The following is a 72,089-nucleotide window of genomic DNA, read 5'->3' as shown; positions in this document are numbered from 1 at the left end:
ATACAAGCACTGGCAAAGTTAGAAGGTCTGGCTTATTGTTTAGAAAAGTGTTTTTAGTTGGACGATGTTGTGTGTGTTGACTCCAGGTGTCCCACAAAGAAAATCCCATAAGGAACATCATTTAGGGTGACAGCATTTTCGGAGGGGAAGAGACTGTGTTAGCAGAGCTAAGCTGTTCCTTAAAAGAAGAGTGTTATGAAATGGAGACCAGTACTTTCATTGCATCTTTAAGAAAGCGTAAGTGCACACAAATTGTCACTTTGTGAAATAATAAAGCTATTAATCTGACATGTTTTTTTATTGTTATTTTTTTAATTAATTTATTTATTGGCATTTCAAGAACAAGAACAGCAGTTCAAGACATCAACATATACATACATAGTGCGAAATCAAAGACAGATGATTGTAAATTACACATATCCATTAGTTCACTTAAAGACTAAACTCCAGCAGTGCGAGTGCATCACCCCAAATAGTTAGGCTTGTGGCAGTGTCCCCCTCAGGTACTCCCCGCTCCCAAGTCATCAGGGTAAACTGTTATAGAACTAATCCCTCTGTGTCCCCGGTGTTCTAGAACTTATCCCTCTGTGTCCCCAGTGTACTATCTGCCAAGCAGGTGTGTCTGTCGAAGGGCTAAGGGCATATATATGTTAGCTACAGTGCAATCCTCCCCGGTCATTGTGGCTGCATCCCCCTCTTCTGGCGTCTCGTGCGTGGGCCCTTGGGTCAGAAAGAGGGACCAAAAGTTCTTAGGCGTGCTGCGTGGGGGCAGTAATTCACTATATAGTTCTGTTTGGGTGCTATAATAGAGCATTTCTTTAGTACACTGCGCTTGTGTCGGTGTTGAGCCTCGCAGCCAGGAAGGGGCCAAGGTCCTTGGGGAGTGGTTTGGGATATCCTAAGATAGCCAGAAGCGGGTCTTGAGTCAATGTCAGTTCAGTGATGCGGTTCACCTCCGCATATACCTTGCCCCAGAAGGTCGCGATCCCCGGACAGTCCCATGCTACATGGAGAAAAACGTCGACCATTGCCCCAGATCTCTCACATTGTGGGTTCTCTCGAAGACCGTATCTATGTAGTCGTTCAGGCATATAGCACACCCTATTCAGAAATTTGAAATGGACTAATCTGTGGCGTCCATTGAGCGATATTCGTTTAGTGCTCGAACAGCAGTACAGCCACTTGTCGTCCGTCATTTCCACCCGAGGTCCCTCTGCCATTCCATTCGCGGTTTAGAGTATTCAGTGTCCCTCTCGGAGAGGGCTTTGCGGTACAGCCTGGACACCATTTTGGCAGGCGATGTAGCTTTAATAGTGGCAGTTAATGCAGTAACCTCCGGGGGGCCATATCCTCTCCCAATAGGTCCTTGATTGCCTGTCGCACCCTATGAAACTGGAAACACAACATAAGCGAGTACGACTCGTCCACCTCTACTACATCCCCCCAGGTGCGTGCAGTGCCATTTGCGAAGAGGTCCCCCATATTGTATATTTTCAGCGTTCTCAGCGCTACTATTACCCCTTTAGCTTTGCATGAGGTGAGCCAATAGCACCAATTAAGAGGAGCTAGCGGAGCATACAGCAAGTTGCCAGCTTGGGCATCCAGAATATGATGCCTCGCAGGCATAACCGAATTTGATGAATTTAGTATGACAGTGCACTGATTTTGGGGTAAAAACAATAGCGCTGGTAAAGGTGTAGGGTCAGCGACAATGGTTTCTATTCAAATGTGTGGAACCTCTGCAGGCCCATGTATCCAATATATGCATGGTAGCTTTGTGCCGCCCTATAATAAAGTTCCAAATCAGGGGCACCCAGACCTCCCATTGTGGACGGCCGGGTAAGTATTTTCCAGGCCACCCGTGGCTGCTTGCCCAACCAGGCCAGTTGAATCATCAACGAGTGCAGTTGTTGGAAAAAAAATTGGGACAAGACCATGGGGATATTAGTGAAAAGGAGAGGGAGACGTGGCAATACAATCATTTTCATGAGGGACACCCTCTCTATCAGCGACAGTGGTAGGCAAATCCACCTATCAATGTCATCTTCCATTTGGAGATGACAACCCCGTAGTTTTACCTCCATACCACCGCTGAATCCGTATGAAGTGGAACTCCTAGATAGTGTACTGCATCTGTGGTCCATTGCAGTGGGTATTCCGGATCCACTCGGGCCGGCATGAGGGGGAACATTGTGGACTTATTCCAGTTGACGTTAATACCTGAGAGGGAGCTGAACAGCACCACCTCACGCAAGACTGGGGAGAGATTGACTTCAGGCTCCCGTACATATAGAAGGGTATTATACGCACATATGGATACAATTACCGCACACCCCTTTGACCGTGATATTCACGCAGGGCGCAAGCCAGTGGCTCTGCCATCAGAGCATAAAGTATACGGGATAGGGGGGCAGCCCTGTCTTGTGCCCCTGCAAATTTGTATAGGGTCAGTGACCAAAGATCCAATTCGGACACGGGCCATTGGGGCAGAATACAACGTTGCGAAGAGTTGGAGAAAGACCGCCCGACTAGCCTCATGAAAGGCCACTCAACCGAGTCGAAGGCTTTTTCCATGTCGAGAAAGACTGCCACCGCGGGAACATCTATGCGCGTGTGCTGCATGGCCGCAAAAACCGTCCGAAGGTTGTAAGTCAAATTGCGACTGGGCACAAAGCCAGCCTGTTCCGGAGCAACCATCGTAGTGACCAAAGGACTGAGACGGTTGGCCAGCAACTTCGTGAAGATCGTTGCGTTGACATTCATGAGTGACAAAGGCCTGTAGGAAGTGCACTCTTCCAGCGGCTTCCCAGATTTGAGTATAGCTACCAGTATCGCCTCACGCATAGTCGGTGGCATCACCCCAGAGATACAAATATCCTCAAATAACGCAAGTAACTGCAGGATCAGCAGATCTGTGAATGCCTTGTAAAAGGCGACTGTAAGGCCATCACTACCCGGCGCTAAGTATGGGCTGAAAATCCATTACGCTCGCCGAATTTGCGAATTATTGGCAATTTTGCGGTCCGTGAATCACGCAAAATTGCCCAAAAATTCGCAATTCGCAAGCTGGCGGATTTTTATGCTTGGTTGCGCTTCAAAAATACAATCTCGCGCACGCTGCGTTGACTTACCGTGATTCTGAGTTCACCGTGTTGTTTTTCCTCCCAGTTTGTGTGCGCTGCGCCATTTTGGATCTGGCTGCGTGATCGCGCAAGACTTTTCGACTGCGAGTACATCATAGCGGCCAACCATCTTGCACTGCGTGAGTTTGAGAACGCGACTACGTCATAAGGGCCCGCGATCACGCATCGCGGGAGTAAACAATTGCGAACACATAGTTGCGACGCGCAGCTGACTTCCGGCGGGAGATTTGAACAGCTCACTTTCCCGAACTTGCAAAAATTGCAATTCTGCACAAGAAATCTACCGCAAGCAGCATAAACCTTCTGAAAATGATGATTTGGATCAGAATAACTCCTCAGATTGACATTTGGCTGCACTTTTTTGTGCAAGGTGTCCATTTTTGGGGGGTGGGAGGAAGGAAGTGCCCCAGAGTCTCCAACTTCCTGTTCCTGTCCAGCAGGCTCCTCCCAGTGCTTTGTCCATGTCCTGGTCACTTTTCATTTGGATCTGGAGCTGGAAGGATTACTCTTTGTGGCTGCTGCTGGATATTTGTATTGGAGGACTTTTTGTATGGATAACTTTTGGATTACTTTTGGATTTGAGATTTTACAAGTACGTTAGTGCTGTTTGTTTGGGGCATTGCAGTTGCTGCAACTACAATTTTTAAATTTTTTCACAACTTAAAAAAATATATATTGTGGATAGGCACAGTATCCAGTATGCCCAGGGTTAGTCATGGGTGCATGATACAACTGTTTCTGTGAGTTTTGTTGAACTTAAATATCATTTATGTCATGGAATTGAATAGCTCACTGTTATATGTGGATTTTATTTTTAATTTTGGGGTGCGTGTAAAGCCACACTAGCCAGTAGACATGGGGTAGTCACTCTGTGATGCATGGACCAAGTCTTTCTGTGGTGGTGTCTTGAATTTAAACATCATTTAGGGCATGGATGGCATTGGATTGTGGTGATTTTTGTGTGCTTTTCGATTTTTTGGGGTGTTGTTGGGACCTGGCCATGTGGGTGGGGGCCATTTTGAGGCCTGGTACAGGCAGGGCCTGGCCATGTGGGTGGGGGTCAAGGGGCCATTTTGAAGCCAGGCAGTGTGCTTTGTGCCATAGGCTTGCATCCAGTCTGCCTTCCTTTCACCCATTATGCCCAGGGGTAGTCAGTGGTGCATGGACCAAGTCTTTCTGTGGTGGTGTCTTGAATTTAAACATCATTTAGGGCATGGATGGCATTGGGTTGTGGTGATTTCTGTGTGTTTTTCGATTTTTTGGGGTGTTGTTGGGGCCTGGCCATGTGGGTGGGGGCCATTTTGAGGCCTGGTCCAGGTAGGGCCTGGCCATGTGGGTGGGGGTCAAGGGGCCATTTTGAAGCCAGGCAGTGTGCTTTGTGCCATAGGCCTGCACCCAGTCTGCCTCCTTACATCCATTAGGCCCAGGGGTACTCAGTGGTGCATGAAACAAGCAACTCTCTCTGTGTGGTCCCTCTTCTATTAATGTAAACATCCATTTTTGATTAGAAATAATTGCAATTTTTATTTTTGATCTTTCTGTTTTTGGGAGTGTTGCAAAAATAATAAATGCCTAGTTGCAAATATTAATTGAAGCACGACATATGCAACATTTATTTAACTGATGTTCCTCTGGCTTCCTTTGCTTTTAGGTGCACAAAGGGAACCACGAACTATCCTCATCGTTCATCATCAGTGCCAGGAAGAAGTCCTGCTGCAGTGTGTGCAGCACAACGTCACGTGACGTCACGTGTGGCCACAGGCAACTCTGCAACATGTGCAACTGCGGCCTGCTGTTCTGACATCTGAAGAAGATGGGCCCAAAGAAAGATGGCCGTAGCTCGTCTACCAAGAAAGTTTCCAGTGCCACTGCCATTAAGAAGGAGCAGAAGAAGCAAGTGGCGCCACTTACCAAGGAGACTGGTGTGCCCACAGACACTTTTTTTGGGAAAAAAACTACGCCTGCAGCAGCGGTGTCCGCCGGGGACCAAGCTGGGAGCAGCACCTCAGCTTCATTGGTCTCAGTGCCACCACGCCAAGTTAGGCCCAAGGCCATGAGTGCCGCAGAGGCAGCCACTTTAATTTCTCAATCACCATCGACCAGTGATGTTGGGATTGACTCATCGGAAGAAAGTAGCATCCAATCAACGCAGGGTGTAACTCATCTGACGAGTGTTCAACCCTAGCCGCAACGACAACCACACGTGCAACACGGAGAGGTGCAAGGAGAGGCGCAAGGAGAGGCGCAAGGAGAGGCGCAAGGAGAGGCGCAAGGAGAGGCGCAAGGAGAGGCGGAAGGAGAGGCGCAAGGAGAGGCGCAAGGAGAGGCGCAAGGAGAAGCGCACGGAGTGGCGCAAGGAGTGGAGCAAGGAGTGGCGCAAAGAGAGGCGCATGGAGAGGCGCAAGTAGAGGCGCATGGAGAGGCACAACTGCCCACAATGCTCGTTCCTCCAGAAGTAGGGGCACATCAGAAAATCAAGATTCAAGCGGAGGTATCATCCGAGCTAGCCACTCCTCCTGATGAACCATTGTCTTCCAGAACCCCAGCAAGAAAAAGGTCAAGGAGGGCTAGTACAAGTTCTTCAAGCCCCCTTCCTTCTGATGAGCTAGATCAAGATTGGAACCCACCATCTTATAGGGAGGCACGCCATGAGCCCACAAAGGTAGCTACGCTTAAAAGGAAGGTTCCCGCAAGGCTTCCACTTATGGGTGATGACGACGAACAAGAAGTAGAAGTGGTGTATTCTGCTGCTGATGAACAGTCTGACGATGACGACCCAGTCATCACAGTCGTCACTCCAGCCCCAGACAGACATTTTACCCTATCCCGAATTGCTGCTGAGCGGGATGTGGGCGTCATGGCACTGGTACCACCACCAACACAGGTAACTACTACACCAACATGACCTACAGTGGCCATATTTTCTCTTCAGTAGGGCCGGCAGGGACCTCCATCCAGCTCGACCTCCATTACCTCAAGTAGTGGTGCTGTAACTGTAAGTGCACAACAGAGTCAAATTCGGCCACGCCCATCCTTCACTTCATCTGGCATTGAAAGTAGCACCTCCACCACCAGAAATCTCAACTCCCCAGTTTGGGACTTCTTTAGTATTAGCAAAAAGGCAAAAAACCTAGTTATTTGTTCGATTTGTAAAACTGTAGTTAGTCGGGGTAAGCTTGGTACCAACTATGGTACCGGAGGCCAGAGAAGTCATCTCCAAAAACACCACACTATCCAGTGGGAGGCGCACCTAAGTAAGATCCGGGCAGCCAAAAGTACAACAAATCAAAATGTATCTATTGATATTGCATCTGATGATAAAGAGGGGCTGATCGTGCAGGGGGAGGTGAAGAAGCGACAGACATTTTTTCTGGTACACACAGTACCCCTGGCAGCAGCACTGCAGTGGTAGCGCCCACACCCTCTACCCCAGCAACATCTATGAGGCACACTAAGAGTCTGGGAGAGACACCAATGCGAAAAAGTACATCAATGAGCCTAACTGAGTTGAAGAGGTCTGGATCCTCCTCATCACATATGAAAACGGGCCAGACCATCATTAAAAGCATGTTTTAATCGGAGGCGCCATTTGAAAGCAACCACCCAACGGCACGTCTTTATAATGCAATGCTGGCTAAAATGTTAGTGCTGGACCTTCTCCCTTTTTCTTTCGTGGAAGGGGTGGCTTTTCTAGAATTTGTGGCAAAAGTCTGCCCTAAATGGAAGGTTCCTAGACGGTCCTTTTTTGCCAGAGTTGCGGTTCCAGCACTACATCAAGATGTGCTGGAGGTGATTGGGGCAGCTTTGCAGAAGAGTGCTGTTCACACTATCCACCTGACAACAGACAAGTGGACCAGCTGCCAAGCCCTTGATTACATGTGCATCACTGCACACTGGGTCTCTTTTGCAGAGGTTAGAGACAAGTTATATGCAGGTGTTGACAGTGACACAGCTTTTCAAGCTACTCCGAAACATGCAACAGTAGCCATGTTTGCCATGGAGAAATCTCATACTGCAGTAAACATTTTGGAGGAGTTTAACAGTAAGGTCTTTGAATAGCTGCATCCAAGAAAGCGCATGATTGGTTATGTTTCCACGGATAATGGCAGTAATATAGTTAGGGTCATGAATGATGGTGGCTATTTCAGAGTGCCGTGTTTGGCGCACAGTATTAACATTGTTGTTCAAGATTTCTTGAAAAAAGAAAACACAGTCAGCAAGTTACTGACCACCTGCCGAAGAATCTGCTCACATTTCAACCATTCTTTTAAGGCTCGGAAGCAGCTGAGAAAACTTCAACATGACCGTAGACTGCCAGTCAGAGGACTCATCCAGGAAGTGGTAACACGTTGGAACTTACCCTTCTACATGCTTGAGCGTCTGTCTGAGCAGTGCTTGGTAATCAATGAGTCTTTGCACTGGGTTCTACTATGAAAGACATGAGGCTAGAGTTGGAGGAATGGGACCTAGTTAAAAGCCTGACAGACATGCTTCGTCCTTTTGAGGTCTTCACGCGTGAAGTCAGCAGGGAGGACTGTACTTTGGGCAAAGCTATCCCATTGTTGCGCAGGCTAGAGCACCGACTGAAGGCGGTGTCTTCAACGTTCAAAGGTGATACTGACAAGCAAGACGCATATCAGTTGGCTGTGAGCTTATTAACCCGCCTAGTTGACAATGAAAGGCTTACAAAAATACATACAGAACAACATTACATTTGTGCCACTATTCTGGATCGACGGTACAAAAAGGCTGTGGCCAGCAAAGCATTCATTCCTTTTAATGAAGCAGATGTTTCAAAGTACAAACATTGGCTAGCTCTGTCAGCCACTCGGTTTGAAAAAGAGCGGCAGGAAATTGAAGGAACCGGCAGAAGTACTACTGAATCAGCAGGCCATCAGGCGTCAAGGTCCACTTCTGTGGCCGAAGGTAGTCACTTTCCCTCACAGCCGTTACCAACACCAGCAACCGTATCATCATCCTCACCTGCACCAGGCCCAGCCATAATATTGTCGGAAGCGGATTGGATAACTCATCAAGGGTTTGCACGTTCCAGTGTTGATGCAAATGCCTCAGATGGTACGCAAAGTTCAGCACCCCTGGATGACCTTGAGTGGATGGTGCAGGCCTATCTGGATGACCCAACAGAGGTCTACATTGATCGCTACCCATTGCTGTATTGGTATGGGAAAAGGGGTCAATGGCCACTGATCACCAACCTGGCTCTAAATTATTTGTCTTGCCCACTCGCAAGCGTGTCTTCTGAACGTGTTTTCAGTGCTGCTGGTGCCATTTTAACTTCAAAAAGTACCCGCCTCTCCCCCGAAAGGGTGGAGAGGTTAACAATGATCAAGATGAATCAGCACTTCATACCACCAGATTACAAAATATGTGAATGCATGCAGGAAGAAGAGGACACCGACTTAGGTGACGGAAGTTCTTCTCTGTTAGCTGACCTACTCCCGTCTCAATTCACAGAGTTTGAGGACAAGCTCTACTTCCCTGACACCTAGGCCTGAAACTGACTTCCTTTTTTTTCGTCCTGACTCCTTATTCACTTTTACTCCTGTGTATCTTTCTTTGTTTTGCAACTTTTACCACAACAAAACTCTAATCACAACAAATCCATCAGCAGAACTGTCTTCGTCTTATTTCCTTATTGAAGGTGCCGCTGTCTGCAGTCCTGAAGTTCACAAGTTCACAACTGTGTCATGCTCCTCTATCCTCCTCCTCCAGACTCCCCCTATCGATTTCCCTCAAGGCAGATGGCTGGATTACGAAGAAATGAAGAAACTGTCGCTTCGTAGAAGAGTCCCCCCAAAAGAAGTGGGACTGGAATTACTGACTATATGCTGATTGCTGACAGTTACTTATGAAATTGACACGAGAGGCTGCCCTGTGGGCATTCACTTTAAGAACAGGATGCGGACAAAAAGTGGAACAGGTAATAATAAGATGGCATGCAGTGGACAGCACTGGCTGTCTGGCTCTGCTGAAAGCAATTGCTGTTTGTTTGTTGTGCATGAAATGAATCATCATATGTCTTCTGTTATTATTTAATTTTTTACACACTAAATGTAACTCAAGTCTACTCTGTTTTTTTTTACCTTGTTTAATTCAAATTCTACTTCTACTTCAGGGGCCGCTATGTTGCATTTTTTAATATGCAAAATGTCCTTGGACTCACTGTGTGTGTAGACTGCGACTGCATGAACAACATTGACTTTGCCAATATACCATGATGATGATGAGTAGTCTTGATGATCAAAGTTACATAATATCTTTTTTCTTTACAGTCACTCACTGGGATGGATGGATCATCATCGTTGGTTTATGGAAGAACTATAGCCATTTCGTGAGTGGCAAACAGGTAAACCAGTCAACAACAACTACAGCAGAACTACATGTCTGTCTAGTCGTGGTATGAAGTGGTCGAGCCAGTTTAGTGTCGGTATGCCAGAGTCCAGACAGCAGTTCATGTAAAATTGCGGCTATGTGGCTTGCTGTATACAATTAGATATGCTTTGTCTGTCTGTGTCAAAGAGGTATGCTACATCAGATTGCTTCACTCAGTGGTGCCTGCCTTGACCGTCTGCATGGCCATGGACTGCTGTGTGCTAATTACTATCCTTGAAAAAGAGACTCAGAGTACGCACTTTAGAAATGATGCTTGTATGTAACGCTGTCGCCTCTGAAACTGAAAGTGTTATTTTTGCACAACACACCGTACCTTATATTTTTTTCTCCGTGGTGTTTTAATATCACTTCCTGTTTTTCCATCAACAATTACAGGCCGACTTTTACCCTGTGCGATGGGAAAAATGATTAACTCAGGCTTACCATTAGCGATCCGCAATTCGGCATCCGCCAGGCAGGCAGTGGACAGTGTGTCTGGTCACCAAGATTGATCGACGGAGCGTCAGATGGAATGGAGGAGTACCGCGAATAAGAGGAATGGCTGGATGCATGCAACTTCCCAAATTAAACAGGACAACTACAACATACAGTTACAGTATCCTCTTCACTTCTCCTTATCTTCTAAATAATGTTATTGTGGTGAACTTCTATGAGGGTGACTCTGTGTGTTTGTTTGCTCTCTGCTTCAAATTCATCCCTCCAGCTATTTGATTAGTTTCTTTGCTATTTTTAAAACTAATGTAATGTACTAATAAGTGTTTATTCTCTCTGCCGGCAGATAGGCAAGTGAAATTGCGTAATTACTGCAGCCCTGTACTGTCACATTGTTTCTTCATAGTTAGTAAGTTGTAGTAAGTACTACTTTTAAGTAACCTAACCATCCATTTAGCAAACAACTTCATGCATGCAGTAGTGCATGCACTTCCTTTATGTCCCTTAAAAGATTTCTGGATATCTTCGTATACAAAGATTTGTTTTTCTTTATTTGTTGTGTGTCCATGCTGTGTTTTTTTTCCTCTCTCCACAAAACTTTCTGAAAAACCCCCATTCCCATCCAATTTTCAAACCCTAACCATCTTCCCCAGGCTGTGTGGTTTTCATGGAGGTGTGACTAAATTACAACAATAATTCCACACACTTGCTGGGGAGGATAAGGTGCAAACAAACTCCTCAAATCAATTTTAAGGCAGCTAAATGAGTCCTAGGATATTGTAATTCTGCTTAAAAAACACCAATGAGTATTTTCAAATCAATTCTGAATTTCATGCCCACCATCGATTGGATCCATCGTCAACAGCATCCTCCTACACGTGAAGAAAGGTTAAGTTGCTGTGTCACTGTTCTTGTCGTAGCCATAATCATCCATGCAAATATTTTTTTCCTATACTTATCTTCAGCATTGCTTAGGCTACAAATATACTGTTCCTTCTAATACTCCTCTCAGGCCACTCAATGTCTCATTTCCTTTTTTTTTCATAAGCTGCTACTGCTAGTGTGGTACCACTCCTACTACCACCGCAACAATGGAATTTCTGTCCTGGATGGATTTCATGGGCAACCGTAATCGCCATTTGCCATGCAGCCAGCTCTGTGCCTAGCTCTATTCTCAAACACGAATCACAGGTAAGATAAGCATGTTAGGGATGTAGAACAATGGGCTAGGACTCGGAAGAGAAGAGAGACTGACAGTAGTACTAGTAAAGTACTAGTAGGGCAATTGAATTCACTAACTCTGTTAGTGGCACTTTTGTGCATTTTTGGACGTTTTAGATAATTCATGCTGGTAAGTTTGAGGAAACCAAACGTACAGTAACCCCCGCCCACCACCCCACAAAATAATATGAACGCGTACACTATATTGAAGTATGTAAAATAAATAATTGTATTTCCCCTAACAAAAATAAACTATTCAAAAGACCCAACCCACCCCCCTCCCTAACCCCAACCAATGTCCCTAGGAATATCCCTCAAAAAGTCCCTCTGAATCCCCAACGCCCAATTTCCACCCCCCAACAGTCTTTAAAAAAGGCGCAAGGGACGGTCACTTCCGGCGGTATCCTGTGGACAGGTGGTCCCGCATCTCTTTACGGAGGTCCTAGAGCTGGCGCTTCAGCTTCTCAACCATTCGCTCCAGGTAGTCCACTCCCCGGCGGAGATGGCGCTGACGTGCCATCCAGGCTCTGGGGGGGCAGCTGCTGTTTTTTTTGCTGCTCCGCGGCGGCAGCGAGAGGCTGTCGGACCACGGCGCGGTACCACTGGAGGCTGCTGGCTGGTGGACCCAGGAGCACTGGAGGAGGATGCAGCTGTTGCCGCCTCCTCCTCCTGCGCTCAAGCCACCAGCTGCCGATATTCAGCACAAATGGCCTCCAGCTTCAGGGCCCTGGCCCAGACAGCCATCTCCTTCTGGCTGAGTTTTTGTGGAGCATCTATATGAAGAAAGAAAGAAAAATACTGTAACCAATACTCTTTAACATTAACACCAAATATTTCAACAGAAAGTTGTCTCACAGTAACACTAGCAACTTGCAAGCACAGTATAACATTTTAGCATGTATCTTTCCGCCATCTTTGTAGGCCTGTAACATTAGTGGGAGTTTCAGGAATTCTACTAGCAGCACTATGGACTCACTACATAGTCAGAGAATCAGAGAGTACACCAGTCTTCTTCTTTTTTCTCTTGTTTTGCGAAAAAACATTACTTGTACGTGAACTTGTGGTAGCCGGCATAATGCCAGCTCAGTCAGCTTGTACCCAAGTAAAACAGACACAAGCCATGATGACGCAGACTCGCATTACTTTAAGCAGTACATGCAGGTGGGGATAGGGAAGATCTTACTTTTCTATAGGGGTGGCACTGGCCATACTCGGTTACATCAAGGGCTACTGCTCAATGTAATTTATATTTCACACTGCCCCCCGAGCCTTGAATACTACTACAAAAAAAATGAAGATTACTCATTTCTTCTCATATATCCAGCCGATCACATGATCTTTGCTTATATGATGGAGGATTTTAGGTGCTTTGTTTTGATAGATTGAGTGAACAACAGCGATAGGCCACCCATGATTGACACAGCTGAAAGAAAATTATTAACATAGGGAGTGAGTGTGGTACCCATAATTGCCGGAGGAAGGGACTTGGCTTGATATAATGTGAACTACACAATAAATACACAATATATGCTGTGCTTGCAAAGTAAACTACTGTACTGTTAGTCAAGGGAGTATTTCTGAACAATCACATCTTCTAGTATTTGGTTTTCCTCTGCTTTGCTACTCAGGCATGGACATGCTGTTCAAAGTAACACACTTCATCCACTGAGCGTCTGCTCTACATACACCTCTGCTATCTATGAGGAAGAAGATACCATCCAGGCTTCCAAAGTAAACGTCTATCATTCTTCTTAATGTCTCAACTGGACCAACTTTACTTTTTCGCAACAATCAACTAACACCCTTTTTATTTTATTTGGTAAACCACCATCTTGACTTGCATTTGAGTTTCACCCAAATGATATATTGCAATGCACACCACACATGCATTTTCTGATTCACCCACAAAGACAGTCATCTTTTCTTTCTCCTCCAACCCTCCTTGCTTCAAGCAGCCATGCATCTGATTCCTTCCTATCGGCCACCTCTGCATGCATTCAAAAACACGTATCATTCTTTACAGTCATAAATGTTACGACTCGCTCGTCCTTCCTTACACCCTTCTTTCCCTTTTAGTTCATCACATCCCTCAAGTTCATCTTATCTGACTTTGCTTCACGATAAAAGTTTCACAGCTGAGTTGAAGTCAAATAGAGGGGGACATTGCTTACTCGAGAACTACCACCGCTAATGCTATTGCTAAGTCAAGGGTGACTGTCTTCTGCGTGATTGGCAAAAATGTAGTTCTAAATTAGTAACTGTTCTTAACAGTACAGTGTACTTGTACTAGTGTACTGTCTACTGTACAGTAGATCATACACCCCTTTGCGAGCCTACTCTAAAATGTCAATAAGTAAGGAGTATAATACCTTACCACCGTCCGCCGCTGCTGAGCCATACCACACAGCAGCTCCTCCTGGTGGCACTTGTGGCGCCGCCGCATCGGCCCCTGGAGTGGACGCCTCCGCGCTGCTGGCCCCGGCACTGGTGGTGGTAGGTGCCGCATCCGATGTTGTGACGCCTAGAAAAAACATGTCATATTTTTAGATGCCATACACCACCCCCTACTTCCTCTCGTAATGGAAGAAAATGTTAATACATAAACAATTTTTAATTATTGGGACTGAAAAAAGTGACGGTTTTGGGGAGGGTGTTAACTTTTTATATGCTTAGCCATAACATGCTACACTTTTTGGCACAACTGATGAATGCTTGCTTTTTAACGTGCACCATTTTTCTAATTACAGACAGAAGATTCCATTACCCTTCTGCCAACAAGAGCTTTTCAATTTTCACCACCTACTCCTCATCACCACCAGTACTTGAAGTTCAAACAAGGTGAGGGCTCCCGTACAGTTAATATAATAATTAGATGTTTTAAGTTGTAGTATATTCCAGGGAAGGGTGTTTAAACTTTAACGTCATCTATCACCACTGCTCGCTGGGAATACTGCGCTATTAAAAATAAAGAAATTGTTTTTTTATTTCTTATTTGAAAATAAAACTTTAAAACTAAAAAACACTGTGTGGTTTTTGTTCACAAGTGAGTGAGCGGAATGGTTTGCAGTTGCACTACTGTACTTTGCAAGCATGCTTCCGTGACTCTGATAGGTCGGGACTCTGTAGTCTTCTTCTGTTCTTCTGGGTCATATAATTATTGGTCAGACACACTAGATAGTCGGTCAGGGGATTGGGGAATCAACTTCTGTTCTGACTGAGGTATGTGGAAAGTCGAACTGCACCTATCATCAACAATGTCCTATCTCTCTTTTCCATACTTCTGTATGTGCAGAATAGACCCTGAAACACTTGCGGTATGGTATGTGCTCCTATCAAATAAAAAGCCAACTACTAGCTTATTCTTGGTGGACATTGACATTTTGTTGTTGGAAATTGTCAAAGCACTAACATTAAGAAGACTGGAAAAGACAGCAAGGGCAACCCAGAGGACTGCACTCAGTGCCTAGAGCTATTGCTGGATCAGAGTTTTGTTTAACACCGTTTGCCGACTAGGCAAGCTTAGCTACCTACACAGACTGACTCATAATAATAGTAAATAGTAGTAGCTCAGAGAGTGATAGTAGAGGCAGGATAAGAATGTAGAAACAGTCTACAAGAAGATCAAAGACTATTTTGTAAAAAATAGAATTAGGAAATAGTTTGGAATGAATAGGTGCTGTAAAAGTTAGGGAAGTATAATTATTAATATTAACAACAGAAGAACTTACTGGGGCCAGCAGAAGAGACCTCGGAGAACCGATCCTGCCCACCTTGTTCCGCCGGCGTCTCTGTCGTCGTCTTGCACCTGGGAGGTGCTGATGATCATGAAATAAAAACAAACATGAATGATTGTTTTTTTGAAATATTTGATTTCTTTGACCACAATCTAAAATGATCTCGGGGAAACAAATTACCAACAATTGCACTACATGTATTGACCTATCTGATCTGGTCCACTAGGAGGATAGTACAGTATTGCTGGATTCGCAGACCGTCTACTTAGAAAGTTATGTAAATCACTAACTAAAAAGGTTCTACTACGACTGCCAGCACTCAGCAGCACGCGACGTGACAGACACAGTCCGACATCATGATTGCAGACCACAAAAAAATTTCCTACTACTAAAAAACAAGTCATAATATACTCAACCTATCAATCCACCACTATCTCTTCTTAGTGGCAGCAGGAGTACAAAGAAAGGACTAGACTTGAGTCTCTAGTCTCTCTAGCATTTCGCAGTTCTGTAAAGTACTACACTCATACATAATCAATCAGGCCAAATGAGCACAAAGTTGCAAACAAGTAAGCATAGTAGCAACGCCACTGAGCAGGCGAGCACCTACAATCACAGAAGCTATTTGAACATTAATTTACCTGCAATGTAATCGAACCGGCAGCATTCTTGCTCTTCGGGAAAAACATATATTAGCAATATAACACTGAGCAGAAGAAAACAAAGTAGTTATTAAATAGCTACTCACCAAGCCCAGGGATCTCAACGCCTAGCAGGTCGAGCAGGTCCTGGTCCCGGTCAAGGATGTCCGACCACCGGTGCATTGCCTGCTTGTAGGTGCGCCGGACCCCCGACTCCCTAAACATGGCCCGGCACACCTTAGCCCAAAGCTGGCGACGCTCCGGGAGGCCATACCCTGTACCGGGCCTGCCGCCTGCTGCGATGGTCTTCGGGAGGTGGCACTGCACATAAAAGATAACTGAGGCCACCTCCACCTCAATAAAGATCTCCCTCGCTGTGCTATGCTCCGACCTAAAGCGCCCGCAAGGGAGCCGGGTACGGGGCCCTCCCCCTTATGGTTCCTCCCGGCTCCATTTGCCATGGTCCTGAACAGCTGAAGAAAAAAAATAGGAATGAATAGGGAAAAAGTAAAGAAAAGAAAAGAGAGTTAAAAAAAGTAGTTTTAAAGTAACCAAAAGTAGAAAAAAACACAAAATATAGATGTAGAAAAATAAAGAGATAGTTAGTGAGTAAAAAAAAAGTAAAACAAACTTCAAAGAAACAAAGGATTGCAAAGATTAAGGGAGGATTGAAAAAGCATGCCCAGAACCATAGCAATGAATGAAAAACAAGATGGCCGCACCCATTGCGACCACGTGGGTAAGTTGGCGTGATATTTCCCCCGCGAGCACGCAAAAAAACACGCGAACACGTACTTGCGCCCGCACGTAGGAAATGCCCAACGCGAGCATGCAACTAGCGCCCGGAAATGGAAATACGCAACGCGAACACTGAAAACAAGATGGCCGCGCCCATGTACGACTGTATGGGTAACTTCGCGGTCGTTGAAAAAAACCTGCGAACACGCAAAGCGCCCCACGAATACGGATTTTGCGGACCACGGATTCGTTTTGCGCGAATTCACATACTGCGTATTTGCAAATGTTGCCCATACTTACCCGGCGCGCTCCCAGCCTTCATCTCCGACAGTTCGAAAACTATCTCCTCGCGTTCTATTGGTCGCATTAATAATTCCTGGCGCAAGTTTGATAACCACAGTAATTCAATATGGGTTAAATAATCGAGGATACGCTCCTCCGGGGCAGGCCCTTGGGAGGCATACAAGGCTGCATAGTATTCCCGGAGCCTCTCCGGTACCTGTGTCGCAGTAAGTGGCGGGTCAGTCAGTAGAGTCCTCATATCCGGTATCGCAGTTCTATCTCTACATTGTTTAACGGTCTGTGCCAAAACCTAGGGCGCTCCCCCTCACTGTAAGTTCTAGCAGTGGCATACTTCCCATGGTGGTTTTTTCTGCATCAGCTTCCTCGTGATATTCACGCAGCGTCTGCGCTAGTTCGTGAGTGATCTCTTCACTCCGGTCAGTAATACGTAGGGCCTCCAACTCTTTCAGTTTTTTCTCCAAAGTCTCTAGCTGGTCCCAGATCGATCTCAGTACTACCGAGTGTTTAGAGATAGTGATGCCCCTAATATACGCCTTGAAGACCTCCCACACAGTCTGGAAGGAGTCAACCGATCCCACGTTGGTTTTGAAAAAGTCTCAATGGACGTGGCTAATTCTTCCCGAAAGACACTGTCAAGTAGGGAATAGGGTGCGAAACACCACATAAACGGGGGAATATGCCTCTTGGGCAAGGCAATAGTCAGTAGAAGTGGCGAGTGATCTGAATAAGTACGGGGCAATATCGTGCAAGCTCGAACATGCTGGTTTAAGTGTTTGGAGGCCAGCCAGTAGTCAATTTGAGTGTGAATATTATGTGGTGCGGAGTAGTGTGTGTAACCGCCCTGGTGTGGGTGCCTGTGTCTACATACGTCACAGAGGTCAAGCCGTAACATTGACATCTCTAGTACTCTGGCAGAGGCTGAGGGGCATCTGTCAGGGCTGTCTGATTTGTCTTTATCAGGGTGTCTAATCAGATTGAAATCTCCGCCCCAGAGGACATAACCCCGTGAGTGTAACTGAGCTTTCGACATCAGACTGGTGTAGAAATCTGGGTGATCATAGTTGGGGCCATAAATAGTCATTATAAAAATCTCCAGTCCTTTCCCGCAGCATTTGGAAAAAGCAAAGCGCCCCTCCATATTCGTCTCCAGGGGCATCAGTGTTACAGATGCCTTCGGATTCACCCACATCAGTACCCCCCTAGCGTGTGAGGTAAATCCTGCCAAGTGAACATTGCCCAATAGGCCCTTAGTGAACAAAATAGGGATGTCCGGTTGGAGATGAGTCTCCTGAAGGAGTGAAATGTCGACGTTGTGTCTGGTAAGGTAATGCAGTACTTTCCAGACTTTGCCGTGATCGTTAAGACCACACACATTCCAAGTGGTTAGGACCAGTGAGTCTAGGGGCCCTTCAGGAGAGATCACCAAAGGGTCAGTCGCAGGTAAATGAGCCATTGTGGGGTGTCATGAATATATGTATCTGTACCGTGCTGTGCCCTATAGCCAACCATAACCAAAAGAACAACATTAAACTTCCCCATCAAATGTTTCACTCCTGCTCTAATCTGAAGAACAGGATGTATGAGTGCGTCGAAGGACCGGAGTCCCGGCATTCCAGTACACAAGTGCATCAATTGTAATCATAGGAGAAACATAGGTTCGCAATTCAAACCCCCCCCCAGTTCCCTCCGAGGCCTGCCCAACCCCAACTTGGCTGCGGTGTTTATCCCCCCTCTCAAACAGTGACCAGCCCCTCCCCCCCACAAACCTATGCAACAAAAAACATTCCAATTGTGTTATTCACGCTGGGGTGGATGTAGCTCGCTAAAAACAAAACGCTTTTGTGTTCAGTAATCATCATCCTCCCTGCCTCACTAAGGCTGGGTAGTGTGAGTCGCACAGGAGTGCATGAGTATTCTTCGATCTGTACCCACACCGCAACCTACCAGTAGGGCAACATATTATGCAGGGCCCCCCTTTCCCCACCCACAACAACCCCGCAACTCTGAGAATCCAGTGGGAACAACAGTAATCCCCGGCACCCCCCTCCACAGGGGGCGCACATCAAAACATTAATGAAAAAAATGTACTAGGTAGATGCTCCATGACACTCAATTCCAATCCACCTACACGACAGATCACCCGCCGAGTGGCTCCATACTCGTCAAGGAGTCCAAAGGGGGTAGACCCCACAGGGACAATAGGGTCCCTCTCGTGGACAGGTGTCAGTAACATCCCTCCCAAACTCCCAACAGTCACAACATATACTCAGCCGTTAGGGTTCACATGTTGCGTTCAGTCCTGCTCGTCTAGTGCTCCTCCAGCCACCTCGTCCAGGAGTGCCCTCTCAGGAGAGGGCCACCGCTCCTTCCGCCATTCTTTAAGGGCTTTCTGTAAAGCTTTCGGGTCAGTGAAATTCAAGGTACACCTCTGTCGATTTACCCACAGCTTCGCAGGGTACAGCATCGCGTAGTCATCCCCAATGTCTCGGAGTTGTCTTTTCATTGGTACAAACTGTCGCCTCGCCTCCTGCACTTTGGCCATGAAGTCTGGGAATAGAGAGATCGTCGACCCCTCGAATTATAATGGCTGTTTCTCTCTGGGAAGTCTGAGGGCTGTGTCCCGGTCCCTGTAGTTTAACAATTTCGCAATTATAGGTCGGGGAGGCGCACCCAGTTTGGGTCTTGGGCCCAGGGAGCGATGCGCCCTCTCGACGACAAACATTCCGGAGAAGGCGGTGTCCCCTAGCAAGGTCTTCAATAGCTTTTCGATGAAGAGCTCCATATTTCCCGTGTGGGTAGTTTCCGGTGGGCCTGTAATGCTGAGATTGCAGCGCGGAGAGCAGGCCTCCAGGTGTTCCATCTTATCCTTTATGACCTGAAGGACCTTTCCTAACTTTTTCTGCTCTATATCAAGAGCTGTGTGGGCCTCCTCCACCTCAGTCAACCTCCACTCTGACATGTCGAGGCGTTCCGCTTGTTTATCCAGCCTCCGGCCATGCGGTTCGTTTGGAAAGTGAGCACATCCATCTTGGTTCCCAAGGAGGCAATCCCGCCCTGTAGGTTCTTCTCCATGGCTATCAGCATACCACGAATGTCTTGCTGTTGATTTTCTCCAGACGGATCCTGGTCGCAACCCCATCCACGGTGGCAGTCTCACTGGACTTGGACCTCTTCGAGTCAAACAAACCCGTGTTTGTGTTCTGTCTACCCGCCCCATTGCGGTTCCGCTGGTTGTCACTCTCCAATGAGGAGTCCACCCAAACTGTGGGACGGCAGCGTGGGCAGGTGCCTTAGTTCGAGACCACTTGGCGCAGGGTAACATATCAATAGAGATTGTTCCTATCCGGGTCTCACTGCAACCCCCGCCACAAATCTCTATCCCCGGTCTTCAAAGTGGCTATTCCCCAGACGCAGCTCACCTTATGGCATCCGCTACTGGGGCCCGACAAAAAGTAATCAGAAGACCTTCCACACCGCCCCTCAATTCTCAGTTGGTTTACCAGTCTTAGGCGGCTTGGGCTGCGATCTGTGTCCTGAGATCACGGTGCGAGCTACACACCCAAATCACTGATAGCAGATTCACCCTTCGCACTCCCCTCTCTTCAGGTTCTCCAAGGTGTAGACAGCTCTAGTGGGGGGAAAGAAACTAAGTGTTCACTCCATGTGTGGGGAGGGGGGCGCTTAGCTCGGGTATTTCCCAGTCTATCAGGGTCAGCACTCAGCCGGCACACATGTTGGGCAGCGATGCTTCAGGTCTCCCAAAGGGTGGCAGAGCCTCCACTAGAATCCTCTCACGCCCCCTGACCCCGCTGCAGGTCCAGAAACAGTAGATCCAGAGTGCCAACTACCGATCAAACGGTTACCTAGGCCAACACACCTCACCGCAGTTCTTCAACGCCACACGGGGCTTCCAGAGTCGCTGTCCGCTGTTTCTGAAGGAGGGGGGATGGGCCGCCCCACATAAGCCAAGCAGGGACAGGCCCACCACAGGTACTCCTCAATTGTGTGGATGCAGCGTGGCAGCCCGGCGTCCTCCAGGTGTTTCTTTCCTTGCGGGTGTAGGCCCCCTGGGCCTCGTTTCAGGTGTATGCCGCACCGCTCCCTCCAGCAGGGTTAGTTCCTGCCGTCGCGGCCACCCTTAGTCCCTCTGCCTACCTGGAGCACACCAGACTGGGCGGGACAAACAGCAGGTTCCGACATGGGGGGCAGGCCTCTCCGCTCACTCCCTTCGTCGCGCCCACTGCTGGAGTCCCACAGCACCACAGACCAGCAGCTGGAGAAAAGCTAGGGGGTCCCCCAGGCCGGGGCAGGCCGCTCGTCTCGGCCGTCCCCAGCACCCGTAGTTGTCGCAGTTCGGGCAGCGGGTAGGGAGCAGGTAAGAAGCCCATTCTTTCGGCGTTTCACTCTGCCACAGCTACAAAACCCTGCAGTGGGCACAGGGCAGGATTTAGTTTTGCAGCTCACAGGATAGTTGGAGGATAGGTGTATGAAGCGAGGGAGCTCTCGGCTCAAGCGGCTATCTTGGTCGCAAGGTAGCTCCGCCCCCTCATTAATCTGACATGTTATCATGACAGGCAAGGAAAACAAATGAATGTGCAAGTATAATTAGAATATGGGGGGCGGAGCTTGCCGAAGCACAAGATGGCCGCGTGAACAAAGAGCTCCGTGAGCCATCATATCAACTCATCAAAGCTCAGGCTATCTCCCGTGCCACGACTAGAGGAGGTGCCCATGGATAGAGGAGAGAACACGATTGAGGCCTGCATCACCGCAGGCCGCACCACACTTCATTTACCCCAGATGTGCCCATCGGCCTGATACCTGAAAGCGGAGCTGCTGGCGATCGTGGCTTTGGAGGCTCCCAGCCCGTACAGTCTTACTGTACCCACGCCGAGGGCATCGCGGCCTGCGGTGGACGCAGTGTGCTCCTGCCATGCACCACTTTCTCTGGGGCCTCCCCGACGTGCCTGGAGCCAGACGCTCGCCTGAGCATTCGGGCGGAGGTTAAACGCTGCCAGTGGGTGCCCCAGATGACTAGGAGGTAATTACCTATTTCACTCACCCCTGCACAGCATACCATATCTACTAGGGCGGCGCTCCCCAGTCTGGAGAGAACTAGTGAAGTGGAAGCTAAACAGCAATAACAGGAAGGAGACAGATAATTCTGACGCAGCCTGAGATAGCGTCTGACACGGTAACCAGCGTTTAGTGTTGTGGGCCTCAGGAGAGCTCCATACCCCAAATCACAGCACGAGCGAGATCCAGTTGAAGGTTGTACTCATACAGGCAACATAATGGAAAGGTAGGAAAAACCCAACCAAAATTGCTCCAGAAGAAGAGCCCAGCAATATTAAGCAGATGTTTACTAACTGTCGATAGCAAAATAGACTCTCTCGTATTCCGAATGGACAGAATGTCGGAGTGCCTAGACAAACAAGCAGAGCGGATTGACATTACCGAGCACAGAGTGTCTGAGGTGGAAGAGGCTCAATCGGAGATCGACACAATCCAAAAGCAAATGGCTAAATCCCTCGTGGCACTACAGGAAAAAGCAGAAGACCTAGAGGCCAGGTCCAGAAGGAGCAACATCCGTATCACAGGCCTACCGGAATCCACCTCAGTGGGCAATATGGCACAGTTTACAGAAAAAAATGGAATCTCCCTGCTAGGCCGCAAAACCTTCTTGGCTATGTTTGTGGTAGAGTGCGCCCTATCGCTCACTCGGCCCTCGGCCGCCTCCAGGGACCCTTCCGTTTCCGATGATAGAAAAACTGCTAAACTACAGGGACACTGCCCTAAAGTGGGCCAGAGAGCTGGGGGAGCTGCAATATGAGGGCTCCGCGTTCTCCCTGTATCCGGACTTTACCAGGAAGGTACAGGAAGCCAGATGTCAATTTGCCCCTCTGAAGTGTTGCCTCCATGATTAAAATATAGAATATTCTATGCTTTATCCTGCCAGGCTGAGAGTTATACTGAATGGCAAGGCTCGAATCTTCTCAGACCCCAAATCCCTGCAAAAAGCTCTGAAAGACATTTCTAACAAGCATTTGCAATGCAATAGGTCTCGCATTAGGAAAGTTTGAGCTATTGGTATTGTAAATGGCAAAGTTTTTATTTATGTTTTTTTTTTTAAATAACTAAATTAATAGCTTTGTCATTTACAATGCCAAAAGTTATAACTTTCGCAAATGTGATACCTATAGCATTTGCCTTTTGTCCTGGTGGAGGTGACCCCCAAAGCTGCGGCGACTGGCGGCGGATTGTGGACCCCCTGGAGAGACGCCCGCCGTGCCGTCCTCACCCCGCCCGGCTGGACCTCTGCATCTGCAGCCGTTGCCAGTCATCCCTGCATGCTGACGCCAAGCTGCCCTGCCTGATTGGGTGCTGGAACCATTGCTGGAGATGGCGGGAGCAATTTGAGGCTTCACCCCGACTCTCCTGCGGTGCTGCTGTGGTGCCGGCTGCCGTTTTTGGGCAGCGGGAGGCCCGGGGCGACAGTGGCATGAGGCCTGGCACATACCCTCGAGGCTGCGTGATTGGGGTTGCGGTGCTCGACAAGCCAGTGACCTGGTGAGTGGCGGCAGCAGGGGGCTGGGACTGTCTTGTGAAAGGCCCTCCCACGTGCGGACTGCCTGCTCTGGAGGTGACCTGGGCACTGCAAATTGGACACTGACCCGCTGCCTCTCCTTACCTGCTGTAATTCGCTGCAGCTGGCCCATCAGACTCCTGGTGCTGCTCCTCTACTTATTCCCTGAGATATATCGCCGGGGGCCCCCTACCCCAGGTGTGTCCGGGCCGAGCTTCAATTGCTGAGCAGCCTCCTGATCCGGCCCAATCTGGACCAGCTTGTTCTTTGGGGTCCGCGACGGAGTTGCGTCCTTGTTTCCACTGCCGGGGACTGCGTGTCTCTAAAGAAGACGAGAGCTCTCCTGTGGACTCTACCGACGGACCTGCGGTGAGTGAGTTGGGGGCTGGAAGTCAGCTTCCAGGCCGGGTGGCAGTGCAGGGGTGGTGTAGGTGCTCCAGCCCCCCTCCCTCCCTCCCTCAGTGAGTTATCCCCTCACCCCCCCTCACCCCCTCCTCTGCCTGCACCTGCCTGTTGTCCATGGAGGGGCCCAACCCGGGATCGTCCCTACGCCACTCGCTCGGGGAGAGGGGAGCCAGCTGAGCTCGGCTGCCGCTGTCGGGTAGCGACCTGAGGGGTCGGGACCTCTGCCACAGACCGCATCTAGGGATGTCTTTGGGGATTGATGGTCTGCATCTGCGGGGTGGTCCTAGCTGGCCTCCCCTGCACTGTGGCGGCCCGGCTGACGGCAAGCCCCCCTCCTCTCCACCCCTTGACCCCTTTCAGTGGTTGGGGGATACCTCGCAGCTGCAAACCGGATCTCGGCCGTCATTGCTGGACGGCGCGGGGTCTCCATTGACACTGTCCAACCACTTGGAACTGCCTGCAACCCGGTGCTTGCTGCTGTGTAAAGCTCGGAGCCGCGCGCGTGAGCTTCTACCGCAGCTCACGTCGCGCGGCTCTTATGTTTCGTTTTCCAAAGAGAGGTTTCGTTTTACAAAGCGCACGGCAGAGTCGCGCTCGCACACATGCGCGCTCACGAGGTCAAATCCGAGATCCAAGACGGAAAGCGCGTGCACCTCTTTGTCCCAGCGCGTGCACCTCCCCCATTTACAAAGTATACTAAAGTATACACAAGGTCCCTTCGCTACGCTCGACCTAAAAAGGAGGAGCGGAATACAGAAGCAGAAAAACTCGACGAGGCGGCTGGTGGAGCGTCTGGCGGTGACCTGGACGATCAGGACTGAGCAGGCTTCTATTTGCTGGGCCTCCTAATCTTTGGATTTTTTTTCCTTCTTCTGCAGGTGAAGGCATTACCTATTTGCAGTTTCAAATCTTTTATGGCCTGTCATGTACAGTGTTTGTTAGCATATTTAAAAATAATGAGTAATAATAATACATTTATGTCCCCTTATCTGTTGGCAGGGACGGACTGATCTATAAGGCAATCAGGCAGGCAGTGTTCTTTTGGCTGTTTGTAGGCCTGTTTTATGGTATGCTGGGATGCTTTTTACTGTTGATTCCCCTGATATTAAAACAAACATTGCCTGCAACAAGCTCAAAAGCATTCAGACTTTCATACCTTGTTAAACATGTATCCAGCCTCTTTACAAGTTCAAAACTGCCTCAATTTGGTCCGCTTTTTTAGGTTTCTAATTAACTAATGTGACTGCTTTTATTTTGGTGCAGAGGCTTATTTTCTGTTCCAGCGTGACACTGCCTGTCAGTTTATAACTTGTCACTGGAGTAATGCATATTTCAGAAAATGGAGAGCATAACCATGTTTTTAAATATAGTATATTTTGATAAGAATTGTACAAATTAAGAATTTATCGAAAACCATTAAATGGGGATATGTGTGTAGTTTAGGTGAAGAAGAACATTACTTTTTTAGAGAATTTAATAAAATAAGAGCGAAGATTATAAAAGAGTTTAGAGATGAAAAGGCTATAAGTGAGCAAATTAAGGAAAATAAAGAATTTAGATTGTCAGATTGGCATCCTGGATTGAGAATAGAGCAGTAGAGATAAGGTGAAATGTGTATAGTGCATCATGACCCTCTTAAAACGAGGAAAGCTGAATATATGGGACAGAGTGTGTGTGAAAGGAGTTATGTTCTGCTTAATGACAATATGATTGGTAGGGAACCAGTTCTGAGAAGGACTTATTATGTGTGTGGTCAGACTGCTTATTTTAATTTTCCCAAAAAGTGGGTTGCATCTTGTTATCTTGCTTTGGGGTTTCCTAATGTCTATCATAGGAGTCAAAAGGATGATGCAGTTGGTTTGAAACAGGTGACGTGAGGTTGTGGGCCGGTATATTTGGATAAATTAGGTATAACTATTCCTTTTATAGGTGTACCAATGAACGATGTGAAAATTTGACATTTATCTACCTTAGTTGAGAGGCTTGTTTTTAAATATAGTTGGAGAACTAACGCAAATACATTCTGAACTAATAGTGTTTAGGGCTCTGATAATGCAGATCCGCTTAGCATTCAATATCCTTCTTGTGAAGTAAGGTGGTGTTTGCCAAGTACCAAAAAGTACAAGTTGCTGTATTTTGATTCCTGGTAACAGTCCTGCCATTTACTCTTATGCCTTGAATGCTAACATCTCTCACAAGCTTCAATCTTTTGAAAACCATGGCTTATAGTAAACTGTACGTTCATGGGTTAGTGAGACAGGGAATGGTTTTAGTAAGGCGGGTGAATGGATTAATAATTTGAGAGGTGGGACTTTGCATCTTATACTAACCCCAATAATAATTATAATGATTCGTACAATATTTTATTCCTTTCATTAAAGCATTCTGGGTGTCTAATTAAAAGATGCAAATATAAAGGGAAAGGGAAATCATCAAAGAAGAAAATGTCTGAAAATTTCAAGATTGAGAATATCAAAGATTATTTCTAAAGCCAGTTAAAGATGGTAGAGGAAAATTCCAGAAAGAAGCAAAACGTGATTTACACATAATGAGTTCTTTTTTGTTTTTTTGTAGTTTGTAGTGTAAACTTGATCCATATTTGAGCACATTACATGAGCCCCAGTTATGTGAAATGAGGACACATATACTTTTTGTGATGCACTAGGAGATTGAGTGATTTGCCTATAATCACATGATGTTGATCCAATTCTAAGACTTGAATCTGGTTCCCCAGTTCCAAACTCGGCAGCTCTGGCTATTACATCACATTCTTTCCCCATTACTGAAGTTTTATTAATTAGTTTAGTGATTACAGAATTATTAGAGCAGAGGGTTGTTTGTGGTTTATATCTCGTGCATTAATAATGACAATATGTCTTTTCACATTCAATTTTACAATATAGGCTAAATTAACATGATTACAGCTGAAACTAATTTTTCATGATGCGTAAACAAACTGGATGATATCTCTGTCACTCACTCCAGCTTTTCCCCCCACCCCCGCATTCATCTGCTCCTCAGTGGCTCTGCAGCGCATGTTCAAGTTCACATGTAATGGTCTATTTCCACTGTTATGATCACATTGCTTTTGATTAACTTTCTGCTAGTTCCTATGACTTGAGCATTATCAAATTATCAAAGTTCCAAGTTTAAATGCTTCATATTTGTTAGATTATCTCTGGACGGTATTAGCATAGAGGGTGCTGAATATGTTTTTGAAAATGGTACATCTGTGTTAAGCTAATGATGTGTAATTTTCGTTTTGCTCTGATTTGCTAAATAAATTATATTTTTCTCAGACCATGATGATTTGACAGTTTTCTTAATTTGTTAGACAAAAATTGTGTATAAGTACCCCTTAATTTTGGAGTTCAGCCATAAAACTTTCATGTTCTACTAGGGATACTGTCCAACTTCTGATGTTTCTGCTCATTTGGGATTCAGAATAATTTCTAATTTTGTAAACTCTGTATAGCTCTGCAGCATCGAGCCTTTATAACATTGATTCAGTATCGCTTGATTATTAAATTGTATTTGTACTAAAACCCTTTAACTTTTCATTGATATAGAACTAGGGAGTGGGTCCCTTACTTATTTAAACTGTTTATTCTGTAATTGATGTTAGGGGTGCCTTAACATGCAAGTTAATCTGTGGAAGAACCGGATGTGGTAACATTTTGGGGAGTCAACGTTTTGGGGGTCAATTTCTGAGGTACGATTTTGCTCCCACAAGCTTTGCATAATTCAAGGGATATCCGATAGATCAGTATGTCTGATTCATTCATAATAGTTTACTATTGTTCATGTAAGTAGTTGGTCCTACCATCTTGAGATGGCATTAGCCTAGAGTGGGAAAAATCAATATTGTAGTGAGATAGTGCTTAGATGCTTAGGCAATATCACACTTAAAACTGTGCTCTCATTTTCTACTAATGCAAATGTTTCTCTCACACTATGTTGAATCTGTACTTTCTCCTCTGTTCTATTAGAAGATTTCCCCATGTTTGGGGTGAGCCCTGAAGGCTTTCCAATGCTACTAGGGATTAGGTCTGTTTCTCTATTGATTATGCTGCTCATTTGGGACTTAAATATTTTCTCTGATCTGCACATTTTTCTGTAATGCCCTATTTAAAGAGCCTTCATGGCATTGGCTTGTGCTTTGAATTTAATATCTTTCTATCATATTTTTTGTGTTTTTATAATAAAAACTTTGAATTTACTTCACTGATCTAGAACTCGATTAATGAGTGGACCCTTACTCAATGGGTTGTTTTTCTGATGTGTTGGGAGGTGCCATTTCTTAGAGACACTTTGTCTCATAAAATTTAGGTTTAACACCATCTCTGATTCGTCTCTTAGTGAGCAAGGGGTGTTCATATTTAGGGGTTGCCGCACCCCAAACACAGAAGTTTAGAGAAACCTATTTTGTTTAACGTGACTGCACCATTTAATCCTCAACACAGAGCAACATTCAGAATCAATGTTTAATACTGCTTATTTTTCTCAAAGCATCCGCTTGTTCTACTGTGTCTATGGCAACTAATAAGAACACAGTTGCTTGGAAACCAAGCAACTTTTAGAATGTTTCAATAATACTTTTCAAACATTAGGGCATTTTGCTAGTTATCTTGCTGTTTGCTCATTATGTTTCATATTATAAACGAAATGTTCCTAAAACGGTTTCACAATGAATGTTTTTTAAATACTCCTAACCTGAAGTTACAGCAGTGGCATTGAAAACCCTCCATGTGATATTATATTGCCACGTGTTATTACACAGTAAAGCATATTTTTACAACTGCTTCAAGGACAAATTCAGAAAAGGAGCTTTAGATGTCAAAGGAGGATTCTGAAAATAATGAGCCAACAGTTCTTTACTACATAGATGATGTGTTCAGAAGCACACAAATTTATTGATGTATTTTATTCAAGGGAATATTTCTAGTTTGCAGTAGATTTATGCGCAAAATGCCAATAGGTCTGGCTTAGAACTGAAAGGGGCTCTTTAGTCACTGAGGAGCTTAGGCACTCAATGCGTCATCATGTTTGAACTCTCATTTTCATGTTTTAACTCATTCATCCATGCAGTGGCTCATGCCTGCATTCATCCGCTCACGCCTTCACAATAAAACGGCAGCACACTAAACAAGCATATGGAAGTTGGAATAAAAAATACAAACAACAAACCTACCCCTACCTAAAAGTGGCAGGCATATGCTTCCATTAACAATATATATATATATATATATATATATATAGCAGCAGGTGGGGCTCGTACAATGATGTTGTACATAGTGCATCATTATTTTAATGTGTATACATGGCTGCCATTTTTAAAAGCAAATGTTTGGCCATCTTGAAATGGTAACACAATGATACACTATAGAAAATGTCATTCCAAGATGGCCACCCCTTTAGAAACAGTGGCTGCATGGAACGAGGAGCACTGCAGATGAGAGGAGTGTAAATGTGGCAGCCCATAGCGTGTTAAAAATAACATAAAGAAAAAACTGTGACTTCTAAAAGGAGAAAAATACCACAAGCCTGGCATTGAAGCACACTCATTTCAAGGCAGATGTGCAACTGTGGTCAGACACAATGCTATCACTCAGAACAAAAGAGCCAATGCCGGAAATGGGCTGACCCATTGTACCATGTTGAATGCTATCCTTGATGGGAGCAGACTGTGAATAACACTCAAGCAGAACAATGACATAAGAGGGCTGATCCAAAGCCCGTCTACATATTTACATATAATCTGAAAAAAACGAAAGGTTAAAGAGAAATTATAGTTAGGTTAAAATGTCTGTTGAAACATATTGTTTTAATCTAACAAAACAACTGAAATTCACAAGTTATAGCTATCTGAAGTAACTATACCTTGTGCCCTACAGTAAAAATAATTTCTTCTCCTGCCATGCCGTATTTACACAAAATATAACATTTTAAATATCATGATTCAAAAATATAGTCAACAAAATATTGTTACTACAAAAACTATTGTGGTGCGGAATATTGTTGTCAAGAATATTGCATTTTGGTAAGAAATGTAATTTAAAGAAATATTGCTGTTTTCAATATCATTTTCATTAATAGTTCCTTTCCTACTTCTACCGGAATTCACAGAAATATGCTGAACTCATCCCTGTGTAAGTTTCTGACACCAGCACAATTTCAGCAACGCCTGCATATTGTCTGCTTTTGTTCTGAACAGCAACGTGGAGACAGGGAAGGGTTTTATCAGATTCCAGCTTGCCCATAACAAAAGATGAGTTAAGGGGCCATTAGGCCTCTCTTTGTTGAAGTACCTTGGCTGGGAGCTATCGGGAACCTCACACCTAGATGTAATTGAGGAGAAACAAAGGCTCACGTCTTATCACTTCACAGGTACTTAAGAGAGAAATGCTTTTGATTCTGTTCAGTCCCTGTATATAAGAGATATGCATACACTGTAAGAATGTCAGATGAGCTGGTCGCCCCAGTAAATACACAAAAAGCACTAAAAATACCACTAGTTTTTTTCTTTTTTTTCTGTCACTTTAGCACTACTCATCCCAATGCAAGGTGTCAGAGTGCTTTACATTACACGTACAGATTACACATTGACAATAAATCATATTTGTGTACAACAATATAAAGGATGTGTTGTATAAGACAGGAAGGGTTACAAGGTGTAGAAGTCACATGTTTTTATACCTCATTGTGCTATATTAGAAGGATTACAATTCATGAACTGCAAGTAGCAAAAGGATCTATGTCCTAAAAGCAGTAACCCACTCACCCATTTACATAAACTAAAAATCTGTCATCTGCATATTAGATAATGCTTTGCAGGAGACATATTAACCCTCCATGCTACTTTGATTCAAAAATAGGACTAGGCAAAGTGCTGATCTCTCCAGCAAATATGTTATTCTGCAGGGTTATTTTACCATTATGACTATTCCCTGAGATTTAGTAGTCACATAAATATTTCTGCCGAAGGTGCCTTAACCCCATGATAAATTTTAAAATACAGACATTGCAACCAATTAAGCGGAACAGATTTACTGCCACGTTTCTGCTTGTTGCCAATTTCTTTCTGTCAGGGATTAAAAAAAATAAATGTTTAAATTGAGGCCCAGGTTTTGCACTGGGGTTACGTCAATATTTTGGCACAACTCTGTAGTATTGATGAAGACAGCACATCAGTTAGGCTTGTAGATTAGGTTTATTCAGCTTAGGAGAAGCACAGCGACAGGAACCAGGCAAAGGCTATCAACTGCCAGAAGGCAACATTCTACTACAGAGCTATAGAACATAGGTACATAAAGGTTCTAACTACAGGTGCCAGGAAGGCACAAAACAGAGAATACTACATTATCCTCTTTTCTGTAAAAACAAAAGAAGAAACGTCCGTACTAGGAGAGGAAGAAGAAGAAGAGAAAAGAAGAGAAAAGAAAAGAAAAGAAGAAGAAGAAGAAAAAATGACAGTGGAGGAAGAAGAGCATAACTGGTAAAAGGGAAAAACAGAACAGCAGCAGCAGATTATCTGAACCTGGCAGGAATCTTACACACTCTATGACTCCTGCGAGGTCCAGGAACAGAAGCATCAACAACATCTCCACTATTACTATCAATAACAACAGTACCAGAATGTTTGTTACTTGGAACAGAGCAGGGATCAGGCTGAGAAACACCAGCATGAGCATCATCATTACTGACTTTAATAATTTTGCAGACGTTCCACCAATCCTTATTGTTAACCCGTACAGCATTACCACAGATCTTGTCAACCACACCAGGTTGAGAAAATTTGCTCCTACCTTTGGTAACATGGACAGGATTTTTAATTCGAACCACATCACCAACACAGAAGTCATGGGCAACAGATCTCTTCCTTTCATCAAAATAGGACTTTTGTTTCTTCTGAGCCTCGGACACATTGTCTCTGACAAAAACATCAACTCCATCCATAACATTCATTTTTTACCCACTTGGACATCCAACCCGGACAAATTTTGGTGGAGGGTTTCCTGCCCCTCAGAAGCTCAAAAGGGGAAACCCCAGTAGAAGAATGGGCTGTGGTACGATAAAACCACAACATGGAACGCACAGCATTCTCAACTACACACTTGTTAGCAATGGCCCACTGGATGCAGTTGTTGAGAACACGGTTCATCCTCTCCACAAGGCCATTGGCCTGGGGGTGGTAAAGGGAACTTTTCTTGTGTGTCACACCACCTTGTTTGAGAAAAGATTCAAACTCACAACTGACAAATTGGACACCATTGTCGGTCATGACAACAGAAGGAAACCCCTCTCTCAAAAAGATATCTTTCAAAAAAGAAATTACACTTGCAGAGGAGGCTTCACTGACAAAACGAATTTCTGGCCATTTTGAGTAGTAATCAATGGCAACTATGGCAAAACGGGAACATGTAGGTAAAAGGTAAAAAGGACCGACCAAATCAATCCCAATCTTTTCCCACGCCCTTTCCGGAAATTGGACAGGCTCCATGGGAGGAGACCTAATCTTATGACTTTTATCTGAGGACTTGCAAATTACACAGTTGTCAATCAAGGAATCAACGCACACGTCCATCTGCGGCCACCAGAACACATCTCTCAACCTGCGTTTGGTGAAGGTCTTCCCTAAATGCCCTTCATGTGCACCATCGACCAGACGCTTCCGCAGACTTTCAGGAGGGATGAGCCTCCCACACCGCATGAGAATGCCATCCTCAACAGTGAGCTCGTCAGCAACTTTGACAAAAGTTTGAAAGACCCCAGTAACATTCTTCTCCTTGGGCCAACCAGACTTCAGATAGTCAACAACTCGTAGAAGAATAGCATCTTTCAACAACTCTCTTTTCCACTCACTCTCACTAATTGCACACATGCCCTCAAGATCCAGACCCGCGACAAAACAGTCCTCTTGGTCTTCATCCTTTTCAACTTCTGATTCATTATCAGCTAATGGAAAACGAGAAAAATAGTCGGCTCTGACATTCCTTGAGCCTGGCAGATAAACAACCTTAAAGTCATACTGAAGAAGTTTGGTGGACAGCCTCGCGATTCTAGGGGTGTGTTCCTTGATTTTTTCCCCGGACAAAATAGAAACCAGTGGGCTGTGATCAGTACAAATAGTGAAATGACTACCCCAGATATAGGGATTGAACTTCCTGACCGCCCACCAACAGGCCAAAAGCTCCTTCTCAATAACAGAGAAGTTAACTTCTGCTCCACGTAGTACTCTGGAGGCATATGCGATGGTGTTGTCAACTTGTCCGTTCCTCTGAGTGAGGACAGCCCCAAGACCAAAACCACTAGCATCAACAGTCACCACACACTCCTTGTTGGGATCGAAAGGTTTGAGAATGCTCTCCCCAACAAGTTGAGATTTAATCCATTTGAAAATCTCTTGGCAATTTTCATCCCAAACGAAAGGCACACTTTTCTTTAACATGTTAGTCAAAGGCTGAACTTTTGACGCATAGTCTTTGATGAATCTAGAGTAAAATTCGCTGAGACCAATAAAAGATTTTAGTCCAGACTTATCAGCAGGTGGAGGAGCATCAACAATGGCTTTCACTAGACCAGGACGTGGTTCGACACCTGCATGAGAAACAACATGGCCTAGAAATTCCATTTTTTCTTTTGAGAAGACACATTTCTCTTTCTTTAAAACAATACCCTTGTCTTGCATGATTTCCAGGACCTGATTTAGGGAGTAGTCATGATTCGCCTTGTTCTCGCCAAAAATCAAAACGTCGTCCTGGAATACAATCACTCCAGGGGTGTCTCTAAACATCTGACTCATCAACCTTTGGAAAACTGCGGCCGCTGACGCAAGGCCAAACGGCATCCTGCAGTACTGAAAACTCCCAAAAGGGGAGACAAAAGCAGTTAGATGTCTAGAAGATTGACTCAACACTACCTGGTGATAAGCGGAGGCTAAGTCCAGCTTAGTATACCATCTTGCTCCCCTGGTAAGGGACAATAAATCAGTAATCTTGGGCAATGGGTGTGAGTCAATCCAGATGTTCTTATTGAGGCTGCGTAAGTCTACACAGACGCGCAAATCCCCATTCCTTTTTCTAGCGACAATAAGGGGAGACAACCACAGGGATGACTCAATTGGCTCTATGACTCCTTTTCTGCAAAGACCCATTAACTCTTTTTCTAGATCGTCCCTCACGCTGAAAGGAACACTCCTCACCTTGTGTTTCACTGGGATGGCACCATCCTTAACTCTGATTTCATGGTTAAAACCCTTGATGATGCCAAGGCCACTCCCAAAAACTCTTGGAAATTTGGAGATCAAACCCTCTACATTGTCGCCTGGAACGATAACAGCTAAACTTCCTACATTATCACAGGATTCATCAATACTGATTTGTTCTTTGGAACCTGGTCTAAGGATCATTTTGAACAAACCCTGGTGGAACCAACCCAAAATGTTAAGGCCCTTCAAGGAAACGTACACTTTACCAAAGATCCTCCTTCCCCTGAACTGAATAATTTCTTCAAAGAACCCAAGAAGAGCTATTCTACGTCCTTCATAAGAAACAGGAGTTCTATCAGGAGGTAGGAGGTTCCTTTCAGGCCAGGTCACATCAAACAACTTTTGCGTGATCATAGTTACTCTGGCTCCAGAGTCCACTAGTAGGGTAACTATCTTGTCACCCACACAAAAATCTTCGAGAGGATCAACACAGTCAGATGGATCACCTATGATGACCCCATCATCTCGTACCACTACAACCATGTCTCTGAGGTCGTCTTGAATGCCATTCATGGAGTCAGAGTCATCTTCAGCATCACCACAGGACTCCGAGACATTCCCAATAGTGTTGACAGTACTTATACCTTGAGACTTGTTGTTAAAAGTAGAATTTCCCTGTTTGGAGATTTGGCAAATTTTCGCAAAGTGCCCAAACTTCCCACAGTTGCGGCAAGTGGAGTTCCTGGCAGGGCAAAACTTGTTACTTTTATTATGGGAGGGATTTCCACATCTGTAACAAATGTCATTCCTTGAGAAAGCGTTTCTCTCAAAACGTTGAAAACCAGGAGTGTTATTTTTGTCAAAACGTTGACTGCCAGTCACTTTACTGTCTTTGTTCTCCCTGGTTCTAACTATCGAAACTCCATCATCACATTTCTTTTCAAGTTCCTTTACTTCTTTTTTCGACAGCTCTATACTCTTGGCTACACGAATAGTCTCCTCAAGTGTGGGATTGCCCAAAGTAAGAAGTTTCTGTTGAATAGATTTATCAGAGCACTTGCAAACATATTGATCCCTTATTAACTGCTCTCGGAAACCTTCGAATTCACATTCAGCACTTAGTTGTCTGAGACAGGAAACATATGTTTCAACATCCTCCCCGGATAGTTGCTCTCTCTTGAAGAACTTATGTCTTATGACAACAAGACTTGGTTTGATGTCAAAACGCAACTCAAGTCTTAATCTTGTTTCAGTGTATTCGTCTACGTCTTCCTCAGCATTGTTCCTTACTAATGGAGGTAAATGTTTGAAGATTTCTCTTCCTTCGAAACCCAAGGAGTGCAGTAGAAGACACTTCTTTCTCTCTGCGCGATATCTGGACGCGCCTATAGCTCCTAAATAAGTCTCAAAGGCATCAAACCATTTTTTTCCAAACAATAGGAGGATTGCCTGGAGTCTCGAGAAAAGGAGGAGGAGGAGAAACAGACTGCATACTGGAAAAGATAGGAATGGATTTCCTTCTTTACAGACTCTGTCGCTGTGTAAAACAAAATTCAGTATGCAAAGAAAAGTGTTTGCCTTTGGAAAAGACCATGAGATAATTTTCCTACCACTAGATGGCACCAGCGTGTTTAGAAACACTTTCGTTAAAGAACTGAAGTCTGTGATTTAAAACGCTATATTTTGTGTTAATTTCTTTATTTGTAATTGAATGGTGCCAAATCATTGACGACGTGGGCCGCTTTTGATGAACTAGCGCTGGAAAAAAAATTTTTACGAGCAAGTTTGAAGACGCGTTGTGTGTCTTTGTAATGAGGAGTGCACGTCAGGCAGGCTTGGAGACGCGTTACTAAGGAGCCGCGTCTTTGAAGAGAGAGGCGCACGTCAGGACGCGTTGCTGGGGAGATGCGTCTTTGAGGAGAAGAGTTCAGGCAATTGTTGACAGTCGCTATGGAGACGCGTCAGGGAAACGCGTGCGACTGGATTGAAATTGATGACGTGACGCGCTTGCGCTTGGGATGAGCCTCGCGCTGAAATGAATGACGTGATACACTCGCGCTCGAGCTTCCTCAATAACAGTCTCGCGCTGATCCTAATGACGTTGCGGGGTCTTAATTTAAGCAAATTAATGGCTTAAAATCGCTGAAGACGCGTAAAACCAAAGCGGGCCACTTATCTTCACTGGAGAATTTCACCAGAGGGTCAACAGCTGGGCTCGAAGTACACTCGATCCACAGTGTATTCTTGGCAGGATTACGAGGAGAAACGAGGTAAAGGCAGGTTCTTTTACCTTCTCCTAAGCAGCATCGTCGCCAACATTTTTGTAGTATTGATGAAGACAGCACATCAGTTAGGCTTGTAGATTAGGTTTATTCAGCTTAGGAGAAGCACAGTGACAGGAACCAGGCAAAGGCTATCAACTGCCAGAAGGCAACATTCTACTACAGAGCTATAGAACATAACTACAGGTGCCAGGAAGGCACAAAACAGAGAATACTACAAACTCCAATGCAAAATCTAATTTGTTTAACATTGTAATGCGCTCAAATGTACTCATGATAGACCTCCTAAGCATATGAAAAGTCTTATGCTCTAATGTCACTTCCTGTAAGGTCATGGGTTGTGATGCTACTTCCTGTGATGCCACGTGCAATGTCACACACCATGATGTCACTTCCTGTGATGTTACTTCCTGTGATATCACTCGTGGTGCAACATGATCTCACAACCATTCTGCCTGAGTCACCCCACTTCTTTTTTTACGACATGAATCCTGGTTGTTAGGTTTGTAGCGGACTAGGGTGGGAAGTAAATGAAAGTGTAATTTTTTTAATTGAACAGAAAGTATTTTTAAATTAATTATTTGATTGATTATTATTATGCTAATTGTTTAATACTTACATTATATTTTTGCAATTTATTTTATTACTTGTAATGTATTTTTTATTATTAATAATAGTATGTCATATTTTATTAGTGTATGTTTGGGTTTGTAGGGAAATAGGGTGGGAAGTTAATTTAATAAAAATTTATTTAAAATGGTCATGAAACATCTAATTGAATGGTGATCGTCAAAATAATTTGTTTTCATGAATTTCTGATGTGTTTATTTTTTGTGGGCATTTTATTGTTGATATATTATGTTTTTTTAAGTTTTATTTTTTTAGGGGTACTGAGTGAGAAGATGTTAAAGTTATGATACTGACTCAAATATATTTTTTATATGTGATTGATGTATTGATAATTGATTATGTTTAATTTTATTGTTGTAATTATTTTAATAATTGTAGTTTATAATTTAATAATTACTTCATTTGTTAGTGATTTTTAATTTAGTCTGTGGAATGGCTTTTGTTCTAGTAATTTATTTGAGTTATTTTGGGTATTGATATACATTTTAAAAATTGATGTATTTCAAACTATTTTAATCTCTTTGTACTTAGGTAAATTCATGTAATAATTATTTTTTTGTTTTTTACAATTTGGAATTATATTTTAAATTCTTAAATGTTTCTTAACCCCTTCCATGCTGCCGTCGGCCATTGGCCGGCGGCAGCACTACCTGCCCAGTGCTGCCGTCAGCCAATGGCCGACGCGGCCCCGCTCGTTTTGCGAAAGTGCCGCACTTCGGCAAAATTGGCGGCGCATGAAACCGGTTAATTAATATAATATTATTATTTTCTATGTACTTATTAATTTTTTAATATATATTAAAATAGCTTTACAACCCCTCCACAGTTTAAAAGCATTTTTGTTAAAACCGTTGCGAAATTGTGATATTCACAGGAAAAGAAAAACAAGCGCAGGCTCCCGCACTTGCTTTTAAATTACCTCCATGTGGGCCAGGTCCAGAGGGCATAACATAAAAATAGGAGGGGGCTCACTGGCCCCCCTACTCTGGTCATAAAAGACCCAGTGACTGCCACCTCCCCGGAGCAGATCTTTTGATTTATGCGGGGTTGCCTGTGAGGAAACCCCGCCTCGGGGACTGCCACCTACCCTGGGCATATCAAAAATAAATGCTGAGGGCCCTGCAGCCCCCGGGACTGTCACCTCACCTGGGCATTGAAAATGATGTATGTGCGCAGGCCCGCTGGGCCTGCCTGCACCCCAGGGATGGCCACTTCAACTGGGCTAAACATCAATTTAATGTGGTGGGGGGCTGGGGAATCCCTGCAACCATCGAGACCATCACATCCCTGGCGCTAAGTATTGCATTGGAGAGGGGCCGCGCAGTCCCCCTCCAGGAGCCATAGATAGCTCTGGGGACTGCCACCGCCCAGGGTCAGCTCCTGCTATGTCCCGGGGTGCCCAGCCCTGGGACATAGCTGCTTGCTGTGGCTTGGCAGAAGATTTAACCACCCCTGCTATGTCACAGCAAACAATCTGCTTTCAGCAAGTAATAGCTGCGAAAATGGTCTTGCTTGCTGGAAGCAGAGCTTTCATCTGTATCCCTGCCCTCTGATAACTGAACAGGGAAACACATTATTTTCACACACAGGGAGCTACATGTTTAGCAGCTCCCTGTGTGTGAAAGCAATTCCGGCTCCTGCAGGATGCAGGGAGCCAGCGGGGACTGTGGGAGCCTTGAGTCTCCCCCACGGTCCCTGGCAGCAGAAAGAGGCAAAATAAAGGTCAGAAAAGAGCAGAAAGAGGCGGAATAAAGGTCAGACAGAGGCAAGATAAGGGCCAGAAATGAGCAGAAAGAGGAAGAATAAATGTCAGAAATGAGCAGCAAGAGACAGACTAGTGGTGTGAAATGAGCAGAGAGAGACATAAAAAGGTGAGAAATGAGCAGAAAGAGGCAAAAAAATGTCAGCAACAAGCAGAAAGAGGGAAGATAAAGGTGAGAAACAAGCCAAAATAAGCATAAAAATGGTCAGCAGTGAGCAGAAATCTGCTAAATAAAGGTGAGAAATGAGCAGCAAGAGGCAGAATAGAGGTCAGAAATTAGCATAATGAGGCAGAATAGAGCTCGCAAACGAGCAGCATGTAGCGGAATAAAGGTCGAAAATGAGCAGAAATTGGCAGAATAAAGGTCAGAAACAAGCAGAAGGTGTCAAAAAGGAGGTCAGAATCGAGCAGCAAGAGTCAGAATAAAGGTCAGAAATGAGCAGAAGAGTAAAGTAAAGAGACAGATCTAGAATAAAGGTCAGAAACAAGCAGATAGAAGCAACATGAAGGTCAGAAATTAGCAGAAAGAACTACACAAGATGGCGGATGGTGAGGAGGTCGAGGAATGAGCTCCGCTGGCTAAGGATTGAAATTTGTCATAATATTCCTGTTAGCCTCACTACGACAAGGTAACTTCAAAGCCACGTCACTGTAACTGGACAAAGAAATTATAGAACATCACCGATACATAAGTAGCATCACATACGGCATAGTCTTCGAAGAGACACTTACCCGTGCTGGTCAAGACGTCGGCGGACTGGTGAGTGTGCGCAGATCAGGAATGAGACAGGTGCCGTGGAAGAAGAATCCGGCCTCAGCTCTGGCCAGACTTCCCGCTCTGCAGAAAGCGGACCGTGAGCACATAGAATACACCCCAGCAGGATCAGTGATCGTCAGAGGTGGCAATCGGCCCCTCGGTTCTTGCTTCAACTACAGCGCCGGAGGAGGTGGGCAGATCCCCAGGAGTTTTACCGCTTCTGGGGCTGTGTCTCGGGTGGGTGGCGACCATCCCTCCCTGCCCCCATCGCCTATGTAACTTCGACAATCGAGGTCGCAGCTGGGTGCACCTGTCAGAGGCAGAGTGCTAATCCCCGAAGGTCACTGCTGCAGGGGCTCTGCTTGTGGCGGGTGGTGACCCTCCCTCATTACTTCCTTCGCTCGCGAACTCCAGGCGTTGTGGAGCCAGCTGTTGGATGCGCCAGTCAATCGGAAGTGGAATGCAATTCTCCGGTTTGGGCTTCTCTGAAGCAGGGGGCGCTTAGTTTGTGAAGCACTTGTGACCAAGACGGAAGAGACAGTCTCTCGACGTGTTGCACCCGTCGTTTGTAACTGACACTGGGTTCAGTGTCCTTGATCAGAGTAATTCCGTGGCATTTCCCTTTGGTACCCATCAGGAAAGTGGACATAGGATCTGGTGATGAGCCCACGGGATATAACAAGTAAGATTAAGTCGTACCTAGGCACAGTCATTAACTTCGACTCTGAATGGTGGTCTGGGAAGCTAGATCTTTGGATTTGACATTGCTATCGGTCATTTGATACCCCCCTCATACAGGCATTTAAGTATATTTATTTTGCACAATTATCATTGCTGTTGACCCGGTGGGCAGTGCAATGTCACCATTTTAGGCTTGCTCGATAAACTTCACCAGTGCCTTTCTTCAAAATGGCTTAACAATTCAAACAGAGATAGGACTAATCACTCATCACTTCATAAGGAAAGAAACAAAGACTACAACTCAAGAATCACCTCTAATCTCTGTGATTGGTTAACAGAAAGTGACAGAGGACTACGCCCCAGAGAAGCCTGGTACATTGAAAGAGTTATAGGACTACTCCACAGATTGGAGCCTTTCATGACAGCCATCTTGGATGGGGCAATGTATTGTAAGCACCTACCTATGGGGTGCATTAGTACTTTGTCCGTCCGCCATCCCGGTGGAAACGGGACCGTCCGCCACGTGTGCAGCGGTCCTGCCATAGCAATTATGATGCGCCCGCCACAGTGGCGGGTGCATCCAGCATTTTTAACATTGTGCCGCAATGCTAAAAATACACGTTGTACATTTCAATGCACAACATGACAGGCACCGCGCGGTGCCTGTCATGTTGTACATTGAAATGCTGGGGGTTACGGTACCATGGGTACCCCCCGTGTGCACCCCCCAATCCCCCCTTCACCCTGGGGGTCCGCAAAGGGCCCCCAAAGCAAAGACCGTATGCCTTTCCGGAAAGGCATACCCCGAAGCCCATCCTAATATGGCTGGCGGTGTCTGATAGACACCGCCACCATATTAGACCTTTTCCGCCGCAGTCGCAAGGCGACCGCGGTGGAAAAGCGGCGGACGGTCTTTCCGTCCGCCGCGGTCCCTCCCACCATTGTAATATGGCGGGGGTAAATTGCTGGCGGATGGTGACGGATGGCGGACGGATCGCCACCGCCTGCACGGCGGTGGCGATCCGTCCGCCATCCTAATCGGCCCCTATATGTTTATGTATGCACCAAAATTAGTCCATTTTAAGGTAGAGAGCATTCACACTCAGAAATTCATTTTGAGCCAGCTTGGATAGGGCAATGTATTTCAAGCACCTATATATACGTAGTCTATACACCGAAATTAGTCTATTTTAAGATAGAGAGCATTCGCACTCAGGAACTTATTTTATACTGTAAACTAGTCCACTCCATAGATTCCTAAGTCATCTAAGAAAGATAGGCACTGTACTCTCAATAACCACAGAAGCACTTTAGCCTACATTCCTGTTTATTCACCCTCCTGCTACTAGATTGACATAACATCAGAGGATTATAATAGCAAGGTCTGAAATTATTAATCATAACCATGACAAGGCTCCATCTGAAAACCTGAAGGAAGGAATTCTTATTCAATCTCGTACCCCCCTAATCTCTCCAAAAAGCCTCCAAAACTTTTAAACATAACCTATTTAGAAGAAACCCAGAAAACTTAATCTTAGACCCCTCCTTCAACATAAAAAAGGTGCTATTATTAACGACTTTATATTCTTTACTGCTAAAATGGCTAAATAGAGAAATACCCTAAACAATCTGTTGAAGATACAGGAATTTAGAAACATTCCTTATGGCTCTAAGATGCTAATTACACCCTCTTGAAAACTGAGAGCAACACTAAGCATTACATGCTATAAAAACGGCACGTTTCTCATTCAAGCTGCCAACAAAGGTCTGGAACGATTCGACGAATATTTCTCAACAGTAAAAGATCATGTCCTTAACAGCCCCCCTCCCCTCCAGAATCCGACCAAATAAGAACTAACAAGCCATGTCCCCACATAGGAATCAATCTGCCGTGATAGAAAATTCCATCGCTAAGGAACCCCAACAGGCTAATCAAGTTGCGTTTATAGAAAACATTATCGCTAATGAGCCCCAACAGTCGAAACAGGAAGCAGACACTCCAAAGCTATGAGTAACAGCCTACACCTATCTAAATCAACATTATCCACCACTAACCACAGAGACTTTAGCTCCAATTCAAGCCCCAACACCAGTCACAACCCTCTACTGGAAACAGTTAGTAGGATGGAGTCAACAGTCTTTGACCAGGTTAACTGGAGAGGTATTCATATGACCGACACTAGGATACGCGAAACACCAGCTAGATACAAGGAAACATGCACAGAACAATCTAACAGTTGTCCCTATCCCCCAGAGATAATCGATGCTAGCATACCAACAGGGGCACCCATACAACCTCCTATCATTCCTTAACATAGAATAGAGTCTTAAAATCTTAGAGCCCCTCAACACAATAGGGAGCTTGATAATCTCAGCTCGCAATCCAGCAAGATTTATAAAACCATGCAATTTGCTATCAGAGATATGAAGAACCTTCTTTGCTTATCAGAAAAATAGCTTTCATAAATGGAGCTCCTACAGAAATCCATTCACGAAACCCAATTTAAACTAAGATCTACCCCAATGGTAGCGACAAATAGAATATTCTGGCCCCGTAATCAACTTAGTTATCTGACAGAGAATGAGATACAAACCCTTTTGTTATTGTATGAACAAGCCCCCATTACTCCCACTAAGTTCAGTGAACACAATATTCAATCAGTCCCAACTAATGCATGCAAAACTGCTAAGATTAACAATAGAAGGCTAAATTTTAACAACCAAAAAATGTGTTATTAATTCCCGACAAGCATGATTCGTCAACGATCAAACCACGGAAACACATTCGATGCATACTACTCAACTGTCGGTCAGCAAAAAAACATGCTGCAAATCTAGCCGACCTCATACTAAGCCACGAAATTGGCATAACTATATTAACAGAACTATGACTGTCTGACTCTTCTTCCTCATGCCTAGATCTATCAGTCCCCCCTTGCTACTGTATTTTGAGACAAGACAGGCTAGATAAAAAGGGAGGAGGCATTGCCTGTATACATAGATCTGACATTTCCATTAAAAAAATACAAGCTGACCGTTAGAGCCATGTGAATATCTTGGCATGTCCTTAAGATCCTCTGACAATCAAAATTGTAAACTCCAGGCATTCTACCACCCCCCGGGCAAAAATACCAGGTTCATAAACCAGCTGATAGAAATCATCACAGCAAACTCTACTCCGCATTCCGATTATATTTTCTTAGGAGACTTCAATCTTCATTGGTAGGAACATACTGACAATCAGATCATTCTTCTCAAAACCTTCCTTGAAGATCAATCGCTAGTCCAAGAATGTCATCTACCTACCCACTCCAAAGGCTCTACCTTAGACTGGATCATAGCTAAAGAAAAAGCTATTGATAAAATTAAAATCACCCCCTGCGACTGGTCTGATCATTACTTCATTACCTTTCAAATACTCTTCATAAAAATTAAAATGTCCTCACAATCAATTAATCCCAGAAAATGGACTCGTGACTCTAGAGGACTCAATACGGATAACGTCGCAGCGCGCTGTGAAATAGAATTGCAACCCGCTAATAACATGGTTGACGTCAGTGAACTCACGAAGTATTATAACAATACAATGTCGAGTATTATTGAGGACATAGCCCCGTTAGAATTCAAAAAGATCACTGACAAAGACAAAAACCCTTGGTTTAACAGTGCCCTAAATGAAGAAAGACGCTCATTCAGACTTACAGAGCGAAAATGGCAACAACACCCTTCATCGCCCCATTTAATCCAAATGGGACAGTGCAGGAGAGCCTGCAATAAAAGCATTCTAAATGTAAGAAAAGACTTCTTCGGGAAAGAACTGGATAGCGCAAAAAACAGACAGAGGAAACTATTTGATCTGCTAAAAGTTCAATCCCATAAATCTGCCAAATCTGCACCAGCTACTATAAAAACGATCTTAAGCAGTGAAGATTTCTCCTTCTTCTTCACAGAAAAAGCTAATTCAATGGAGGTGGAGCTCAAAAAAGCAGCTGAAGGCCCTGAAATCATTTAAAAAACCGTCGAAATTCACTGAAAAAACCATAGGTTTACGACATGTTATAGTTAGGGATTAGCATTTAAAAAAACTTAGAAATTCATTGAAAAAAAACATAGATTTTAGGGGTGTTATAGTTAGCTGTACATTCCACTCATACAAAACCATTAAAATTCCTCCGTTATAGTTAGTTGTACTAACTACAACTCGCGCGCCCGCAATCCACTGCTGATTATGTCACATATTACATCATTCATAACATGGTCAGTGTCATCACTGATGACATCACTGATGACATCTCGAATGACATCACTGATGACATCACTGATGTTTTGATTTGCTGCTTTAACTAGTTTATTAAAAGACACTGATTTACAGTCCGGTAATGTCAAATATAGATATCTTTCAGTGTCTATGTTAGTGCTACATGTATACATACAATTTTCACAATGATGTTCCCATTTATAGCAAAGGCAAAAAAAATCTTCGATTTCTACGCCTTCATTTTCCAATACGGTAAGCATATACATTAGAAATTCCTGAACATCTTCTTGGATATTCTGCGTAAATTGTGTAGAACCAGAACATACATTCAAAAGATTACGAACATCACAAATGCTTTGTATTTTACTTGTATCAGTTCTCAATTTAACATAAATGGAATGCAACAAGGAACAACATCTTTTTTCCCGATTCTCCATAATTTGCTGTTGCAAACCTTCAAGAAAAAAACAACATTGACCACTACATTAGCATAGCAGTTGACACCTGAACTATTTTCAACTATTTTCAAACTGAGATATTCTCATACCTTCTTTTTCAACCTACTACACGTTTTTCAAATACAGGATGTTGACCTAAATTGGGAGCATACATTTTTCTTAACCTCTTTTACATAGTTTGCATCTGCAGTAACCTTTGTGTCATCAAAATCAATCAAAAACAAACCAGATAAAGTTCTGACTTGCGACAAAGCAACATATGCCATACCCTCTTTAAACACAGTACTTCCAATGTTCACAAAAGCACTGTCTACACTTAAACCTTGAGATTTATGAATAGTCACTGCATATGCCAGAGAAACTGGAAACTGTTTTCTACGGACATATACATCTTTAACAAGCAAAAAATTAACCGAAAAATTACCAATTTGTTTCACTTCTTCAATCTGGTCAAATTTAATTTTTAAAAATTCAATACCATCTTTATTCGAATAATTAACAAAATCAACAACTTTGCCCATTGCTCCATTAACTAAACCTTTTTCTACATCCAAATTACGCCTTAAAATTACCCGACAGTTTCTACATGCATATAGATTATTTTCTAAACGAGCAGTTTTAGATATCGATTTTTCTAAAGTATCCAATTTTGTCTTCAATTTTTCTGACAAATTAATAGTGATTCCTTCATGCTCTATTTTATCGATGGCTTCTATTTTTATTATTTCTTCATTTTCCAGCTTCAAAAGTTGTTAGTTGAATATAGAACACTCATGCAGTGTTGGCATTAAGCAGATTACAGATTTGTTTTCTGTAATTTTCATGTATATTTTCTCAGGAATTATATTTTCATTTGGAAACAAATTGGAAAGTAACCGACTCTGCAAATCTTGTTTGCCTTGTTCTGTCAGTAGTCCAATTCTTATATCTTGAAGAGTAGTTCCATAATCAACATCATTTGCCTGTCGCACATTTGTAATGAGTTCCTTGTATTCAAAATATGACCAAATGTTAACATTTCCAACACTACCCAGAGACTCTCTGGTGTCTTCAAGCGCAAGTGTTTTAAATACTGGTTGTCCTTTTACAGGAGTAAGTTGCAATAGATCTCCGAAAACTATGACATGTTTTCCTCCAAATAACACGTCTACTCTGTTTTAAGAATTTGCTGCATTCTTTAAATGCACAAAAGCAAGCATTACGTTTGAAACCATGCTTACCTCATCAATAATCAGAAGTTTCATTTTCTTCAGCACTCTTGAAACTTTACAACAAGCTTCTCCAGATAGCTTGTGACATTCCAAGTTGTTTTCATGTTCCACAGGTAGCATCTGTAAACAATGTAATATAATTCCTTTAATGTTGTGTGCTGCCAACCCAGTTGGAGCAGTTACAACACAAGACAAATGTGACTCAGTTGTTTTCTGTAGATAACTGGTGATTACTTTAATTAGGAAACTTTTTCCTGTTCCAGCTTGTCCACGCACATATATTTGGATAGGTTGAAATTATGTGCATGTGCATTCTTTCTTTTCATGAAGAAATCCATGGTCAATCTGTTGTCTCACTTGCTGATACATTTGTTGCTGTTCAACATCTTCTTGAGCTTGATGCATTGCTGTTTCCACCTCATTCATGGTGATTGCTGCTTCATTTTCAATAATTGGTTGTCCTAGTGGATCTTGACTCAGCGCAGCAGAACTTTGACTGTCTTGAGAACTGTCTCTAGCAATCTCAACTGCAATTGTAGCTTCATAATCAATTTAATCGTTCAACATTTTCACATAATTTGCAAAAACACTGCATTCTATGGTATCTTTACAAGAATTGAAGGAATCTTCATAGCTCTGGAATTCTCCAAGTAATTCTAATTCTGAACGCCACGGTTTGAACAGTTGCAAAAGAGCTAAATAGTAAAATTCCCTTTTATCAGCGGTGTTGCAACTCAGCTTCCTGGTATTAATCAAATTTCCTTTAGTTTGTTTCACTAAATATCCTTCGAAACCAATCACTCTATATTTCCCATAATTGATGTTGTCTGTAGTATTCCGTTTAAAAGTGTAATTTTGCAGCACTTCATAAGGACACATGTTCTCAAGATGATGAATTCTATTTGGGTAATATGTATCCAACATATTCGTTTTCAAAATATCTGTACATTCTGGATATTTTTCTGCTAAATATTCAATTTCTTGTACAGATTTCAGTACCCAATTTCGCATTGCTGCAAGACCTAGACTCACCAAAATTATTCTTCTAGATTTGGAGTATAGACTTGCAGATGATAACCGATCTGAGCATTCATATGCTCTGATTTCGCGATGGGATAACATCTTCAAACTGAAACTGTATAATTTCTTACTTAGAGTCTTCTCATCAGAAATCTCTTCCCACATTTCTTTCAATTCCGTCTTTTCTGATTTTGTAATGCAGGATGTTACATATCGAGCAACAGCAATGGAATTGTCCGCAATGTACTGAATATCCATGTTAGCATTCCACATGGACAGAATAACTGGATTATAGTCATTTATGTATTTTGACTCTTTGCTTCTTATTAAATTGTAGGTTTTTTTTGGAGACTTTCTTGTGATGGTATGTTGCATAGCTGACATAAAATTGTACACTCTTCCTTTGGATATTACAGGACGTGGAAATGCAAAAAGACATTTGGTATACAACCTATCCTTAGACTTGTACTTTCACCAACAGTATTTTCCAAATCAATGGCTTTGTAATCGTAGGACTTGTTGTTTTAAGTTGTTTTCTTCTGTGCTTTTGGGTACAGCACATGTGGTATATTCTTCAATAAAAGACAAAACAGTATCATCCGATTCTGTTCCAAATTTGGGGGCGTCCTTGATCCATAACAGCATTTGTATATTAGGTGTGCCTCTTGCTTGATACTCCTTTCTCCAAAAGAAATCCACAACTTCTCCACGAGGAGGATTTTTTTTATTGCAGATAAAAGACATCACAGCTTCAAATCTATGGCTTAAATACCTGCATACAGTAACAGGATCCAAAGAACACAATTCTCCAGGTGTCTTGCATTCAATATGTTTTATATTGGAATTTGCCTCTCGAAGAAATTCAAGTTAATCATCCCAAGCATACTTAGCACAGCTTAGGGTAAGAAACCATGTAGGAGTTTCTAAGTTCCGTAACATACATTTAAGTTCTCCATGACGACGGTACCAATATTCATTAGTGCCACGCTGACATGCCATCAGAATAATCAGCTGAGATTCTAAATGATCACCTCTCTGATGCACTTCATCCATAAAATCCTTTGCAGATACATTTTGTAGATGTACTCCTGTTTTCAAAATGTGATTAACCACATATGAAAGTCCAGACAAGTCACTTTCAAACAAAAGATGAAATATATAAGGGATACATTGTCGAAATCTTGGGTCTTCTGCATATAATCTTGTTGTCCGATATTCAGATGCATGAATCTGCACAGGACGTTCATCATATCGTCCACCTTTTCCTGTTGGAAACAATTGTGGAAAACAACAAGCTTCCAAGCTTTCTTCCCATACACTCATGGAACTTCCCTTTGCTTTTTTCATTTGAAACAACTCAATAGTGTTCCCCATCACTTCTTTTGAATGACGTGGATGTACACTGTAATGTTCATAGACTTCTTCACATTTTGGCATGTCCACTTTTTCAATTTATCCACTTGACATTTCAGTATCTTCTGCTGAAAGTATTTCATCTTCTCCCATATAAACATTTTTATAGTACTTATTGTTTTTTATCAAATACAAAGTTGCCTTCTGTACTTTCCTAACATCCACAAACTCCTGCCAGATTGTCTTACTCTTAGTAGGCACACCATTAACTAGTCTAACTAGTGGTTCACTTTCTACACTCCCTACACCAATAGTTTCAAATGTTTTCTTTAAATCTAACGGTAAATACACAACTCTTCCTTTTAATCCTCTTTGTAAATCTGTAGGAGGCAATTTACCTGTTTTAGGCACCATACGAACAATAGCCTGAAATGGATGCACACATCGAATGAGAATAAACTCATAGGTATTTAAATCTATCAGTTCTGGAGGAATAGCAACCAACTCTAAATTATTATGGACAGCTCTAGGGGCATTTTATTCTCATCTAATTTGTTATAACAAATTTTACAAGTACGCTGATCAGAACCCAAATCAAAACAATTTTCTACCAACAAATAAGTTGCAAATTCCTTCCAGATAATATTATTTTCTCTTTAATTTTTTTAATACAGATCAACACTCCTAGTCGGATTTTTTATAGTGAGCTCGCCGACAATACAAGAAAAATGTGGCCTTTCACCTGAAATCACCTTAAACTTCGTAATCTGATCATCAACATTTTTTGTAATAGTATGTTCCACATTCTCTTCAACATTTTCTTCTATTAATGTCTTAAGTGTTTCTGCACTCTATTGTTCAGGACCCAAGTAACAAAACTGAATTCCATCACAAACCTTCTTCACATCTGATAATGACCCATGCAAAATAGCATTATTCAACTCATTTAATTTCAGTGCTGGACTTTTTGCATAATAAAATCTTCTGACTAACTTCCGCATTTGAGTATGATGTACTGCCAACATCCTGAAATGGTGACATACTTTCCTAGAAAGACAAGCCAGAGAATGACCTTGCAAATCAGTATTTTTTCTTACTCTGCAAGGGTCTAGCCCTTGCAACCTCTTAATCTTTTATTTAACACTTTTTTTAGTATATGCTCGTAAGAAATCGAGTAAAAGATCAATAGATTCTTGTTATACACTACAAATACTACTGCAATCCCAAGTGTACACTGGGACTTTAGGACATCTGCCTAGAACTTCTTCAGCTATCACTTCTTCTGCATTTCTGGGAACCATTTTCTCTTTCTCAATTGGACAACCATTTCTAAACTCATAAGCTCGACCACTGGTGTCAACTGCATGCAACAAATCTTTGGTCTGAAAATAACTCTCTTAACTCTCCAAACACAAAAGCTTGATGTACATCTGAATTTTTTTTTTTATTTTGGTTGGAGTCGCGCACCCAACGCATCAGAGTCGTGCACCCAATGTGTAGAAGTCGTGCACCAAACGTGCTGTAGTCATGCACCCTACACGTTAGGATGCGTATAGTCACGCACCCTACACGTTAGGAGTCGTGCATCCAACGCATGCACACCAGGGGGCCACACTGAGCGCCGCGCTGGGTGCGCAACTCCTAATTGTACTTTTTAAAAAAAAATAGCCCCTATCACTAATTTCTATTATCCCTGGGGACCCCATTCCCCGGGGCTTATTTAAAATGTTGGGGACTGTGGGGGGAGCCCCAATGCCCCCACGGTCCCAGCCGGCTCCCGCGTCATTCGGAAGCCGGCATCACTTTTCCAAACATGCAGCTCCCCGTGTGGAAAAGCAATCTGGTTTGGATGTTGAAAGAGAGAGCAGGTTTCCCTGCTCTCTCTTTCAAAATCCAAACCAAGTTTGCTATGGGAGGGCGGAAGCCTCGTCTCCTGCCCTCCCATAGCAAACAGCAGTGTCCGAGAGGTGGGCACCCCGGAACACTGCAGGAGAGGTCCCTGGGGGGTGGTGGTCCCCAGGGCCACAACAAGGCTCCACGAGGGGGCCACAAGGCCCCCCTCCAAAAATACACAAAGCTCCGGGGGGGGGGGGTCCCAGGGGCTTAGGTGGGCCCTTGAACCCCCAACAATGTATTTTGCTGGGGGGGCCTTGGAGCCCCCCCAACCATTAATTTTGTAGCCCCAGGGGGGGTGGCGGTCCCCAGGGCTGGGGGGCCCTCTGGACCCCCCATAAATTTTAATAATTTCCCCCCGGAATTTGGCCCCCCGGGGGCTTATTAGGAACGAAGCTCCGTTTTATTTATTTTATTTTTTTACGGCAGGATCCACGCACCGTGCACGTTCTTTGCCGTTTAAAAAAATAATAATAATTGGGGCCCTGGTAGTCCTTGTGGGATCTCCTAAGCAGGTCTAGAGGGTCAGGGTATTTATACCCTACCCCCTTTATACATTTTGCACACTTATTCCACTAACTTCTTCAGCCTCGCATATACCGATGCACAAAATGGCTGCCAACACTTCCTGGTTTCGAATGTTGACAACCACTTGACAGCCAATTAGCTTTCAGCGTGCGATCGGGACGGTGCGCTTAAGGTGTGCGCAGGATGCGTGGATCCACCGTGGCCATAGATATACATCTACTATTAAATGTCACTTTCTCTGGAACTACTGAACACATTTACACCATTTAAGCAAAAGGCACGAGTCTGAACTAAAGAATACCTCTTCGCTAAATGTGGTGTAATTTCGTTCAGCAGTTGGGGCTGTAGCCGCGATGAACGGTTCCTATGGAAAATTGCATGGGGAAAACACGTTTTGGGACCCCCCTTTTTTCTCGGCCCTCGCTTGACAAACCCCCCTGTGACTTTCAGGATAGGGGCGGACCGGAGCTGGCCAAAAGTTTTGAAAATTTCGCGAAGATTTATCAACCGGCGCCAAGGTTGTTGGGAATAGAATGTTGCGGATTTCCTATGGAAAATAGGTCCTAACTATAACTACCTACTGGTGACCGACAGTAGGTAGTATATATATATACATATATATATATACATATATATATATATATATATATATATATATATATATATATACTTCATGGGTTGCACAGAATAAAAGAATAAGCAAATTCATCTGTTTGGGTCCGTTTCGTTTATCACATCCAGTGAAGGGTGTGGGATCGAAGTTCTTTGTGATATATATATATATATATATATATATATATATTATGGAATACTCCAATATATTGAACAACTTGGATTACAACCTGAAGTTTACTTATGTGATCAGTGAAACACGGGTAGTTTATCTCGACACAGAGATATACATCGAAAACAATCAGGTACACACTACCTTACATCGTAAATTGACAGCAACTAATTGTGTACTTCATGCACAGAGCTTCCACCAGACAAGTTTGATTAAAAACATCCCGTATGGGGAATTTCTCCGAATTAAACGGATTTGTTCGAGTGAAGATGAATGGATGAAACATGGACAAAATGCTTCAAAAAGATTCAAAAAAAGAATGTACAACCAAGGCATAATCGAAACAGCTCTGTTGAGAACTGAATCCAAAAACATAACTGAGTTAATCAAAGAAAAGGCCCCAAAAGTAGAGAATGACCGAAAAATAAGATTAATAACGACTTTTTCCACAAGCAACAAACAAGTGATGCGAATCTTGAGAAAAAATTGGCATATCTTGCATATGGACAATACGATAGCCAAAATTGTAGGGGATCACCCTCAGGTGACGTACAAAAGAGCTAAAAACTTGCGGGACAAATTGGTTCATAGCCATTTTCAGATACCAAAAAAAGCAGATCCATGGTTCAAATCAAAAGGTTTTTTCCAATGCTCGGGCTGTAAGGTATGCACAATTGCTATCAACAAGAAAGAAGTTCAGATGGCCGATAAAAGAACTTGGAAAATTCAACAACTGATTAATTGCAAGAGCCAATATGCTGTCTATATAATAGAATGCCCGTGTGCATTGAAATATGTGGGCAGCACAAAGTGCGAACTAAAGAAAAGAATCCTTGAGCATGTGAGGGCCACGATAAATTGTGATCGAAGCAATGCCGTTTCCAGACATATGGAAAAAGAACACAACAGCAACTGGAAAGAGTTAAGGTTCTATGCCATTGAAACGGTGGCGAATCACCCGCGTGGAGGTGATCGTGAAAGAACTCTACGACAGAAGGAATCTAAGCACATTTTGAACTTTCGAACGCTGAGCCCCTTCGGGCTTAACCAGGATGAAGAACTTCATTACCACCTTTGATGTCCAGCTCTTCCATCAAAAATACCCCCTGAAATATACAAAAGTTCATAGAGACATTTTTGAACTGTAAAAATTCCTGCCCTCAAAAGCATATATTTGAAATTTACTTTTGCACATTTTGTTTTAATTTGATATTGCACAATAATTGCTAGAATTGATATACCGCTAACGTAAAAAAGTGTCCTGTAAATAACCATATGGTGATGAATAACAAAAATGAATTGATAGATATCGCTTTATAAAATAATGACCCACTGGAGGGGATAATAGAAAGGGATGATGATTGAAGCAAGACCCACTGGAGGGTTAAAGGGAAGTGATACAACACACAATAATTAATTTGCAGATAATGATTGTAATTATCTAAATAAGTGAACGACACAAATTGAAATGTATAGATTTTTGCTCAAAAAGTGATGAAATTACAGTTTGGAACTACATATACCAGGATTCTTAGCGGTTTGGGGAAAGGAAGTCTCTGAGACCTTGGGGCTTCCTGTGGTTGAAAACAGTCCCCTTTTACTTTCACTAAGTTTAGTTTCGCCCCTCCCTGTGTTTTTTTTTTGTGTTGCAACACTTTATTTAAATATGAACAGTAACAAAAACCAATGTAACATTTAAGTCTCGTGAAAAAGCGGCGTGGTGCCGCGAAACGCGTCGAGCAGTGTGCTGGTTAACGAGCTGTAATGGAATAAAAACAACTTCCATATCGATTTGGATTTATGGTCTTATCTGCTCGAAGCTGGGAGTGCGCGAGACATTCTGCCTTCGGCAGAAAAACGGAGTTGATTAATAGCGGCAGGGCCCTGCTGCACTCATAACGCACCGCAACGAGAGCACTCGGAAGCCCCTTCTCTGGGCCATCTCACTTGGATATATATATATATATATATACACAGAATTGTTTTGCAATTCATTCTTGTGATTAAGAGCTTGTGAATGTGACTCTAAAAAAAGAAGTGGTACAAAAGGGGGTGGTGATGGACGGAGCATCTGAACCAATCAAACACTCACACCCAGTCTAAAGATCTGGGTTTGATCCATCACCATTCTTTAGCCCACTCTGCCACCCCAGTTCAGACATGGCTATATACAAATCAGTCTGACCCTGTGCCTCATGGGAACAGTCCAGCCCGAACTGCCAAGCCATACCTTCCCTGGACCGGAAACAAGCTTCCGAGGACCGGCTTCTGGCATTCCAGCCGTCTTCAGCCCGGCTTGCTTGAATCCAGTGGCAAAGTGAGCAAGGGACTCATGTCTGAGCATACCCTGCCACACTAATGGCGGCCAAAGCGGTACAAAAGTGGGTGGTGATGGACGGAGCATCTGAACCAATCAAACACTCACACCCAGTCAAAAGATCTGGGTTTGATCCATCACCGTTCTTTAGCCCACTCTGCCACCCCAGTTCAGACATGGCTATATGCAAATCAGTCTGACCCTGTGCCTCATGGGAACAGTCCAGCCCGAACTGCCAAGCCTTGCCTTCCCTGGACCGGAAACAAGCTTCCGAGGACCGGTTTCTGGCATTCCAGCCGTCTTCAGCCCGGCTTGCTTGAATCCAGTCATGAAGGACATGGCAATGCTTAGAAATCCCGAGCAAAGCATTATGGACTGGGTACTTCCAGAAAGTAGTGACTTGGGGCCATATGTATCATCATCACCATTTGCGATTTCTAAATAGCGATTTTTAAGGAATTGCTATTTAGAAATCGCAAAATGGTATGTATGTAGAAAAACGCTATTTTTTAGCGATTGCCAATCTGCGAATTCGCAAATAAGGAATAATTACCCATTCATTCCTATGAGCCAGGAGGCCCATAGGAATGAATGTGAAATGCATTTCATTTTGCGAATCGCAATTTGTGAATTCGCAGAATGAGATGGATTTCAAGGGTGCAGGGGTATCTCAAGGACACCCTGCTGCACCCCTGAAATCACCATGTGTGTGCATATGGCGCACATACATGCCCTATGGGTATGTATGTGCGTCACATGCCACATTTAAAAATGCCAATTTGTGCATTTTTATCAGAAATCGCAATTTACCACCAATTGAAAGTTGGTGGTAAATTGTGATTTCTTAAGCTAAAATCGCGATTGAAAATTGCATCATACATAGCATTTAAGGAATCGCAAAATTGCGATTCCTTAAATGCTATAGCAAAATAAGGAATCGCACATTTTTGGGATTCCTTATGATGCGATTTTTATATACATAGCAAAAAATGCTAAACAGCCTTTTGCGATTCGCAAAGGCCGGAATTCGCCGAATTCCGGCCTTTGCGAATCCAAAAAGGCTTGGCCCTAAGTGATCAGTGACCTACTCGAACATTTTGGCTATTTGGAAACATTTGGGACATTTTGTTCTTAGAGAAAGGGATTAGGACTGATCTCCTATATTTAAAAACGTTATACTCCTTTAAAATGTCCACTGCAAGTTTGCATGCCAGTCCTTCCTCACTGTTTGCCATCTCAGCAGAATTTAAACAACCAAGTAACGGATCCTCATATAACTCGCACCCCTGCAATGCGCTGCTTATGATCTCATATATTACATCATATATGACATGGTAAGTGACATCACTGAGGACATCTCAAATGACATCACAGATGACATCATCCACAGTATGTCTGACACACCCACTCACACCCCAATATCACCATTAATACAACTACTTCAAATTCCACACTACTATTGTCAAAACCATTGACACACCCATACCTGTACTTACATATCCACTCAATGATGCCTACGTCTACACACATTTCTACTCACTCACCCTTGCAGCCACTCATACACCCACTCGCAGGCCCCAGAATAGCTTTAAATATCATTGAGACAGTATTTAATTTGAGCAGTTGGTTTCTGGCGCTCAGAACGGGAACTGGATTGTCAACACCTGCATTTGTGACAGTCAACCACCTGGTGGTGCTGTTAATCTAATGTAGAAATGAGCACAACAATAGTTATTTAGTTTTTCAATATATATTGAAAAGTCTAATACATGTCACCCTTGCCATTCCTATTGCATTGGGTGTCATGGAATAGTCTGAATTGTCACACTTTAGTGATGGTTAGCAGTTGTTTTCGCACTGTTGTAGTAAGGGCTAGGCCTTGTTGTGCACATTGTTAAGTTAGCATAAGCTTATTAGAAGTTTAAACGCCATTTTACCTTTTTTCCGCTTTTTGCACATGGCACTGCATATAACTTTTGTTGTAAGTTAGGCTGCGTGAAATGCTTCACATGAGAATGGCTTGTTTTCAGCATCTCTAGACTTACATCTTGGCTCTAGTCTGCACACTGAGTTCTAAAGCCTCCAAGGTCATCATAACAAGGTAGCTGTTGTTCGAGCTGATCGGCTCACGTTTTTAGACATAACATAAATGCAGCTGCAGCCAACGTGATTCTGGCACCTTTAATATCACACTGAGAGACAGAGAGCTTTTGCAGATCCTGATGTGATCCATTCCTACTGATTCTAGAGGTATGGGGTCCCCCGTATAAGCCTAAGAGACCTTCTATTTTTTATAAAACATAGTTTCTAGCTAGGAAGGGTGTTATACAATAGCAATAAAAATTAAATGTAGGCGACTGGAGCGGCTCTAGCGCTCTGATTACAGCCAGGAAAACAAATTAGAATACACCAATGCCCTGCAGGAGTACAAGCTAACAATTGTGCATGCAAAATCGACCTACTTTACCAAAAAATCCAAGACTCCTCCAATACTTTCAGGGAATTATTTAAAACTGTCACCCATCTAGCAAAGAGCCCTCGAGATGTGGTCTTTAGTCCTGACCAGAACTTTGTTAGTGGTATCGCTACCTTCTTCCAACTGAAAGTTCAGACAGTGTATGACGATCTTAGCACTCTAGCAGTAGACACAACCACTATGAGTATTGAGAACACCATCTCAACTGCTTCCTGCTATTCTAGCTTTCCTCCGTTAAAGGAGAAGCAAGTCTGTGAGCTACTCACACAGATGAAGTCTGGGTCCCCCTTAGACCCCTGTCCTCCCTATGTACTGCATATGGTTCCTGAGCTTGACACCCCTGTTAAATGAGATAATCCACCTAGGTGAATTTCCTAGCAGTTGGAAGAAAGCCTGCCATTCGGCCCATTCTCAAGAAGGATACTCTTGATCCTTCTGAACCTAAGCACTACCGTCCCATAACCTGTCTGCCCCTACCAGCCAAGATTCTGGAAAAGGCCATGAATCAGGAAATAATGAGATATGTGGATGAAAATAAGTTGTTAGACCCATCACAGCACGGATTTAGACCCTCCCACTCTACAGAGTCCGCTCTCATCATGGCTACGGAAGAATTGCGTAAGACCATGTATGAGGGTGGCCGAACGGTCCTGATCTTATTAGACCTTACAGCGGCCTTCGACACTGTAAACCATTCCGTCCTGTTAAAAAGACTAGCAACTCTAGGTTTCACCGGCACTGCTTTGGCTCTTGTAACATCCTTCTTAGGCACCCGAATTCAACAAGTGCATTGGAATGGCCTACAATCCGACACATTTTCTCTTCCGGGAGGGGTTCCTCAGGGCTCAGCACTCTCGCCCTCGTTATTTAATTTATATGTTACACCTCTAGCTGCCCTGATTAGATCCTATGGCCTGCATTTAGTGTCCTACGCTGACAACACACAAATTGTAGTGTCGATTTCCCAATCAATTGAGGCTACAGTGGAGTGTTTCAGGAACTGCCTCATAGGGGTAAAAAACTGGATGAGCCACAATTTCCTTAAATTAAACACGGATAAGACCGAAGTTATAGAGTTCGGTCATACACCATCCGTCTGGAGTGACCTATGGTGGCCACAAGAGGCAGGGTCCTGTCCCAGCCCAGTAGACAAGGTTAGGAATCTTGGTTTTCTGCTGGATAAAGATTTGTCCTGCAGGGCACAAATCAACCAGGTGACGTCGGCCTGCTTCTTTAATATCAAGGTGCTCAGAAAAATCTTGCCTTACATCCCGTCCACGTTAAAAAAGACAGTAATGGGAGCCCTGGTAATGTCCCGAGTGGACTATTGTAACTCACTCTACCTGGGATCAGGACAAAAACAACTGACCAAACTGCAGGCAATTCAGAATGCCGCTGATAGGGTCCTGTTGAACCTCCCAAAGCGACACCCAACGTCCAAAGTTATATGGGAACTTCATTGGCTCCCAGTCAGACGCAGAATACAGTTTAAGGCTCTCTGCCTGGTCCACAGATCCTTACATGGGAAGGGACCTGATGACCTCGCTAAACTCCTGCCCCGCTACGCACCCTCACGCGCTCTGAGGTCAGCAAACCAGGACCTAGTATGTCAGCCTAAAATCAGGAGAGTTCGATGGGGGGGGGGGATCATTTTCCTATCAAGCTGCAAAATTATGGAACTCGCTGCCCCCCACGCTTCGTGCACAAGCGTCCAAACTCAGTTTCAGGAAGGTTTTAAAAACCTGGCTTTTTACCCTGCTCTAGTGTGCTCTCATCTGCTCTTCTGTACTATAGCGCCAAGACGCCGCGGCATTCGAGCGCTTTATAAACACTTCAGTCAGTCAGTCAGTCATACTAGGCACTATAAAACCTATTTTCACCATCATTGTAATATGATTTCTTCCTTTGTGTTTTATGGAATTGTATCAATACTGATCATATTATTTCCAATCAAGTCAAGTCAAAAGGCTTTATTTCGATAAAAACATATCATAAAAGCTTCACATTATAAAAAACACATTTTGGAAATAAAAGCAAAAAAAATGATCTATTTACACCAATTTTTACATCCAATATTTACAAATTAAAATGACGTTTTGAGCAATTGATTAAAAAAAACAGATTAAACATTTCATTTAAGCCTTTTGTTTCTAAGATGCCATGCCCATGATAGAAATTTAGAGAGGCCACAGGCATACAATGGCCGTGAGTCTGCCATTAAAATGCGCAGCGCCTCATTGTGAAACCTAGTGCCTAACAATCGACACAGTGGTTTGAGCCACCTGTTTCTAGGGTGCATATACTCCGGGCATTCAAACATAAAGTGCGCTATAGTTTCTGGTCTGGTTGGGCAAATAGGGCAAAATGCTGTTGTCTGAGCCGGGGGTTTCCAACGAGCTGTAAGAGCACGCACTGGGAGAGCCCCGACCCTAAACCTGAAGTAAAGGGCCCTATCAAATGGCTTCCAGATAATATCCAAATAAAGTTCCCGGATCGACAGATCCTTGAACTTCAGGAAGTCGTCCGTAAGCCTGCCCAGAGCGTGATCATTACTAGTTCTAAACGCAACCCAGTTCCAATAGACACTCTTTAAGGTTGCCTTTGTAGGAGAGGACCTACCAACCCATGCCTCACTAAGGCCCAGATCGCCAAGCAAAGCTTTTACATCTTTTAACCACTTTACTTTATGCCATCCAGGCAATGACATTACTTCAGATAGCCCTTTAGCATATTTGGCCAATTCAGGTACTCGCCACAACCGGGCCCATAAGAGCAAAGGCCGAAGCTTTGCCAAATCCCTAATGGGGCGACAATCTAAGTCAAGCAATAGAGGTATCAATGGGGTACTCTGGGGAAGTGACATAAGAACCCTGTAAAATGTATTTTCGGACCTTGTCTGTTCATCTATACCGATAGTACCCCATAGCTCTGCCCCATAGAGAGCACAGCTAACTCCCTTGCTTTATAAATGTCAATGACAGGGGCTATTGGCCCTATCAAACAGGAACGCTGTTCCTTAAGCAATGCACCGGCTACCCTCTTATGGGTTAGCAGCATTTTACAGAGGTGTGGGGTCCACTGCATGCTATGCGATATACGTATGCCCAAATAATCGAACACAGTGACCCTTTCCAAAGGCACAAGATTCAATGTAGGGGGACGGCCAAGTTTTTTAGGGGGATTCATCACCAGATATTTTGTTTTATCAGTGTTGATTACTAAACCCCGCTGCAAGCAAAAAATCTGGAAGTTATCAAGGAGTTTTTGAAGGCCCATTGGGGACTTAGATAGCAAGAGCGTGTCATCCTCAAATAGGAGGGTGGGAATTTGCTCGCCCGCCAGGGATGGTTCATCTGAAGGATCTTTTAGCAGATGCTCAACCACGCCATTAACATATAGTGAGAAAAGAGTGGGAGCAAGAACACATCCCTGGCAAACCCCTCTCTCTACCGGGATTCTGTTGGTTTTCTCGCCCCCTGTGTCCCATCTTACTTGGGCAAAATTGTCTTCGTGGAGCCTCACCAATATGGAGAGGATGTAACGCGGGAGCCCCATATCGGAGAGTACTCCCCAGAGGATCTCCCTAGGCACAAGGTCAAAGGCAGTCTTTAGGTCGATAAACGCGTGATAAAGACTGCCTTTGCCAATGACCACCACCTTCCAGTAAATTAGCATTAGTCTAAACGCCTGCTCTATTGTGCCCGTACCAGCCCTAAACCCCGCTTGGTAATCGGAGAGAATCTCATTTTCGTCAATCCATTGCATTATTCTCTCCAACAGCACCTTACCAACAACCTTCTGGGTTGAGTCTAACAAACTTATGGGGCGATAATTGGAAGGGTCGTCCCTCAGCCCCTTTTTAAAAATGGGCACGACCTCGCCCCTTTCCAGGACTCAGGGATGGCAGCACCTCTATCAATGGCAATAAGCAAAGAGTGAATGAGCTTCCCCCATTTCGGCTTGTCCGAACGAAGCAAATCCCCAGGAATGCCATCTGGGCCAGCTGCTTTTAGGGGCACGATGGTGCTAATGGCATACTCCACTTCCTTAGTTGTAAAGGGGGACTCGTTTGAGTCACCCTCCAAAACATGAAAGTTAGATGTAGCTGAGGCGCTAGTCCCATGCTGGCAGGTATACAGTTTTGAGAAGTGGTCAAACCATGCTTGGCTAGTAATATTGCATGTAATGAGGTCGCTATCTGGTCTGTTTCTAGCTCTGACGGAATCCCAGAAGCGTCTAGCATCCTTGCTAGAGCTAGCCCCTTTTAATGTTTGCCAATACTGGTCTTCCCACTCCTTTTTTTGCGTTTGTTATTACCTGCTTATACTCTTTTCTAGCGCACTGTATCAAAGGTTGTGACTTCCCTTTGATGGCCTTGATCAGGGCTGACTTTTTATGTCTGCATGTAGGGGTGAACCAATCATGTACACCTTTTGGCTTCTGGGTCCCTGTGATCTTACCCCCATGCGCTTGCTTCAGAAATAATTTCCCTACAGTCTTGATGGTATCCTGGAAGACAAGCGTTGCCCTACCTGGGGCAAGGTGGGCTAGAGAGATAGTGTCCAACTCCCTTTGCGAGGCTGTTAGTGCTATGTCTATAGCTTTTAGCTTGGTTTCATCCAAGGCTACTTTACACCACTTAAAGTGTCTCCCACAGTTAGATGGAAAAACTTTGGGGACAAGCTCCAATTTGCTTGACATTATTTCATTTGTTTTTCTGGGCCACAAACTCTTGAGGGTTAACGAGAGCGAGTTGTGGTCACTATCTACAGTGGGTAAGACAACCATATCTTGGACAAACTTCCAAAGCATAAAATCAAGGAGGATGTAATCAATCCTTGACATGTGGTTCGCCCTATTGAATATGTCAGCGCCCATGGGGTCTGAATTAGTTCGATCATTAGCAGCTCTTAACCCAAACTCCAAGGTCAATGCGTTCAGCTGAATCGCCCTTTGGGACCATCTTTTTATTGGTTGAATAGATAACATGGGTACACCCCTCCTTACGTCATCCTCACCTAGGTCCAAAATATCCTCTGTCGCAAGAGGCTCATATGTACAATTAAAATCTCCTGCGACCAGGACTTGGATACCATCATTATAATCTCTAAGCTCGCTTTCAAGGATGGTTACTATTGGAGACAGAGAGACATTTTTTGTGCCCCTAGCATAGATGTTAATTAGCTCAAGGGTTCGCCCTCTATTGGGACCCCTCAGCGAAATTCTAAGAATATCTGAGGAGTTACACTGCTTTTGCGTAATGTGGCAACCCAGGGAAATGCTTACCCAAATAAGAAGTCCCCCCGAAGGGCGACCCTTCCCAGCGATTGGGGGTACTGCAGGTAGAAAATAGGTAACATAGCCAGCTCTGTGGAGGGGTTTTAGGCTCCAAGTCTCCTGAAAAATACAAATCTTATGCGCCTCCACCAAGGTGTCCCAATCTGGTGAACCTAATTTCCTATGGATAGCTGCAATATTCCAGCTACCCTCTCAAGTACCGGCAGTATAAGGGACTTCATGATCTGTTCAATGTGGGCAATGAGAGGAATATCTTTGGGAGGACTTGGTGAGCTTTCTAGGTTTAAACTTTCACCAGACAGCGGAACAGTATTAATATTAGAAGTTCTACTGTTGGTTTGGGCAGAGGATTTCTCCAACAGGGCCTCCAGTCTTTGCAAGAAGAGTTCGGCCGATATAGGCCTCCAGGTTCAGCTAATGTGATTGCAGAGTCAGATACATAGCTACTATTATTCTTTTCCTGTGGTGTTTTATGCTTTTCTGCCCTTTTCTGTTTCTTTCTCCAGTCGTCTCCTGCACTCCTCCTAGACCTTTGGTCAAAAAGGTTTTCTCCAGAAGCAAGTTCAGACCTAAGCCTAGCCAGTTGTCCTCTAGTAATTACACGGGGACTGTTTACGCTTTGGTCTCCCTCAGGGATCGAGGTCGAACTTAATGATCTTTCACAGTTGTCGCTGTTTTTGGAGTCATCTGGCTGGAATAAGGAGGTGGTCGGGGTCTGGGACAACCTGTCATGTGGGGATAAAGGTAGTGTCACAAAGGGCACATTACTATTCAAGGGAGATAGAACTTGAGCCGATGTAACCTGACGAATACCTGGAAGAGAAGCAAAGGAAGGTGCCAAGATTGAATCTTGAGAGTTGGTGGTAAACATTGATATATTAGAGGTGGGCAAGGGAGGGAGAAAACCCACAGGCAGTGACATATGACGTTCTGTACTTTCTATGGCGTTAGCCACCACACCAATTGTTTTTTGCACCATACGATCTATCGCCGTCAAACTAGGAAGCTGGGGGTTAACGGCTGCATTTTGTTTGGGTGCAGGGGCAGATCTCAAGGTATTACGCCTTCCCATTCCCAAACAAACTTGATAAAAAGTACAAATCTGGGTACTGAAAGTAAGATTAGCACTTAACAAGACTACCCTAGATGTAACAAAGTGCAGCACCCTAAGGAAGTAGAGTTATTCAGGCAGGTGTTTCTATATACATTCAGCCTTTAGCTAGTCACAGCTCACAGTCGTACAAATAGCAGGTAACAAGATCATAAAGCAACCTGTATAGGTACTGAGGCACAGGACCATAGGACCAAGAGTGATGGCCCAGCCCAGCCTCTCCCGGCCACTAACGGTCCCGCCCTTGTCCGGGCTTCTTCCGCGAGCGTCCTCGCGGGACGAGGGACCGGTCGCGGCTTTATGCGCCTCCTGGTGCGCAGCGGTGATGTCACATGTGCCCCGAGGGCTGCTGGGGCCTGTAGTTGTCCAGCTGACCGGCGGAGCAAAGCCCGGCTGGTCAGCTTCCTGGTAGAGCAGGCAAGCCCGGGAAATGAGCGGAGCACAAATGCGGCGGAAGGTGGAGCCAAGCCCGGCCTTGGGCAGAAAGCAGGTCAGTCTTGTTCCCCAAAAGCCTCCACAGCAATGTCCAAGAAGTTTCTAATCATATGTCTGCTTATGTTAGCAAAGATACTGCATCTTAGACCACGTCGTTAAAATAAATATTTTAACCTTACCTGTGTCTCTTTTTTACTCCTGTTGTGGACTGGTATGAGAGTATAATGAAAGAGTGTTAGCCACCACACCAATTGTTTTTTGCACCATACGATCTATCGCCGTCAAACTAGGAAGCTGGGGGTTAACGGCTGCATTTTGTTTGGGTGCAGGGGCAGATCTCAAGATATTACGCCTTCCCATTCCCAAACAAACTTGATAAAAAGTACAAATCTGGGTACTGAAAGTAAGATTAGCACTTAACAAGACTACCCTAGATGTAACAAAATGCAGCACCCTAAGGAAGTAGAGTTATTCAGGCAGGTGTTTCTATATACATTCAGCCTTTAGCTAGTCACAGCTCACAGTCGTACAAATAGCAGGTAACAAGATCATAAAGCAACCTGTATAGGTACTGAGGCACAGGACCATAGGACCAAGAGTGATGGCCCAGCCCAGCCTCTCCCGGCCACTAACGGTCCCGCCCTTGTCCGGGCTTCTTCCGCGCACGTCCTCGCAGGACGAGGGACCGGTCGCGGCTTTATGCGCCTCCTGGTGCGCAGCGGTGATGTCACATGTGCCCCGAGGGCTGCTGGGGCCTGTAGTTGTCCAGCTGACCGGCGGAGCAAAGCCCGGCTGGTCAGCTTCCTGGTAGAGCAGGCAAGCCCGGGAAATGAGCGGAGCACAAATGCGGCGGAAGGTGGAGCCAAGCCCGGCCTCGGGCAGAAAGCAGGTCAGTCTTGTTCCCCAAAAGCCTCCACAGCAATGTCCAAGAAGTTTCTAATCATATGTCTGCTTATGTTAGCAAAGATACTGCATCTTAGACCACGTCGTTAAAATAAATATTTTAACATTACCTGTGTCTCTTTTTTACTCCTGTTGTGGACTGGTATGAGAGTATAATGAAAGAGTGTTCTTGCTTCCCACCATTCCTTAGTATAACCTAAGTCGCATGTTCTGGGTTGTCTAATCATTGGTTCCTTTGCTATAGGACGAAGAGCTAATGTGACACTGATGCTAGCTGGTTAGGGTTTCTAGGCACTAAGGTGAGTTTTTTGGTACACCACAATTCACTGAAGTCATGGGTAGGGGTGGGCGGCCAGCTACGCTCCGTGCACGGAGTGCACGTAGTGCTGTCTTCTACGCATTTTGCGTAGCGGGCGTAGCCAGGCGGCACTACGCGCGCTCCGCAGACGGAGCGTAGCCGGCCGCCACCTCCCTCCCTCCCGCCCTCCCTAAATATTTAAATAAAAGGATTGAAAGGTTTTAAAAACACTTACCTGTCCGCCGCGTCCCCGGGGCTCCCTCTCCCGTCCCTGGATTCGCGGCGCCGCCATTTCGGATACTAATGCGCATGCGCGGGCGGCCGCGCATGCGCATTTCTCATGAGAAATGCGCATGCGCGGCCGCCCGCGCATGCGCATTAGTATCCGAAATGGCGGCGCCGCGAATCCAGGGACGGGAGAGGGAGCCCCGGGGACGCGGCGGACAGGTAAGTGTTTTTAAAACGAGTTTGACTCCTTTTATTTAAATATTTAGGGAGGGCGGGAGGGAGGCGGGCGGCGCGTAGTGGGGCTACGCGGAGTGCGTGGGTGGGCGTAGTTTTGCGCCCACTTCACGTAGCTCCGCGAAGCCCCACTCCGCACACTACGCCCAGGGTTAGTCCTGGGTCTCTGTGCACAGTTCTGTGTAGGAGCAGAATCCCTGCGACATTGTCTTCAGCAGCGCTGGCACAGGCAATGGGTGTTGTAGGCTACAGTGGACTCCTGACGAGGACCCTGGCGCTTATTTTTGTGCAGCTTAAGCACTGCATTGAGCCCATATTCACTCTTTTAGATTCCATTAGGATTTCTCTTGGCTGCACCAGCACTGTCGTTTTAACCTTTTTAGCAGAGGGATTCAAAGTTGGGCTAGGCAGAGGCGATTTACAGCCAAAAGTCTGGGGAAGCCCAGATTTCTACTTATGTTGAAGCCCCCTACTACATCCATGCTATTCTTTCCAAAATCCTTTTAAGAATTTATTGTTGAACAAGCTTCCACCTTTGTGGGGCTAAAGGAACATTACATTTCCCTCACATGGCCTCTATAGATCGGCTCCTGTGCCAATGCATTATATTCCGGCTTGCCCACTCTTTTATTTGACTATTCTTTGTGCCTAACGTGATGTATATTTCTCTTTACGCCTATCCTCATTTTCATTTCCCTTCTAGGTCATACACAAGTCATTAAGAAGCTGCTCACCTTGAGACATTTGTACAGGAGACTTTAGACGAGGTTTTTGACCTCCTGCCCAGCAGGAATCAAGCCCAAGGGGATTTTGAGGGAAGTGACACTAAGGGCCTCATTATGATTGCGGATAATCCGCATACTCCGGGCCGGCGGAAGCCACCGCCGGCCCGGAGTATGCGGATTATCCGCCGCAGTGCAATAGAAGACCCACCGCCAGATCAGGATGGCGGTGGGAGTGCGGTTTGACCAGCGGCAGACGGCAGGTCCGTCCGCCGCTGATCCGCGGTGTGAGGAGGGCAATTTGGTGACGGTGTCTGCAAGACACCGTCAGCCAAATTAGGATTTACATGAACACATGCTTTTCCGCGGCGGCTTTTCCGCCGTGGAAAAGCATGTGGACTTTGGATTTTGGGGGCCCGTTGCGGGCCCCCAGGGTGTCGGGGGGTGGGGGGTGCACATGGGGGGTACCTATGGTACCCCCCAACATTTACATGCACAAAGCGGCAGGCACCGCGCGGTGCCTGCCGCTTTGTGCATGTAAATGTAACACATGCAGTTTTAACATTGCGGCGGGTGCTGCTTCAAGCAGCACCCGCCGCACTGTTAAAACATACAGGATGTGACCGCCAGGGTGGCGGTCACATCCTAATTTGCACGGAGGGACCGTCGCTGCCCCTGCGGACGGTCCCTCCACCTCTGGGGTGGCGGACGGACGCAAGTCCGTCCGCCATCCTAATCGGCCCCTAAGTTTGGGGGTCATTACAACTGTAAATGTATCTATGTAGTGCTTACGACCCCTGACCACACATTGAATTGATTTTTTTGTCGAGTAGCTTGCTTTTCCAGAACCCTGGGATAGTAGGTTAGTACAACTTAGTTTGATTTGTTTTTTCTTTTGCATTAGTTAGTAGCGCTAGGATTGTGCTCTTGATTTCTTTTGTGTTCAGTAAAGTTTGGGGTAAGGATAAAATGATAGAAGTGGAATTTAATGGAGAAGCAGTGAGTTGTTTTGAAGTAACACGTGTGTGCTAATGGTTGGCATGGCTAAAATGAGGGGTGACATATTGATATTTGAGAGTTCATAGTAGTCAGGAGGTTTTTGATGAGCAGCATAGAGTAGTAAACTTGACACACATTTTCCCTCTAGGGTACTTTCTCAGACAACTTTACTGTGATGTTACAAGTGTCAGATATTGTCCCAATGGCGAATGCACTTCTCAAATTAGGATTGGGGGCGGAGGTCAGTTGAAGGTGTGTACTTGCCCCTTTCTTTTTATATTATATATTCATTAGTTAGAACATTCTTTAATAGGACTAGGGGTTGACATTGCCAAAGCGGGGAACAAGCTACTCCCAGTATTATTATATTCTGTGTCCTAATGGCAAGAATGGCAGTAGGCTTTTGTGTGAATTTACCCTGTTTATGGGACAACTAGTTGGTCCACAAATGTATCAAAATCATATACCATGGTTTGTGATCAGTTCAATGGCAAGTCAAAAACACATATTGTTAAAGAGACTAGACTCTAGTTCGTCCTGACCTTGACATACCTGACAATAAAAGTCTTTGGTCACACCTTATGAAAGTAAAGAAGTCCCAATTTGAACAGTCCATTTTTGCATTTTTTAGGTTTACTGCAAAATTGGGCTCTACACCCCTGGATAAATTAATTAACATCTATTAAGCAAAGGGAATACCGGTTGCACTTATGGAGCAGGTATTTGGGGGAACTAGTGATGCGTCTCCCTTGCAAGTTAGCGAAATTACTTTTTGAAAAGATTATTGTCCGTTCCAACTAGTTCCCCAACGTATATATCCTACTCTTAAATAGGGGTTCTGTATCTTGAGGATTATTTTAAGTTATCCCCTTCAATGTTATTGATTTTTGTCTGATCAAAAAGGGAAATTAATATTCATCAACTTTTGATTCTAGATTGCTTGAGACAGGATGATGCGTTAAAAATCCCCCAGTTGACTTACATTAGGGAGCAATTTCCAATACTGGGGAGGTGGGAACTTTTTTCTAACCCTGAATGTATTCTTTCTTCTGTGAACGATGCAGTTAAATTTGAATGTTATCCATGTAAATGAACAAAAGAGAACACTTTGAATGCAGTAAATGGATGGTGGCTAGTTATCAACTTTTATCTACCAGAATTTTCATGGAACCATATAGGCATTTTATACTGAATCCCCGGCTCACATTTTATTTGGTGAGGTTTTGTTTTAATATAGCCCATCTTTTGGTGTCCTACCTTAAAGATACGTATAGAGACTCAGACTTCGCTTTGTGCCCCTGTGATTCAAAATCTGATCAATCAATGTTACTCTTTTTTCTATTTCATAAGCTCTATACAGTAGCCAGGAATGCCGAAGGTAATACTGAACACCCAACATCCTCACATCACTTGCACAACAACATGGTGACATCACACTGCTACCACGAGAGCTTTCACTGGACGAGGTCGTCTGTTAGCACCCACTACTTGGACAGCCAATACTGGCAAGTGTTTATCGTGTGGAGTAATTGGGATGGTTTACCGCCTCTAACAGCAAAACAACTTAGCATATAAATAGTGGGAAACATATATCTGGTTGTTGCTAGTGTTCAACCCAACCTTGTGCCGGAGCAAGAGGGTTCAGTTGGAGTGTGTGTGGACAGGAGACTGAGTGAACAAAGGAGGTACCTGGAAGTGCATGGGGAGGGGGAGAGCATGACTTCTCCCACACAATACAAAACTGTGATCATCAGTGTCAGATTGTATCCTTGATTTTTTTATTTGTTTTTGCATTGATTTAAAAACATGGGAAAGGATTTTGATGCATCTGCTTCCTTACTGGGTCCCTTATCATGGATGCAGGAGCTATAGCTCTACCTGATTTATTGAGCTTCTGCAATTCTTGGGTCGAGCCTAGGCAGTGTGCATGCTCTGTCTGCAAGACCTGAAGTAATCCGTATACAGAGTACAAGCCTGCTGCTGATTGTCATTGGTTCTCTCTGGCGTGAGTTCTGCTTTCCTGGCTCCTTATTGGCTTTCCCTCCCGAAATGTCACTTCGGGATTCATGGGAAGCAGCATTGACCAACTACAGTTTAATTACACTGTAGGGCTGCATCTGTTTAGTTTAGGAACTACTTTGTTTTTTTATCGTTTCTTTTTACCATGGTGGCCACTTTGCGGTTTGCAGTTTCATATGCACGGGCGCCGTGCTTCATGTTGCAGCACGGCATCAGATTTTATCATTAATTTTGGAATACCCTGGCGGCCGCTTCACGCGCCGCCATTCGCATACATTTATTATGCACGGGCACCATGCTTCATGTTGTAGCACTGAACCCGCTTTCATCGTTACTTTTATATAGTATAGTGGGAAACAAGACCGGGATCTGCCCGGGTTGACCCTCTCGCGTAGGTCACACCGTTCCTCGCTGGGCATTTCGAAGGTGTCAAGCGGTGCGTTTCCACACTCTCATGATGAATTAAATTACTCTGATGCTTAGTTGCATGCCCAAATTGAACTTTCAATTATAATGTTTTTGATTGATGGCTGTTGTATTTTTTAACAGCAGTAAACTGATCCCTTTACGAAATAAATAAAATCTATATGTTGCCTCTTTGGAGTACAGTTTAGCATATTATCAGTTGGTTCTTTATAGTAGTTTGAGTGTGGGACCCATTTGTGTGTTCATTTGTGGATCTTAACTTCACACCACCCTCTCCATGTTGGTCCTCATAAGGTGGGGTATTGTTTTCCATTATTCTCTTGGCATAGCATACTGCATAGACCTCACAAGGGGTTTGCTTCAGCCTCTCGGGCCATTGTGGTGGGGAGATCCCTGTCGCTAGAAAGAGCAGTTGACTCAAACAGACACTCGGGTGCACGTTTGTTAAGTTTACTGTCGGGTCCAGTAAACGTAAGTAAAATTACGCGATTTAAAACTAATGATTTTTAGAGGCTGTGTAAATTCTTCCAGAACAAGACAAAAATAATGTCCCTTTTCCCTAACAGTGATGATGTTAATAGGGAGCATGCAGAGTATGTCATCCTTGTTTTCGTATTTTACCATTGACCATGTAAAATAAAAACACATTCTCTGGTATATGGTGCATTGCTACTTTCTATGTTTTTAGCAAAGTTTGTGTGCTTTTTTTGTATGAAGCAAATTATTATGAACAAATACTTTATGAAATATTAATGTTATGAATGGATATACCTTGCACTATGGATCCCGAGGGATGTTAAATGTACAATGCTTCACAACTTGCCTTTAAAGACAGAGATGTTCCCAATATAGCTCTGTAAATGACAAAGCCAATAAGAGGTTTTGAACTATAAGAAAATTGTCTTTCTGAAATGTGATTACTGCTGAAGATTGGATTCTCCGTTTCTAGGCCTCGGCTCAGGCAGCATGGTGAGACATTTAGTTACTGTACAGCTTGTGCTGACCTCTTTGCCTTCCTCTAGCTGTTCCCTTTTTTGTCAGCACTATAATGTCTATAATGTTTCCTTCCTCTATGGGCATGTGCAGACCACGGGCTGCTTTTAAAAATAAATATCAAACAACAGGGACACTTGCAGCAACCTCCAAAAGCATACCTAGGGCAAGCACGTCTGCACCCTTCTGTGCTAATGCAGTGGCACGGACACGAGGCCAGAAATTGTTGTCACTGGTGCGGCCAGAAGGAGATGTTGTCACTGGTGCTGAGAATTCTAAGATTACCACCCCGCTCACGGACTAACTGCCTGAATTACTTTGCTTGCACTCACCCAGCGGCAAACCTTCTACACCACTGTAGACATCACTGACTTGCTTGGCATCAGGAACACAGTTACCAGCATTCTACTTGCTCCCTGTCCTGACTCTTCTACTTTGCGAAATTATAGTAGTACCATCTCAAGTAAAACTACTGTTTAAAACAGCCTGTCTACTTCTCAATGTACACTCGCTCCCCACTCATAGAAGAACAATAATTTGCAATACAATAGGTATCGTATTATTGAAAGTTTGAACTATTGGCGTTACAAATTACAATATTTGTTAGATTATTTGAGGGCAAAAATATCCCAGAAGTAGCATTCATAAAATAAATATCACGAAGCACGGAAAGGGGACAGTACCACATACTGTTACTAGGTGTCCCTGTGGAATTGTAAAGGGACCTCTATTAGCCACATAAGGTACTACACTATTAATGCAATATCATTTGCAATACTAATAGCTCAAACTTTGCTAATGCGAGACCTATTGCATTGCAAATGCTTGTTTCTTGTGTAGCCTAGATAATGTTTTGGCTCAGCTAGGATGCTGTGCCCCTTGTTCTGTGTTAGGCAGACTATTACTCTGTTGGTGCTTGTTTATCTCATGCTCCAGCCCTGATGCATATTTTAGTTTGAACCCTTGAAAATCTGCTTAATCTGAGCAATTATAAAATATGGGGAATGAAGCTCCTACACAAGGGGGATGTGTAAACATGTGTGATGAGCTATTCTAGAATTCATTGTTTTATTCCAACGCAAATAGTCAAAATCCTTTGTAATTAAAATTATTTGTTAGAAACAATTGGGTTGAAAATATACTCTTTACATTATTTTATCATTTTGATCAATAAGATTATGTTTGAAAATATGGTACTTGTCCCTTTGAAGGCAGATATCATGCAATATCATGGGGCATGCCCATGCCTGCATCAGAACAAACAGTGGACTAATGGTTTAGCCAAACAAACACCCCCATCACACATTATCTTCTGGGAGTTCCCCCCATCTTATCGGGGACAGTTTGGTGCTGTTCCATAAACTACTATCATTGCTTACAAACTAATTCTGCCACTGAGGAAGCACCACTAAAAATGGCAGTGGACCAGCAACACTAAAAAGAGGACGAATCCACAACTATGGTCAGCAATCTCTCACCTTCACACATGGCACTACATATGGCAGAGTCAGTGGGTTCATCATTGAGAACACATATATCCCTTTACCACCTACATCCAAATCAAGCTCACAAACAATTCATTTGCATTCATGCTTCTGAGGATAGCCAATGAAGAGCTCATCCAGCTCCGATGACATAATCAATTAACCTGAACTCATGAACTAGGTGCACCTCACTCGTTTGTGCTTTTCTAATTAAGACAAACCTACTTTTTCATGACTAGACAAAGGGTAGTCCTGTCCTGAATCTCCCAATTAGAGGGGAATGCTCAGAAACATTTCCTTATATGCAAGGGGAAGTTGCTTATCGCACCCCTTTGTTGAAAATAAAAACTGACAGATGTCTCTCACTTCCCTCTGTGATCAGTTAGGCTCATAGAGATCCAGAATTTTAAGAGTCAGACAACCCTTCCAGAGAATCTCTAATCTGCTTGAGTTCTATGTGCATGTGGGAACCCTCACAGTGGCCTCTGAAATCAGTAGATACACACAGCTATTGGTGTTTTATAACAAAAGTTTATTAATTATGTACAATCAGCACATAAACCTTGTTTATCAGAACAATGAAAATCATTACAGTAAAATGAGTCATAATATACAATAAAATGAACATCAGATAAACCAAAAGTATTTTACATCACACACCCACACTATCTGTAATGAATTAGTCTACACCTTGCCTCGCGCCAA

Source organism: Lissotriton helveticus, chromosome 1_1 (genome assembly GCF_964261635.1).
Source record: "Lissotriton helveticus chromosome 1_1, aLisHel1.1, whole genome shotgun sequence".
NCBI lineage: Eukaryota > Metazoa > Chordata > Amphibia > Caudata > Salamandridae > Lissotriton > Lissotriton helveticus.
Note: the sequence above shows the minus strand (reverse complement) of the source record.